The sequence below is a fragment of the Pempheris klunzingeri genome, chromosome 16 (assembly GCF_042242105.1).
Source record: "Pempheris klunzingeri isolate RE-2024b chromosome 16, fPemKlu1.hap1, whole genome shotgun sequence".
NCBI lineage: Eukaryota > Metazoa > Chordata > Actinopteri > Acropomatiformes > Pempheridae > Pempheris > Pempheris klunzingeri.
The window spans coordinates 5,471,469-5,532,416 of NC_092027.1; the positions used below are offsets into that span (position 1 = coordinate 5,471,469).

A 60,948-nucleotide genomic window follows, 5' to 3' on the forward strand; every position below is an offset into this window, starting at 1 on the left:
CACCTGCTACATGGAATTCACAGAGGATGAGCTCAAAATCGTCCTGCCCATCCGCCTGGAGCTCTTCTTCATTCTCTTCTGCATCCCCTTCTTCATCTGCTGCTTCTGCTACGTCAACTTCATCCTCATCCTGTCCCGTCTCCCGAACATCAGCAGGCGCCGGAGGCTGCGTGCCATTGGTCTGGCGCTCGGCACGCTGATAGTATTCGCCGTCTGCTTTGGACCTTACAACGCCTCCCATGTGGTGGGGTTCGCTCGTAAGGAGAGTGAGAAGTGGAGGAACGTGGCATTGCTCTCCAGCACCTTCAACGCATGCCTGGATCCGTTTATCTTCTACTTCTCCTCAGCGGCTGTCAGAAGCATGTTAGGTCACTGCCTCAGGAACATCATGGCAAAGCTGCACATCCTGAGGTGTGGCGGGGATCCTCACCAGAGACCCGCCAAGGCTGACAAGTACAAGGAAACACCGCCTCCGTGAAAGGCTGAAGAAAATATTGACGTAAATGCATTTTTGAGAGGGTGTGCTTGTCCTCTGGGTTCAGATCAAAGAGGCTTCGGGCAAATTTTAGATGCGCCGCTTAGGGTCACAGCGAGAAATTTTGAGGACTATTTTTGCGTTACCTTGCAATACTTTTCTTCTTCCAGTTCCCACTCATTTGCACCCGGCCTGATCCCCCAGTATGGATCAGCAACTCGGTGAATTCAAAGCAGTATGTTGATCTGCAGGATGCTGAAGAGGAAGATGTCCACTTGATTTTGAAAGAGTTGGATCCCAGAACGATTTCACTGAGTAAAAGAAGACGTCTCCAGAGGCAGAATTACTTCTCAAAGAGACCGAATTTCATCTGAGATATCGACTCTTACAACAAACTCGAGCCTTTCCGGCATTTGTGTTAAAGGCTGCGCTGAAGTTAACAAACAAATCACGTAATGATGCCTATTGAGCAGTTGTAGAGGTGGCACAAACGGACAACTTTTCTCGGTGAAAGCACCAACTCGTGATTTATTTCGGCACGAAATAAAGAGTCACACTATCTAAACTGGTGCTGCACAAACAGCAACAAACGGTGCTCCTGTTGAACAGCAACCGCAACAGCACCGTGTCTCCCTAATCCAGAGGGTGACACAATACCCAAAACACACCTTCCCACAGTCATACTGTATCAACACACTTGATGCCAAGTTCAAAGTAAAAGTCAATGAGCCTCTGATCCATTCTGGGGTATTGTGAAAAAAACAAAAGTAGTCCTTGAAAAACAATCTTGCTGTGAGTAGTTTATGGAGCTCCTCAGCCCTTAGATTAATACATTTACGTTCTCCTGAGAAACTTTTGTGTCCTCTTGCTGAACTTTTTCATCTAGGTTGGTGTACTACCGGGCCAGTTCAGCACCGAGGAAGCAACTACAACAATGGAGCGCCCACACCCGTAGGAAGAGGTTCATAGGATTTTGTTTTACAATTAACGTTAAATAAAGGCATTAAATCAGTGCTTGGCAGTGAAGACCCATGGTTGTCATGGTCATGGTTGAATTCATTAGCAACCAGCTGCGGTGCTGTGGATGGTCTCACGGGTACCGTGGATGTATGCTACTGGAACAAATGTCACTTCTTGCTTAAAAAAAACCAAGATGGCGTCGCCCATGAAGCTAAACGAGGTCCACAAACCAATGGGAGACATCATGGTGGCTACATCCACTTCTTACATGCAGTCGATGGAGAGATCACAAATGTTTGTCAGGAGATCACAAAAGTTTTTCTCCCACTTGTCTTTTTCCCTTTATGTCCCCTCTGTAGCTAGCGGACGAGTTAGCGTCCTCTTCTCACGTCATGTGGGTACCTTTTTGTTTATTTTCCATCCATGTTCATTAACAACATGACAGATGTCACAACCCTGAGGTTTGGTTGAACACACTTGTTAAATCTTTTGCACTGATGATTTAATTGTGAGATTTCCTTGCCGATCTGAGCTGTAGAAGTGATTCAGCTGTTGTCACCTAACGTTGTTTATTGGAAAACTAGTCCCAAAGAGACTCAAGAGTTCATTTTCGCCCAAAGATTAAAGAGCTGCAGTGACCTTTGGGTGTAAATGAGGCAGGAAACTGTCCCACCAGGACACATACGTAAAGTAACCTGGTTAAATATCCTTTTGTGTGTGTCACGGTGCAAAAAGGACACTGTTTAATCAAAGATGAGTGTTTTATAGGGCCGAGGGATAAAGCAATTAAAAACCAGGGGATGTCAGACTACACAAGCAGGAAGTGGAGACCGAACACCACCGAGCTAATATGGAGTTATAGGCACAGGCAGCCGGAAGTGTAAACACAGAGATTACACAGCGCTGTAGTGAAGAGCAGCTGTAAAGTGCGTCTGCGTCTGGTTTGAGGGGACTTGACTGATAAAAGGAGTAACTGATTACCGCCCTCTGGCCATTTCCTGTCAGTAACAATGAAGACAGCGCTCCTATGCAGCTGGAGTGCATGTATACACAGATAACATCCCTTTATAGTGTCCTGTTGTACTGTATACTGCAGCGAGCACAGCCGGGCGTGTTGTTCATTTATTAGTTTATTGTGTACAACTATAATTTATAAAATTCAATTTTAATGAATGCAATGTCCTGATGTTCTCCAGCAGGTAAACAAATGTTCAATCCTGGATGCTGCACAGCTTGTTTTTATGTAACGTGCGTATATCGATGTATGTAACAAAGAGAAATGATACTGTTGTTGTGTTTTTTGGCTCAGATTGACCTTAAACATCCTCGTGTCAATGTCATTTCATCCATTTACATGTAGATTATCAGACTAATTACCTTCCAGTTGAATCATGTTATAACACACCTCTGTGGAACTCCTTATTTTTGGGTCTCATCATTTCCTGAAAAGTAAATGTTATGTAACTGTGATGTTCTGAGGAAGGTTCCAGAGTGAGTTTGGCACTAACATGCGACATCTGTACACTTTCAGTTCTGTATATATATAAAATTAATTGATTCATTAATCAATTAGTGTTGTAAACACTGGCAGACTCAGGCTGTCTGAGGGCAAGCTGCAAAAAGTTCCAACAAATTAGGGGGCCCTTAAAGATGTCATGTCAAAATCTGATCTGAAATTAAGGGATTATTAGTTATACAGTAGTCATGGTAACGGTACTATAAAGAGGAAGCAGTAAAGTTCAACATGCAATCACTCTGTTAAACTGGTGTAATAAAATAATATTGGTGTGACATTTTAATTGGAAGCGTTTGAATAATAAAAAATAAAAACACTTCACAAATCTGTTTTTCCTCCCTGAAGCACTTTTTGTGGAGTCAAAGCTTCGTCTGATTGTTTTTAAAGGGGAAAAAAAAGAGATTAAAGCAAAATTTGCCACAAGTTTAATCACTAAGTTTAGAGAGCTCTCAAAAAAAGTGGTTCAGATGTACTTTAATGGGAGGAAACTAAAGTTGTTTAACACGACTTACTATATCTTAGCCTTAACACCTTGAGGCTGTGATACCTGATGTGAACGTCATTACATGCAATTAAGTTGATGACTGAGTGACTGCAAACAGTGAACTACGAGCGTCTGTGCTGCTTTCTTAACCGTTTCAACATGATGAAAACACACCAAACAAACACAGTTCATACATAGAGTATTTATTCAAAAAATTAAATATGACAACCAAATAAAAAGGCTCAACTTAGGACCGGGATCAGATGAGTGTTAAGACAAAAAAAAAAAAAAAAGGTCTTTACGTACAGTTTTACTTCTAAAAGTGACACCATTTAATAATCAGGCAAAAAAACAAAAATAGCACATCAATACATTGTGAAACCCAAACATTATTTTTCTCTTTGAGTGTGATATGCAGCCAACCACAGAGGTTTAAAGATTTATTATTGTGGGGAATCCCTTAACGTGGGAGACGGGCACTCGAGGAGTAACAACTCAACCGAAGAACTATCCCAAGTCTGTAAACGTCTAAATTTCACATTAGGAGATAAAAAATAAAAAAAAGACGTAAAACCATGAAGAGGGGGTGGGGGGTGGGGGTGTCGGATAGAGACATGCGAGCGAAGGCCAGACAACTTCCTTCATTATTGCCATTATTACATAAATTAAGAAAGAAGGGAAAAAAGAAACGTGTTTCTAGAAATGAAGTTAAATAAATAATGCTACATCATGTCTACACAGAGCTACTCGTTACCTACGGAGTCATGAGTGTTCCCCTAGTTTTTGTTTGTCTGTCAGAAATGTTAGTTTTTGGGTTGTGCTTGGGAGTGCCCGTCCACTAATCCGATCCCCACAGGCCTTTTGGTCCGGTCAGCTCTACACTGATCAGTTCTGCATATTTTGTGTTCTTGGCATATGTCAGAGGTATCCACACACACACACACATATACACACACTCTCACACACAAATACATATACACACAATCACACCTTACAGTATAGTCATGTATCAATATATACTTATCAATGTAGACTCGGGCCTCGGCGCCCTCTCTGAAAGTTAAGATTTCTTTGATTTACTCGTTTTTTTTCAGCACCATCGGGAAAGGCACAAATCAAGTCCGAGGATGAAACTTCAACCCTCCTCATGAATATGCAAAGAGAATTTAAAAAACAAAACACGTGCACTGAGAAACGTCATAAAACCCCCATCAAAGTCTTTCACGTCTTTGATGAGCGGATTTGAGATGATAAAATAGCAGTAGAGGGTCTTCACAGGTCTCTGCGGAGGAGGGCTGATGGTTCACCCCATCGCTCACGTGACAAAACGACCGCCGACGGTCTCCACAGCGCAAACAGTCAATGCAGCAAATGTCAGTTTTGCTCTTCACACAAGTAAACCTATTGCATTATCAAACTTGGAAAAATGATCACAGACCACACTACGATTATTAAACACCATATTTCACTACGGCTATCGCGCTTCAGCTTCAAATAGGACTTTGTTAGAAAAAATAAGTGGTGTGTGCATTACATTAATATCCTTACATATAAATATATCTCAATTCAGGCTTTAAAAATGCTCTTATTTTGGAGGAAAAAGGCATCTGATGTCCAGCGCTGTAAGACACGAGGCCCTGCCTACAGGTTCCAGAGGTTGATTTACTGTATGTGGCGTTACGAGGGGAGAGGAGATTCCCGTGATGATGAACAGACTTTCAAGAACAAGCAGAACAATAGCCGACAATGTTAAACATGCCCACGACTAATTTTCTTCAAGTAAAATCGAATGCTGGTAATGTCCGACGTTAAGAAACAGCTTCGACGTGACTACAAGCACAGAGGAGGACAAACTGCTCCGGTAATCTGCTTAAAATGTCGGCGGCTCCAAAGGAAAGAATATCTACTCAAGCACGGACACACATCTCAGCATCACGACTGTTCAACCATAAACACATGCTTTTTTTTCTTTAAGTGCAGTAAAATACTATATCCCCTAAGTCTCTCCGTATTAATATATAGCCTATATGTATCTGATGAAATATTAAATAAATGTGTTTTCTCATAGCAGCTTCAGTTTGGTTCTGGCGACTTCTGGCCCAAGTCCTCCACCCTCACCCCGACCAGGCACGTTGGTTTGGTCCCAGTGATGAAACCTGAAGGCTTCGTCTGTGTTAAACTATACTGCAAGGCCATGACAGACAGCACCCTCAGGGACGGGGCGCTGAAAAACAGCAGCACTGAGACCGAAACTCTGGCAACAGTGACCGATTAAAGGCATAAAAAACAGCGATATACTTCAAAATGTTGGATTCTTGCAAGTAGATGTAATTTTGTGTGACTATATTGATAATTATTTGGTTGTAATGGATTGATAATCCACCATTGGGTCTAAATGTAGCAGAAAATCTATCCCTTATTGCATAATGACGTAGAACAAACACCGTCTCTGAACTACAGCTGCAACGATTAGTCAGCGACAGGAAAATAATAATCAATTAATCTTTTTAGTCATTCTTATAAGCAACAAATTGCCAAATATTTGTTGGTTTGAGCAACTCAAATGTGGGAATCTTTGGGAAATTACATTATATTGAATTTTACAGACAAAACTGCTCATTGATTGTGAAAATAATAATCAGTTGCAGCTCTACTCAGAACGGTGTGGAATTACAAGCACTGAAACCAGGTTGGGACACCAGCTCAGATCTGCTCCGAAAAACAAATACGACAAAGGTCGGCGATAAAGACTCTGAATCTGCCATCTGAATAAGAACGAGTGCAAACAGCGAGTCCCATCAGCGCACCAGGGGAGGACACACACACACACACACACACGCACACACACACACACACACACACAGTCTCTGCCTTCACCTGGCTGCATGTGACACCTGCTCAGGGTTTTACATTAACACACATCACATCTTACAGAAGGCCAGAGAAGTAATATTTTCTCATGGGCATGAAAGAGTCTTTTTTTGTTGAGATCATGACGTGAAACAAAGCTCTGCTGAGGTGCAGGAAACTAAACTTAGTGGCCACTTTATTAAGCACACCTGTCCGATTTGACATGTCGTCAGACGTGAGCTACATCTGGACTCATGAAGCTCATAATGTGCAGTTTTTGTTGGCTTTGCCAGAAATGTGTGAATTTATTAATGTGTTTATTATTGGGGGTCATAGTTCAAATGGTGGTGTTGTAAAGAACAACATGATATCATACGGAGGTGTTTCTAATCCTTTCTGTCCTCCTTCCTCACATACACGAGGGAGGCAGAGGATCAGAAACACCAGTCCAGAACAACAACACCACCAACACCTCTACAACGGTGTGAACAAAAGCATCATAACAGTAAACTTTAGGGCTGAACAAATGTACTAGCTTGTATTAGATCGGACAGGTGTACCTAATAAAGTGGCCACTGAGTGCATGTTCAGATTAAGCTTTTATTGTGATAAAAAAAAAAAAAAAAAAAGTTGTGATCATCTGAATATTTTGAAATTCTCTAGAATTTTTAAATCAAACAACAAGAACTTTTTAGCCCAATATTCAGACTGAACTGCCATTTTTGGTCTATTTGAAGAAAGATATGAGAAAATTAGCAACTGGGTAAATAATTATTGAGCATTTCCTTTAGTGACAGGAAAACAGATTATGAATTATAAGAACATAAGCTGATTATTTTGTCATATTAGTAGAAAACAGTTTGCTGTATTTTAAGCTTTGTTTTTTGAGTGATGGTTACATCATCCAGCTCTGATCACAGAATCGTGTTCAGTCGATATGGATGTGATTATTTCCTGATAACGAGGAACCAAAACATCAGTAACGGTCACACAAACTTGGCAATCGTGGAGTGGAGCTCCATGCGTCGGGCAGTGCAGCGTTTTCACAGTTCGCTGGCAGACTAAAAGCATCCACAGAGGCACCCAAACCAACATACGATCAAAAACCCTCCAACCAACCATCGGCTCACTCTGTAACCACATCAGGCACTTTGTTTAATCTCTCCAAACACCGTCAGACCTCTCGACTGATCCACACACCCTCACGTCTGCGGCATCAGTCCGACTTGTTCGTAAGAATGTCAAAACACTGTACATTCCTGAACCCGAGTTCACCGTCACTTACTGAAACCCGCTCAAAACTATTTTAGCAAACCAAACACGCGTCGAAAACATTCACCACTGAACCTGCTCGCTCTGCGTTAACACCTTATTGCACTGAAGGAGTCCTTGACAGCTGAAATTGGTCAGTTCCTCATGTAAAAAGTGGGAGAAGTCAAAAGGTTTGTGGTGGTCAGAACCGGTCTACTCTGCTCTGCTCTATTGCTGAAAACGAATGTTAATTTAAGTTAAAACTAAAAAAAACAAACTCATAAATAGCAAGAGGAATAAAACACACGAGAAACGTTTGGTAATACACTTTGTACCAAGCTGAACTATGAGTGAGAAGTTCAAAATTGTCAATTTCGTGGCCGTAGCATTGTATTAGAACAGTCCTCTCTATGCACCTCGCCTCACAGTAAGGCATCCAGCGATATACATTACCTCATCGATGGCTGTATGTGGCTTTGTTTTATAATAATCAAACAAAAAAAAAAAAATAGATTTCATTCAGTGTCTGCGTTGGTAGAGTGCCAAGTTCTGCTTCTTACCGTCTGGCTGAACGACTGTGAGGAACCATTGGCTTAAAGGGCGACAGAAGAGTAACCGCTAAAGGCAGCCTGCCGTTTTAAGAGAAGGGCGAAGCTTTCGGTTTCTAAGAGCGTACTCCACTAGCATGTTGCCATGGCAACCACACGTACGCTCGACAGAGAAATAGCACGTACAGTATTCGTATCTAGACAAGCTGAAAACCCACAAACAAACATGTAAAACCGTCTACAATATAAACAAGCGACATAAGGCTCAACACGAGGCTACGGAGCAAGTCAGGTCCTCACTGGCTCTGCTGCGTGCCCACCCATGCACCGAAAAAATAAAATAAAAATAATAATTTTGTTTTCCCTCCTGCTCCGCTGTTCTTTAAAAACACACAAAAGGAAAAGAAAACTGCAAAATAAAACTTTGAGCTACTGTTTAAAACTGGAAGGCGAGGACGCTTTTAAGGGGACAGAATCCACTTTGATTTAAATACAGCAGAGCAGATGTGGGGGGGGTGGGGGGTGTTGGGGGGGGGAGATGCACGGGCAGGAGCGCAGGAACGATTGGCTGGTTTAAAATTGCATAATGTGGCTGTAGCTCCTCTCTGGCTTTTTACATCCTTACGCAGCCTGCAGTCACAGCCGTCGTCATCGAGTTCCAAGCGACTAAAGCTGCACCAGCCCTGGGGTGGGGGGGTGGGTGGGGGGGGGTATCACTCTGCGTGGCGGCTGATGAAAGTCGGACACTAAGACTGGCTGAGTGGCTGGGAAAGATGGAGGGAAGTGCAGGCGGCGTTCAGGCGAAGTACATGGTCCTCAGTGTGTCGTGGTGGATCTGAACAGCCTTGGCCAGCGCCTGGGGGTCCCTGCCGTTACTCTGCCCTGAGACGTGGCTGCCCTCCGCACTGCCGGGCCGAAAAGACAGAGGAACAGAACGGTGAGCAACATAAAGAAAAGTCTACATTATTTCCCTGTGTAGCGTCTGCCATGAAAAATTAATTTATCCCACCTGGAAAATGTATCAAATACATTTCTGCAACCTATAAAATTAGGACAAACCAACTTCATGGTCCAAACAGATAAAATAAATTTAAATTCCTTAGAAACCTTGTGACTATCCTCCACCAGTTACTGTTACAAGTTACAAGCACTGAATGTTGAAGCAACCCATTAAACTGGCTGCCATGATGGCGTATTAGAGCTAATGAAGGTTTAAAATAATAAACGATAAAAATAAAGACTGAATCGGGAGAGGAAGGTAATTTTTTCTGAGAAAAATATCTGAATTTCCAAGATGTAAGTCATAAACTTATGGAAAAAAACTGGGATATTCTAAGATTAAAGTGAACATCCTGAGATTATAAAGCCTTTTTGCAAGAAAAATCACAAATTTATGAGAAAACATGTTTCCTTTTTTTCTAAGGAACCACATGGTCTCACTTTGCAAAGTTAGATGAACCCAGCTTGGATTACGTTAGGTTAGATTAAAATGAATCAAAAGAGTTTCTCCCCACCTGTCGTGCTCTTTGTCGACCAGGTGGTAACGGGCTCGGAAGGCCACCAGGTGGGCGTAGTAAGCCGGCGCTGGGATGGAGACGGAGCGCGTGCAGCGGACGTAGGTGTGGCACAGCTGGTAGGTGAGGAGCTGGAACTCGTCGCCAGTGAAACAGTTGTCGTCCCACAGAACGTGGTAGTGGGAAGGCCGGCTCGTACCCTGGGGGGAGGAGAGCCGAGTTAATCACACCCCAGAGAGAACAGCTTCACGGAGCGAGGACAAACAATCAGCGACTAAAATTAGGATGAATCTGGGAGGAGGCCTGTCGGTTCAGACTGAGGGGGAAAGATCTCTTCAATTCAAAAAGATCTTTCATTAGCAATCCAGCCACAACAGGTCTGAGTTTAACCCTCAAAGTTTACCTGGATTCCAGCGTGGCTGCAGAGGTAAAAGTCGAACTCGTAGGGGTGGGTGATGTCTGTGTCCACTGTGGTGCCGGCAGGAATGTTTCCACTTCGTCCAACCTGAGAGGAAATGTAAAAATCTCATTTAGGAGGAGGTCGCACTTCTTCAGTCACTAATTTACTAAATCAGTCAACGAACAGAGAGAGTAGACGGCGAGGCAGCATGAATTTTGTCGTGTTAAAGCAGGAAAAGCAGAGGTGGAATTAATAACAATAACAAGAGTGTTATTAATATCCTCTACAACTTTTTTGTGTTACTCACCCGCTCGTTGCGATCCGCACAGAAGAGACGTGTGTGATGGCGTTTCTGTACAACAATGTAAGTAATCCCCGGCTGGTAATCCTTCTCTAGACTGATACATGCCTCCCTGATAGCCAGCAGCTCGTAGTACAGCACCTACACACAAAAATACATGAGCAAATGTCTTTTTCTAAAACTGGTGCACAGACAGAAGATTAAGAATTGGACATCTAGATTAATCTAATTAGCATGAAAAGACCCTGCTACTTGTCAAGAACTGAGGGCTCCCTCCATAAAAAGGAAAATTACAGTTACTGGTCAATTTGCTTTTTTAAAAAACAGGTGTGATGTATTTACCAAGTGCATAGCAAAACACAATTTTAGCCAAAAAGCGAGCTGTAACACCTGTCTGAACTGTCCCTCTGACACTCCATCCCTGTAGAAGATGATCCTGGTTGGCTTGTAGCGGGTCGATTTGTAGAACTGGATCAAGAGCTCTCGCACCATGGAGGCCAAGTCCTGGATGACCTCCTGTCTGGGCCTCTGGACCCGAACTGTTGCACAGTACCTGCTGGGGTGGGCGTCCATGCTGCCGACCACCTGTGGAGGCACAACATCAGTCAGGCCGGCAAAGCACTGCAGCTTAAGAAACTGTTTTTCTGTAAAAGTGTGTAAGTAATAAAATAAATAAACACTCAAATTAGGTCCCAACATTACACAGGAAACACTGACTGTTTACACGCACACTAATATTCCACTCTTATTCCAAATTCGAATACGGATCATGTAAACAGCATATTCCGTTGGGATATTCAGAATTAGGCCTTGTTCCAAATGTAGTGCTTTATGATTAAGACATGTGGGATATGCTTCAATTCGAACAAACCGACTAGCTAACAGTTGGCAAGGCAGTGGTAGAGACGCACGCCTAAAAGAGGGAGAAACACAGCTACTTGAAAGCCCATAAAGACAATTACGTCATTGGGGTATTTTACATATGCAGGGATGCATGTAAATGAGAATATTAGTGGAATAATGATTAGCCATGTAGCCATCTTAGCAGGACTACTGTCTTTAGAGTTGTGTTAACATGCTTAAAGTCCAAAATTAATTCAGAGAGAGAAAATGCAATTTGTGGCAATGGACACAGATTGAAACACAAAATTGACAGCCGGGTAGCTTTTTTTCTGAGGGTGAGTCTAACCGCTGCAATAGATGGCTTCTTCCCATCTCCTGCTGGAGGATGAGTGACATCAGCCCCGAGGAAGATGACAGGCTGCTGAAACACAGAGGGTCTGGACGGAAAAGAAAGGACACAAAATTATGTTCTTAATCTTTTTCTAACAGCCGACAGACTGAAAAAGAAATATTATGAGGAGAAATCTTAAAAAAGGTTAGAAAACAACACTTCCTAGACTTTTCATGTGATTTGAGTAGAAACTAATGTCAGACAGCCTCATTCAGTGACCTACCAACTATATCTGAGAAAAAAGACTCAGAAGGTTCTTATTCAGAAAATATTCACATTCAGAGAATTTCTGTTTTTTTTCTTAAAAAATGACCAACAACAATTAATCAATGATGGAAATAGTTGGCCGATTGGTTGATTAATTTCATAGTTCACAACAGATCAATTAATTGACTAATCGTTGCAGCCCTAAAGTGTTGTGTTGATTGTACCGTTGGTGTGGAACCAGGATGTTGTTGATTCCTCCCAGTTTGACGTTGATCTTGAGGCAGAGGTTTGAGAGGGTCTGAGGTGACGTCTTCACTACGTTCTTCACCTGCACACACTGAGTGGCCATGCCGAGGAGGGTGTCACCCACCCGCTTCACCTCAGCTGGGGGTCAGAGATCACACATTTCTTTAACTCTCCATCCACTCTTTACTGTAAGCACTTGAATGCCTCACAAACGACACATAACTGAAGTGAGGACGTTTATTTAAAGGGCAGCAGGTGCCTGGAGGTCAGAGACTGACTTAATTTCTGTTACTGTTGTTACGCTGTTCCCATTTCAAACACTGCATTTGGTCTAGAAGGTAGTATTTTTGTACCGTAGACGGGTGTTTTCCCAGGCAGGATCACGATGATGAGCTGCAGCCCACCGTAGGTGTTCTTCAGGTGTCTGAACATGGGCTCCACGCTGTCCGCTCCCTGTGCATATTTACAGAAGCATGGTTGGCCTTGGATTGGCATCCCAGCATCCTTTGAGATTTTACGTAGCTGGTCGGTGAAGCTCCTGAGCATGGAGAGAAAAGAAATGACCATACATGATACACTCATAAAGACAAGCCTTGTGTTTTTAATGTCTCCAGCAGTGGGCTGGTTCACTGTGACTTATAAAAGGAAGATCTGTGATTCTACGCACCACTTAAGGAGTAAATATTCTGTACTCATACATTATTTTTTACTATAAGAAGAGAGAAAAATTCCCCCTGTATTTGTTTTAAAAATAAATATATCATCTGTACCCAGGTCTAATTGCATTTCAAACAATTACAACTAAATAAAACTGTATGAAAAAATATGATCCTTCCTTTAATCTGTTCATCTCTTCCCCAGTCCATTTTACCACTCTACTTGAACTACACTAAGCATTAACAATCATTTTTGTGAACTCACTTCAGGATCTCTTCTCTGCACTGCCTCTGGGTGGCGAAGCAGGCAATGGCCCACATCTTGATCTCCACTCCGGTGTGAAACTGCTTCCCCCTCATGTCCCACACCCCGTGGCTGGGAGTGGCCACCGTGCGGTTCTGCAACGACAGTGCAGGGTTGATCTGCTGGGGCTGGCAGTCACACAGACACATACAGTACAAGGACACAGACAGAGTATGGATTCAAAGATTCAAAGGATTCGGGCAGCCAGTGGGATGTCAAGATCAAGCAATACTGATAATATAATGGTCTGAGATTGAATGATTAGCTGATTATGGCATTAGAGACTAATTCATTTCTAAGTTGCATCTGTGCTTGCTTTTGATTGGGTCAAGCATTTAGCATGTAGTGTAAGAAAACCTTTTTTGTGGCAGACATGCAAAACAGAGAGCGCTTTCAAATTAAAACTGCTTCTATATATGATCTCTAAAAACAGTGTGAAACCACAGCAAAATCGAAAAGTAGAAGTTCACAGACAAAAACAGGTGAAAAGATGTGAGAGATGGATAAGATGTAATCAGAGAGAATTCTGTGTAAGCACATCAAATGTAAGAAAAACAAATTCACAGAATTCCCCCACAGAAAATATGTGCAAACTCAGAGCAGTCTGAGCGTGGCTCAATTCTAGATCTTTGTCATCGAGATGTATGATACAGGCCATTCATCTCTAATTGAAAGGATCATAACATCATCTGAGTTTTTGGTTTTGGCTACTGAAAATCAAGATGTCATGAGTCAGGGTTATTCGTCCAACTTGTGTAGCTTTCCTGACAAACTGGGGGAAACCCTGTTTGAACACACACACACACACAGAGTAATGTAGAAAAACAAACATGCAAATGAAGCGCGAAAAAAAGGAAAAGTACCATAAATGGTTCAGAGCTCACCCTGCCGCCATATTGCAGCATGGGGGCCGGCAGGACGCGGCCCGTCACCTGAGCCATTTCGTCTCGAACGCGGAACTGAAACTCCTGGACGAACGGGTCGGCCTCGTAATTTGCACTCCTCACCTAAGAGAAGAGAAAATTATTTTTATTTCACAGGGAAAAAAAGCAAAAAAAAAAAGAGCATGCCTCCTGCTGTTTAATCCACAGGATACTGACCAGCCTGCTGATCTCCTCCTGTCTGTCGGGTGCAGAGCGAGCTGTTGCTTTGATCATGGTCGACGTCTGGTTATCTGTGAGTTTTTTAATGCAGCGCTGTCCGGGTACAATGTTGCACACCTATATGCAAAAAAAAAAAAAAAAAAAGGCAATTCAGGGTCCAGCTCATTAACATTGTGTTCATGTTCGCATATTTCTTGTTGGTGGGGGAGGTGCTTTGATTCGTCCAAACCAGGAACAAATAATAGATCCATTTACTTTTGAGACGGAAACTGCGGAAACAGTGAAGTTATCATTTTTCTGCACTGATTCAAGAAATATGTCGACTTAAGATCTGTAAATGGACTTCATCAACTTGTATCTCAACCAAACTTATTGCCATTTTATTGTCACAGTTTTTCATGTATGCAACTATAAATTACCTGTTGATGATGGTGTCCCTGTTCTTAATCCCAGCTATTTAGGTCTGATTAGTTGACTGTTTCAGGCAAAACACAGGACCTCTATGATTAGCTGAACCACATGTGCTAAGGCCCAAAAATATATGGCAGCAGGCTGAACATAAAAATGTAATTCATGATTTCTAGTAATGACTATTTTGATAAAGGATAAATGAACTTTGACTGTCTGAAACAGAAAAGTTTGAATGAATTTTGCAGTAAAATATAACTTGGTATTGCCAGGATAATTAGTCTGGAACCCCTCAATTCATTTTTTGAAGGATGTTATCGACCGAAACAGACCAAAATGCCTCCAGAAGCAACTTGATAGACCTACAACCAATTAGAACAATGAAATGTGATGTGATGATGCTGAGCATAAATTGAACTTTTATCAAATCTTGTGTGTTTTGCAAAACAACGCCTCAACGGCGAATCATCATCAATAATCGAACCCACTCCGTTTTAGATAAATGGCTGCGACTGGAAATCTGCCGCAGTGGGAGGTGGGAGGTGGGCTAGAAGCAGCAGAGCAAATAAAACATGAGCTTGCAGTAAAATGTGCATATTACCTCAAAAAGTTACCAGCTGCAGTGATGGGTAATCTTTAATAATTTAACTTCTGAGGACTTTTCACAGCATTTAAAATCATACAGGCACTATTGGTCCTTACCTCCAGGGGCAGGTAGGTGTGTTTCTGTTCCTGGCCCACCTGCAGACAAGGCAAGTGGGGGTACTTCAGCTGCAGGTTGTACTTCTCTCTGAAGTACTGCGCCACTGTGCGTTCAACTGTCTGACCACTCTCAAGCTGCAGCGGAAATCTGTGGGTGACAAGAATCTCTGGTTAGTGTGAGCCAATGACAGCTTTGATTTCGGGTTAACAACCACAGGGGAGCAATGTAGTAACGTACGTCTGGAGGCTGGCAGGGCGCCGTGTTACATTGCAGACTCTGTACTTCCTACGCATGGTTCCACAGTGTGTCACTTCCACTTTAAGACCTGTGAAGATGGAAGCATCAATGTAAATAAGCATCGGCAACATCTAAGTGACAACAGCTTTTATCAGTAGAGTGGAACAACTGAATAGGCTTAAATTCCTACTGCACCAAAATTCAGATGTCACCTCCTTCATGCATCAAATAAACTAAACAACAAATAAGCTGAATAGTCTACTACAACATCAAAAAGCTGCAGTAGCTTCACATACAACAACGCACAAACCGGTACAGCACGGTGAAAACAATCACCGCCTTTCCTCTGTGACATACCTTTGATCTCTTTGGTGAACTTGACCCTGTGGGAGTCGGTGAGAGGGCGGGGCTGCTCGTCAATGTTGTGAATGTCCAGGACCTCACACATGAACTGGATCACTGGCTGGGCTTTATAAAAAGCCGTGGCCGACACTGAAATGATACGCAACAAGTTCAAACTCTAAATCACAACGGCAACAACACTGGCGGAGGAGAATGAAGGTTTATTTAGAGCCATAAATCCCACAAATAAATCTTTGGGGCTCTTTTGTATAAATTTACCAAACAAGATATAATATGGTAATTAGTGAGTGCTAAAGGTGCTGGTAGGTGGTTCTGTTTCCACTGGACAGAGCCAAGCTAGCTGTTTCCAGTCCTTATGCTAAGCTAAGCTAACTGGCCGCTCGCTGTAGCTTAATGTCTGCTGAGCACACATGACACATTCATCTTCTCTTCCACAATGAGCATATTTCAGAAAATGTCTAACTATTCTTTTAAACGCACCTGGTTTTACAGTGCTTACTCACCATCAATGTTGAGCATCATTTTCCACATGGCTGGTCGTACTGACTGATGGAAGCCAAACCAAACCTCTCTTCCTCCACCAAGCGGGTGGTCGTAGCCCTCTGGGGAGGAGAAGAAGGATCGCCCGACAGGTGTGTATCTGATGAGGACGGAGAGGTTCACAAAGGTGACACAAAGGTTAGTGGAGCACAGAAATAAAACTCTGCTCTGGCTGGGTTCCCTGTGTGGTTCAGTGGGTGCAGCATAACACCAGAGCTGCCCGAGTCACAGATCTGAAACCACGGGAGGCTAAAAACATTTTCATTCATGTCACTAAAAGCTATTTTGGTTAATGGATTCACCAAAAGACTATCTTCAGACAGATTACATAAAAGAGTTTAATCTCTATCTCATTGTTCAAATCCCACTTGGACTATCTAATACACTAACATTTGCACAGCACATAAATGTTTCCATTAAACTGCACCTGTTACAGTATGTGACGCCTTGGTGGTTGAGATACTGCATAATAAATTAAGGAAGCTATACAGTAGCTCCAGGATGCAAGTATCCTCCGATCAAATTTCATGATGTGAACTAATCAACAAGAAATACTCTTCTCATGCTTAATTCAGTGCCATTAAGATCGTAACTCTTATCTTCATTTTCCTCTCAATGACACTGAAAACTGAAGATAAACTATGGCATACACAGTGATCATCAATCTTAATCATTTTGAGACAATAGTCATGATTTGAGCAGAAAATTTCAACAAACTAGAACCTAGTACTTAGTAAAGCAATTCACACCTATGAGTAAAAAAATATATTCCTATAGAATACGTGTTCATGTGGAAAACAATTTTATGTGGAAGGTCAAGGGAGAAACTCACTTCATGGAGGGCAGGTGTCGGAGGACGACGTCCACAGCGTGAACGGGGTTGGTGCTGATCGGTTTCTCCAGGTCCACCGACTCGGCCACAGCACGCCCCGTCAGGACTTCGTGCAGCATGTGCCAGCTGACCAACGACACAAACCTAATGGTGACTTTAAATGGCCGATCCTTCCCTCCGTCGCCTGGCAAGGTGACATCCAGATCGACCTGAAGAGGAAAACAAGGGTTATTATGTCTGATCTTTGATAAAAAAAGACACCAGCCACATGAAACATTACTTTCACATGAGTGTGAGCCTATTTTTAGACAAGAAAAACCTTGAGCAGCCATTCACACATCACCTGTGACCTCGAAATTCTTTCTTTAGCTAAACTGTATTTTTTGTCAATCTAGACTACTGACCAAAACTTCAGTCTCAGGTCTTACCCCACCAGTGGCGACAGGAAGTGGATTAGCGGTGTAGAGGCTTCTCTTCCCATCGTAAACTGGCAGACAGTCGCCAAAGATGGTCACCTTGAAATGCTGAACCATGGAGTCCACCACCTCCCTAAAAAACACAGACCAGGAGGGAAGAAACACATCACCACAACTAACATACAGCATGAATCCTGGCTTACACAGCTCAAAGACATTCTAGGTAAGAAATATAAACAAAATGAAGTGTTTAGTATTACCTCTGACAGATTCACAGTCCAATTACTCAACAACGAACAAACTAGTCCAGGCTCATGGGGAGAGTCTGATTGTAAAGACCAGATCAAGACCTAAACCGGCTTCAGTGTTTTCTGTTACCTGTTGACTCGGCGAGGACATTTATCGGGCTTGATGTCCACCTCGTACAGATAGACATCGATCTTGGGTATTTCCACCTGGAAGCAGTTGGCCAGAAGCTTGATGGGCTTCCCAATGGTGCCATAGCCAGGTCGCCGTGGCAACGAAAAAAGGGCATGGGCTTCAACGGCTCCTGCAGCAACACATGCCAAAAATAAATGTAAAGAAAATATATAACATTTTACATCACGCTCTTTCTTGGTACATTATGAAATTGTTGTAATGATAATCCCCCTGTTTTGGTTTTATGCCTGCATCTTCATCGTTTTGTTCACCGTTAATGTTAATGTTCTCATCTGTGTCTTCAGGGTACCAGCAGACAGCAGAGAGACTAACTTGGCAAGTACCTGGTGAACATTGTGGAGCTAAAAAGCTCGATATTCCCCTCATGTAAGGAGCTCATGGAAACCAAAATGGAGCTAAAGACAGAGTGAATATTGGGCTCAAATTTACCAAGTGACACATAAATAACTACAACTGATTGCTAATGTTGCTCTATATATGTTGGATGTGGATAGGCAGCTGTTTGTTTGCCATGCCAGCTATAAAGTGATAGCTCAAAATATATCAGTGGTATATTTACCATATACTTTACAGCTTGTTGTGCCTCCCCAAGTGGCCATAATCAGTTAATGTGGTTTTAATGTAACGCTCATATGTATGTAAGGAAATTAACCCCTGGATTTTGGTGGTTCCTTTTTCCCCTTTGAGCATGTTTGGCATCTCCAACATGTAACATGGCACATGATCCTACAAAATCCAGTCTAAAAGCCATCTATATCTGTCATCAAGATTTGTGTAGATTCCACGTACCAAAACAGCTACAACAGAACCCAAACCAGTATTCATGAATGATCTACTCCTACAAGCTAACAGCTCTGAGAGGCTGAAGGAAGGAAGTGGTTAATAAGGAGGAAGAAGCAGCGGGTGCTGGGACTGAAGATGTTCAGGGACGTTGAAGATTGCCTCACATCAAACTGAAACAAATGGGTTTTTCGCACATCAATAAGGATAATGGACGTCTAGAAAGGTTACAGAGTTTGGTGACATTTTAAATAAAGACCAGCTTGGCGTTCACAGATTTCTCCTGGCTGACATGGCCTTTGCCAGACGGCAGTAGGCGGGTGACACACCACGCCAATTTGACACCAATTTTCATAAATGCCAAACTGGAAAGTACTCAGTAAGAAAAAAAAAAAACTGACATCACATAACCACACAGTTTCCACAAATGTGACTCAGAGGATCCGCACACATACACACAACGACCAATGTATGTAGGTCTGCACATATGCAGAGAGCTCGAGCTCAAATATTATGAGCTGTGCTTTGTTGTAATGAGAGGGAGGAAAAAAAGAAGCTTACAAGTGAAAAAAACCCAAAAACCCATGTGACCATGAGGCGCCGCAGAGCAGCTGTGGGCGGAAAGTTTTAAACTGTTTCAGATTGAGGCAGCGAGCTCCTGTCAGGGTCGAGGGCTGACCCTGAACCTGCCAAAAGGAGTCATCTTTCAGTGAAGGACTGCGCTTTCTGCTGATGCGTCCCCCCAGGTCGCATCCTCCCCAGTGCCGTTTCCATGACGACGGCACCCGTGTTGCTACAGTTTCTCCATGGCAACTACAGGCATGCTGACAAAGAGGAGGAAGAGGAAAACAGGTGCTCGCAGATTTGTCTAATTCATCTCGGAGCTCCACTGAGCTTTTTTAACTACATTTTATTTTATCATTTGTTTTTTACTTTTAGGATATTGATGTTGATGTCATTGCGACAGCCAGGGTTCAAGCTGCTTTTTAAGAGTAACATTCAGACACTTTTCAAGCACTTTCATGGTCCCTAAACCAAAAAATTTCAAGACTCGTGACGCCTTTATCATCATCATATCTAAATTGTTGCTATAAAACAGCTGCAAAAAATTCTCTATACCCACAGCAATCAGTGTATACTGTCACTTTATACTGTCACTTTGTTTATTTACCACTTGTAACAGCAGCAACTTTGAATGAGCGCTTCGATTGTGATTATATGGTGTGAGACGTCAACAAATATGACGATTCATTTCAAATATTTTTGTCTTATATGAAAGATCAGGTTTATGTAATCAAGCATTTTTTGATGATTGTATTAGAATTCAAGCACTTTACTAACCTTGAAACATGACAGTTAAAATTAACATTAAAGTTCAAACTTAAGACTTTTTGTACGAACCCTAGATAGCTCTGTTGTCTATTTATTGGTTACTTTATTATACGATGCAACATTGGTTGTTTTCAGTCCACCTTTTGAGGACCCAGGTCAGCATATCTGCTGCCCAAAAGCGCCAGAGTAATGTTTTCTTTTCTTATTTTTATCCTCTATGCAAAAACGACAGAAAGCCGAATCAAAAAGTGGCAACAAAGTGAACCCACACTTTGATTTCTTTGAATCAGACTCAAACTAGACACAAGACAGCAGCTACGGCACCAGTAACGACCCAAAAACACAAAGGTTCACTGTAGAATGAGCAACAATGGAGAGATTAATGACCACTTATCAGGCTGCTTCATCATACAAATGCACCACACAGCCAGTCGCAGCCCACAGAGACGACATTCAGTCCACATACTCTAAGAGAGTACCCTGCTTATTTATTTATTGTACAGTCCTACAATGACTACATTAATGCTGAAGACTTCAAATGGGTAAAACTTTTACTATCAAAATAAAAGTTTTAACCTTGCAGAACACTTTAAACACTTAAACACACTTTTTAAGCACTGTAAATTTAATATATTGTTGGGATTTGGATGGTTGTTCAATTTTATGATGCTACGTTAAACTCTGGGAAAAAATATTTTTAACAATATCCTGACCACTGGAAAAAAGAACAACTAATCAAGAGAAACAAAATGAACTAGATTTGTCAGAAAACATTTTGAGCTCTTAATTTACTGACAGGGAACTAATGTAGAAGTATTCAGAACATTAAGTGGCTTTTTAACAGGGACACGGTGCATTTATGCAAAAAATTTTAACTTAAAAGGTGAAACAAACAAAAAGCAGCAGCAAAAAAACAAAAACAGAAAAACCTGTTATTAGTCTGAGAACACAAAACATGGCAGATAGATGTTTGCGAGATTATTTTCAGGATGAGTCGGAGGCCCATTTGTCTGGTTCAAACAGTGCAAATTGTTCCAGCCTCTTATTTCTATCATGTTCACACAGTGTCCTGTAATTTCAGCCTCAGCAAGGGGAAGACTGGCCTGGTGAAGCGGCACAAAAAGTTTTCCTGGTGGACAAGGAAAATAACTTCATCAAGTCCCATGCTGACCGGGGTCATTCCAATCAATGAACATTACGCTGCCCTCAATGTGTCTGTTAGAAATGCCCACATTAGCACGCAGGCTAATTCTCCTAAACTGGAAAAACAGACGCCTCCCAGTTATGTTTTATGGCTGAACCAGAGAAGCTCAGAGTTATACTTCATGGTTCTGCCAAATTTGGGAAAATGTGCCGTCTCTCCCTGGACTATGCTGAGTCTACACTGTAAAACTCTCTGTATGCAACTTGCAGACCTACAGGTATTATCATTATTTTTTTGACACACTGCATCAATGAATCTTTTCATATCAGACTCCTCCCTCACTTTTTGTGTTTGTATTTCTTTTTTATCGCAAAACTAAAACCACAATTATAAAAAAAAGAAATGAAAAGAAAAAGAAAAATTAGGAGTTGAACATATGTGAATCAGTGAGGAAATACAAAGGATTTTAAATCAGAACCGAAAGAATTAGTCGATTATTGACTAGTCGATTGATGGAAACTTAAAAATCAACAACTATTTTGATAATCAATTCACTCTTAAAGTAATTTTCCAACCAAAAAACTCCAAACATTCATTAGTCCCAGCTTCTCAAATATGGGGATTTTTTTCCTGCTAAATATCACAATTTAATTTTGACTTTAGGCCAGAAAAAATAAGCAATCTTAAGATGTCCTATTGGGCTCTGGGAACTTGTGATGGACACTTCCATTGCTTTTGAACATTTTATTAAGCTTATTCACTTTTATACTTGATGAAAACATAACTGGTAAATTGTTTGATACTGAAAATTAGCAGTCCTGCTTCCAAGAATACTTGTTACACAGATTTGACGAGTACAGCTAACAACTGCTGATAAATCTCTTATTATGTTTGGAATTAAATATACATGAACCCATAAATCAAAGGCTGTCACTATCTTAATATTTCAAAATCACAGTCCCTGATAAAGCGTTGCTCTTTGCAGCTCCTGAGGTGAAAAATGGCTGCAGCATGTGGTGAATGAATGGGTCAGTTACAGTGAACCAGTTTGGCCCTTTATTTTTTCCACCCTCCCAGTCCACCACTGGCCCCAACAACATCAATAATATACAAGCTGTGACTCACAAATTATGCCCCTGGCAAATTGATTAATGTCCTGCCATGCTCAATTGATTTGTAATTAACACAGGCAGCCGTTAACTGAACAGTATCCAATGGCTGGGGTAACTATGGCAGCAGCTGGTGTGAAAGGCTGCCCTTCAGACAGATATAAACACACACACACACACACACACACACACGAAAGTGAGCCAGCCTCTCTCCGGCTTCAGACACACCTGACGGGATCACCACCTGCCTTTGACAGCCGACAAAGAATGACGTAGACCATACAGGTAACCCGCGAGACTGGTTTGGGGGGCGCGCACGCACATGCACATGCACACACACACACACACACACACACACACACACACACACACACACACACACAAACACATTCAGAGGCGCAAAACTAACCGCTGACAACCGATCCACCCAGTGTGTTATAACTTACTTGCTGGAGCAGGATGTGGGAATTTGAATTAAGTTTTTAAAGCTCATGGTAGCCTGGCAACTTATTTAGCCGCTTTAGATCAACATAACAGCCGTGCAGCTCCCACATGCTCAGTCATGGGGATCTAACTTGTGTCCAGCCCTGCACACTGTCTGCACATAGCTCCACCTGAACACCAAATTAGCGCTGTTAAGCATGGCCGGGAGTCGGGGGATCCCACCTGTTGTTCCGATTTCCATTCATGAGGCCTCTGTCCGGATGACCCGGCACCCAGTGATCACTTCTCCGTGCGCAGGGGAAAACTTGACTCCAGATCCGCTGGCCGACACGCCGCTTCCCGGCTACGCGGCTCCCCCGCTCCCCGGCTTCGGTCGCTGATGTGGAACCGGGCCGCTCGGGGTTCCCCTCGGCTGGAAGTCTTCTCCCCCGACCTGCCTTACAGCAACTGACAGCTAGAAGTTGAACAAAATGTCCCCGTTTGCGTCCTTCGCCGCTGTCGTTGCTGCATTTGACAGAAGAAGCACATTATTTTCCGTGTTGGGAATGTTTGCGAGAGTTTAAACACGGAGTTGGTTACATTTCTCTGATAGTCGTTAGCCGCGGTGGGTAAGCTAGCGGCGTCAACGTTAGTTAGCTTTAGCCGACGACTACTAGCAACTAACTGGCAACTCGACACACAACACTGGCATGAATATTTACCCGGTCAGAGGCTGAATTCGTCGTTCCTGTTGGTTAACGTGACAATCCGGTGTTCGTCTTTATCAGACAGATATAAGGGGGCTCACTAGCCCGGCGTCCTCCTCGGTATCGGCGAGAAACCGGTCTGAAATCTGCTCTTACGCCGCCCTCCGGCTCCCTGATATAAAACTAGCTACAAGACAAAGACGGAACTTCCGGCGTGCTCCTTCAAAATAAAAGCACGGCTAACTAACATGGTAACCAGCGTTAACAGGCAGATGTTTTAGAGCATCTGCATTAGAGCTACGGTGCCACATAGATTGTCTTTATAATTTATATTCACATTTATGTTGGGTGGGAAGCATATTTTTTTTCAACAAGTGGACATTTTGAGGTGTTTCCATTATTCAAAATGTAAGTTTATTGTCACTCTGGTTGCATCAGCACACTTATGTGATACCCCTTGGCTGGGAGGATCTGTAACAGAAAGGATATATAAGATAAGAGATGGAATGACATTTAAAAAAATCTAAAATATATATTTAATAAAAAGATAAATATGTATAAGTATATGTTTAAGCAATATAAGTATATAAACTGGATGTAAAGTGAAGGGTGTTTTAGATCTGTATTAGAGCTACAGACCGTATGTTGTCTATATAATTTCTATTCAGATTAATATCGCTTTGTGCAATCCAGTCATCAGTGATGGAAAGCACATGTTCACTTTCATTTTCACTTTCAGCCCCTCATAAAAGGCTGCACAGGATGTTTCCTCCTTATTTGAACATTTTATTGTTGTTATATTATCTAATTCTGTATACTCTTGAACACTCAGATTAAACTACCTAGTGGTGTACTTTCAAGAGTTTTGGCTCCATTTTGATCAAAAACATTATCAAAAAGCTGCCTACAAATTAATGCATCATAACAATGAAATCAAACAACATAATGGGCACGGCAAGAAAATATTCTGTTAAAGGGCCATTCCGCATATTGAGCACTTACTTTTGATACTTTGAGCACATATTTCTGATAACTTTAGCCTTTATTTGAGTAAAAATTTGAATGCAGGACGTGTACTTTAAAAATGAGTATTTTTGACAGGGAAGATCGTGGTTTTCCGGTATGACACTGTTTAACTTTGTCTGACTTGACAAGGCTGTTGCTCCCTCCTCCTCCTCCTCTGAGGGAAATCCGTCAGGAAATACCAACTGTGGAAAACAACGTCACTTCCGAGAAACTATTTTCTCAACTATATACGTCATGTTTTAAAATAACTGCGTGTGTTTCAGGTATTGCAAGTTTACATCCAGTCCCATCCATCCAGGTATTAAAGCAGCACTTTGCGAAATATGACATGGACCAACAGACACACAGTCTAAACCTGCTTCAGCCTGTTTGCATGCTTGCATGGACATACACACTCCACACTGTAGATGTCTCCAGAATCCATAGATACAGCTTTACAGCAGCTCCATACATAAACCATAGAAGAAAATAACCAGGAAATGTTACACTTCAGCATGAGGAAGCACCACTGTTTTCCAGGGACAGGTTGAAACTTAACATTTGTATAATTTAAGGTAGTTGAGGTAAATTGTCTCTGCGCTCCAGCACCAGTGTTGCATGTGTGTTCTCTTGCAGGAGCACAAACTACAGTCTCAGCAGATGTGAATCAGTCTTGGATCTTCACCCTCATGTTGAAATAGGATGGAGAAGGTGATCAGCTGCTTCAGGAACAGGCCGGACGCTGTGAGCAGGCTGATATGCTTCCCCTGGGCAGGTGGAGGGTCCATACACTACGCTCGCTGGGGAAATGTCCTCAACAGCTCCGTAGAGGGTAACACACCCTATATGATACTGTATAAGTGCTGCACTTTGCACTGTTTACCTGTTTGCATGATTGTTGGCTGAATATTGCTAATGTGGTCTTTTATCTACAGTAAAAAAAAAAAAAAAAGGAATTATGGGATTTTGAGGTTTAAAATGATGTCCATGTCCTGTGAACAGAAAGTGTGACAGTATGATTGTACGTCTGCTCGAAGTGTTTTGAACACTTTTTCTGTCACTTTCAGTGTTTGCTGTTAAACTCCCAGGCAGAGAGAGTCGAGCCAAAGAGCCGTTCTTTCAGGACATGCAGCAGATTGTGGACGAGGTTATCAGTGTGCTGTTACCTGTGCTGAGAGAGAAGCCGTTTGCTCTGTTTGGCCACAGGTATGACAACAATAAAGGCTTTACAGGCAACATTATAGGCCATCTATCATGACTACACGCCTCAGTTATCTGTTTTTCCTTTTTCCATTTCACCACTTAAAACTCACAACGTTTCCTGGTCTGTTTCAGTTTTGGGGCCTTCACGAGTTTTGCCGTTGCAGATGCTCTGAAGAGACTTCACAACCTCGAGCCCGTTCACATCTTCCTGTCTGGTGCCTCTGCACCTTATGTAAGTTCATTTATTACTTTTAACTGGACTTCACCTGCAGGGCAGCTACAGGTCCTTAAAAAGTCTTAAAATGTCTTAAATTCACATTGTTTGTGTATTCTTATGTACTGTTGTGTGTGTTGAATATCCATTTTATGTAAATTTAACTGACAGTAAAGTAATCTGAATCTGAAGACCAAACATCTGTAAACTTAGAGGGAAGTAGAAATCCTGCACACATTGCTCACCTGTAATCACTGTATCTTATATACAGACTAACAGCTGAACACTAATAGTTTAGGCTCCTCTATAGCGGACACGGGTTCATGTTGTCAATCTGCCGTTAATATGTCGTCTTTAAGTCAGAGACGCGTATCAAAGCCCCAAAGAGAAGCGAGTTGTCTGATGATGATTTCCTCAAGTGGCTGACTTCCATCGGAGGAACTCCTCCTGAGCTGCTGGCAAACCCTGAAGTCCTGAAGCTCTTCCTCCCTGCCCTGAAGGCCGACCTGCACGTCGTGGAGAACTACCGGTGGGCTGACAGCTTTGTTATTCTGTATTTCACCAGTCATTTAAAAAGAGTTTGTGATCCAGGTTGAATATCTCTTGTGATTTGAGCTGCTGACTTTCCTGCAGGTGTAACAAACCAGAGAGTCCGTTCCTCTCCTGCCCGGTCACATGTTTTGACGGAAAGGACGACGTTCCTCATGACTTACACGGTCAGCCTTCTGAATTATTTCACTCTCTCTGCCCTATTATAGAGAGGGCTTGTGTAGGTTTCTGGAAAAGCTGATATTGCTCGAAAGTGCTTATTAGGCTTAAATGTCTGTAGGTGTTTCTGTCACTCAGTGCAGGTTATGTCCCTGTTTATACGTCATTAATTATATTCATGTGTTTAATCAACAGCGTGGAAAAGTATCACATCGGGGGATTTCACCATCAGGATGTTCGATGGATCTCATTTTTACCTGAAGGAGTCCGGAAATGAAAAACTAATATTAGACTACGTCACAAAGCAGCTGGAAACATCAGAAATGGATTATTTGTGATAAAATATGCACCATCACTGTATATTCTATCTAATTTAATGTGTTAACTTGTTTTTTTACTAATTCATTGTGATGGGAATAAAGTCTGAATACATTTTCAGGAGTGTAACATTGTGCGTCAGCTGTAATTGAACAGGTGTCTAGTGGTAATTAAAGTTATTTAATACGACTGGATTGGCTCCACATTTATTAATATTAGGGCTGCAACTAAGAATCTTTTTTCATTCATCAATCTGAGGGTTATTACAATTTTTAATTCATTAATAGGTCAGTTTACATTTTAGAAAACAGTTGGAAGATAGTTGAGTTTTTTTAAAAACTTTATTTACCTTGCTATTATGTTTCAGGTACATCACTCATTAATTAGCACCAGTTTGATCCAAATATGCCAGATTTAGCAAAAAGGCAAATTTTCATCAGCAGTCTGGTTAAATGTGCTTGGTTGGCAGGACTTATGCAGCACCATGTGTGGCATGCTTTTCTTGATAAATCAATCAATCAATGATTAATCGGTTATTAGAGTAGCTGTGGATTACCTTTCTGACAATCTATTAATGATGAATTAACCAAACATTTCACTTACACAGTTTAACAGACATAAAGACTTTTATTTTTAAATCAGTATTTGAAAAGTTAAAGTGTTCTTTGTTGGAGGTACATAAAATACATGTAACTGTTCTCTTGTGCACAGATTTAAGGTGGAAAAGTCCACACAATACCAAACTTCATTTGTGAATAAATATATCTTTATCATACATGTGATATTTTTACAGTGGTCTTATTCTTCAAGTTTAAAATTCAACCTTCAAATGAGAAAACACAAAAAAATGTCATTCAGATTACAGAGTTGGAATTATCTTCATAGCACTCTAATTCAAAGTATAATCTTTATAAATATACACAATTCATAAATATCTACATTCTTGAAAAAGCTTTCTGCATCACATTCAGGGATAAGAAACTCCACAGGGACTGATCGGCAGTGTTTGACTGGTTTACCATGAGCGACAGGAGAAGATGTTCAACACAGGGCGGTAAATAACTCACCACTGAGTGTACTGGTTTGTTGCTTTATCTGCAGCTTCCCTTTGAGCACTGGAGGGTGAAGTTAGAGCAACAAGTGAAGCTGCCACAGGAGCGCAAAGGTCGCAGGGTTGTGAATGTTTTGTCTAGAAACTCGGGAATAAGATTAAACAATGGCACGGAAAAGAAAACAGTCCCTAGTCAATAGTTTGAGAGTAGACGGTGCAAAGTCTGAGGTTTGGTTCTGTGTGTTTGGCCGCCAGGTTAAAGGGAGATGGAGCAGGGGAAGGGGTGCTGCTACATGTGGCCGTCGTCTCTGTGAGGGGGCGGCGGTGGAGGCGGAGGCAGCTGCTCGTCGTCCCTCTGCTGCGCGGCAGGAGCGTCGGCCAGCATGAAGGAGTCGGTGGAGTGCGCGCTGGTGCGGAGAGGGGCCAGGCGGCGCAGGTTACTGGGCGTCCACGGCAGCCTCACCTGGGCCCGCTGCGATGGAGCCACCGTGCTGCTGTCGAGCTCGGCCTCCGCCAGCCACGGGGGTATCTGCACCTGCACCATGGGGTCCATCTCCGGCATGAAGGCTGGATTCTCAATTCCAGCTGGATGAGAGGAAGAGCCAAATTAGTACTGACGGGGTTTTCTTATTATCTGACCCCAAGGTTTGAATCCACTGGGCCAAAATACCTTAGTGTATATGAAGCAGATAAAACTTCTTACACACTGATGCAGCTATTAACAATAGAATATCAGTCACATTTTACTACGGAATGAGTACTTTTACTTTTGATACTTTGACACTAACAATACTTTTCCAATAACACTTTTAGAGTGTTTCATTGGTACTTTTACTCAAGTAAAGGATCCGAGCACTTCCTCGACCTGTGGTTAAAGTTACGTGGACAGGATGGTGGATTTATGTTACCTCCTGCTCTGTAGGTGACCCTCATGGGGAACGAACCGCCTGATGCCTCATAACCAGAGGCGTTGTCTCCCTCTGAGAACTCAAAATCTAGGAAAAAAACAGAAGTTGTTGTTGTCAGTGAGAACTTGGACTATTCAGGGCTTTTATATCGTTTTTAAAACTGAAACACAGACACAAACCTTCATCACCAGAATGGTAGGTTTTACTTTTGTCCACTGATTTTCCATTGGGCATCTGCAGCAGGTAGAGAGGTCATTTTTCTTTTGTTAAACACAGTTTTTAAAAAAATGAAAGCCATAATACACTTTTTTTTTACATTAGGGCTGGTATAAGGTATAACTTGCAATTTTTTGTACTAGTGCCCATAAAATTCTACTTTTTTATCATCTTACTTTAGTTAATGTTGTGTGAGTAATGTTTGTTTCTGCAAAATAAGACTTCTGATTTAGCAAAAGAAACCAAAGTTCTAAAATCTTAAGTTATCTGAACACAATCAGTCACACAACAACTGTTTAACTAACTTGAATAAGCAAAATTATGTTTTAAATTGGGTTCTCTCTGATGAGAAAATAAGTGCATCTCATACTGTAGATTGTCTAATAAAATTAATCCTGTGGCTCTGACCTTTTGCTGCTGGTCTTTCTTTGTGTGCTTGCTAATCGTCTTTGGTGGAGCTACGCCCATCTTTCCAGACTTAAAGGACTCCAAACGACTCCTCATGGTCCTCTGGAAGATCTCCTGCACTTCATTTTCATCTTTGTTGACATCGAAATGGGTCCGGCTGTACCTGTGCCGGTGCTATGAACCGGAGACAGGAGCAGGAGACAGTATGAGAATCTGACAACTGATTTTTGACAAGAATTTTAGACAAAACATTACTCAAGTTTCAGATAGTGTTTTTAAAAGGACACTCCACTAATTTTACACATAAAGTTCAGTTTACTCATCATTTTGTATCATGTCCTCTGTGGCTCTAGGGGTTGTGGGTTGTTTTGCATCACAAACTCAGGGTGTATGTTTTGAAAGAAATTGGCAATTAGGAGGCACATGGTATCTAATGAAAGACACTGTTGTGTTGCATTATGGGAACTGCATTGAGGGATTGAGGCTGAGTATTGACTAAAAATCAAGATATCTTGGGCTGTTTTAATGTCTAAGATGTGGTGGACATTGTGACTGAGTGTTTACCTGTTTCCTGCCCTTGTACAGATGCTGCTGCAGCAGGTGGTGAGAGTTAACATCCTCTGTTTCTCGCACACCATTCATGGTCTGCTCGTGCATTTCCAGGCTCACTGATGGCACAGGGTCTCTTCTACAGCGGGAAAAAATCATGTCTGTTATTTTATGTCTTTATCACAGTCCAATGCTGCTGCTGCTGTCAGAGAAAGATCATTACCTCCACCGAGGACGTTATCTATTTGTTGTTGTATGTTTGTCAGTTTGTCAGCAAGATTACAGAAAAACTACTGACGTCATTTTCATAAAACTCAATGGCAGAGTGCAGCATGGGCCAAGGAAGAACCTATTACATTTTGGAGCGGATCCAGGTCCGACTCATTAATACTGGCAAACTGTAACACCAGTGTCTATGGCAAAGTGAATGACGTGGTGAACTTGAAGATCTGCATATCACAGAAGACTGGACTATTGGCCTTTGCGGAGGTCTGTGCTCTTTTAGTTTCTACTAGTTTGGTTTGTTTCATGTGTGAAATAAATGCTGTGTTTGTAGCCACCAGGGAGCAGCGTCTGAGCACATCTAATAAGTAAGTAGGTGCTCAGTGTAAATGGTAAATCAATCCTTGTTTTGAACCTGTAAACAGTCAATATGCTTTTGGTATCTTACATTCTTGATGAAAAAAGTTTCTACACAATTAGATCTATGCAGTAAATACACTTTAAAGTGATTTACTGCATTGATCATAGAAACTTTTTTCATCAAATTTACACTCTTTATGCTCCTTAGCAGAGATTCAGCCAGGTGAATCGGTGGTTATCCTGAGGTATCTTTTTATCTTTTTATTTAAAATGGCTATCTTCAAATTCATAACTGACATTGCAGCTCACCTCATAGAGGACGTTGCATCTTGATCGTCTGATGCGTCAGCCGTGATGTCAGGCATGGCATCTGAGAATTCGGCACCAAACTTTTTCTTAAAGTCAACGAATGCAGTTTCGTGGCGGATAAACTCCAGAGAGCCTCTACGTTCACCCTGCAACAACGAGACCAGAAGACTTCCTTTACCAACGGCCGCTGATCTTATGTCTGCTTGAATATGCTCTCCATACTCTACATATACAGCATATGGCCTCACCTCAGTCACGTAGCTCATGGCGTCCTGGAGGTTCAGCTGATGGAAGACGTTGAAGACGTAGTCGCGGTTCTTCCTCGCCGACGGCTTCATCAAAATCCACGACATCCACTTCTCCTCAAAATGATTCCACCTGCATAGCAAGAGAGGAGATAATTGTAGCTTCATTCAAACAGTTATGCAATGTTACAAATTTAAAATGTTTTAGGATGTCTTTACATACTTGTCCCTCATGTAATTATGTCCTATTTGTCCGGATATATCTTCTATGGCAACAAGCATGTGATCAAACACCTAAACAACAAGGACAGAGGTTCTGTATTAGTCGGACTGCAGCCTGGTAGTTTACAGATCTCGCTGTTGTTTCATTTTGAGCTTTACCTTGTTCTGCACTTTTTCTATGAGTGTGAGCTCGGACACTGCAGCTCTCTTTACTTTAAGCCAGGTGACCAGAGGTTTCATCGTTACTCCCTGCAGCACAAAGAGATTCAAGCCAAAGTTTGCACAATGAAGCTGTTCTGTGTTTTTTATGTAACTAATCTGTAAAAAACAAACAAATGCGTGTGTTATTTTAGCTGCAGAACAATAATTACCTGAAGAATGACAGTGAAGTACACCACGATGAGAGTAGTGCAGACCATCAGATTCTTCTCCTTTATTTTGCTCTCATCCAGCATCGTAGCCAGGCCATATGCAACAGCCCCTCGCAGGCCACCGTAGCTCATAATCACCTGATCTATGAACTCGATGGGGACCAGCCGGAACTTGTTTAGGATCCAGGTGAGGAAAAAGACACCTGTTGTATACATGCACACAAACACAGTCAGATAGTGTACTGTGTGCACTCAAAACTGACTGTCAAAGACAAAATCTCACCGATTAATCTATACACGAAGATGAAGAGGAGCGTGAGGAGGATGAAGCCCGTGTTCCACACCCAGATAGTCTTATCGATGGCGGAGATGCCGAGGAACACAAAGATGATGGTTTCTGATCCGTTGGCTAAAACCTTCATGACGTATCTGACTGTTGTGACGGACCTCTCGTCCATGTTCGCGTTGATGTACTTCTGGCAGCACATCCCACAGAAGACGATCCTACGGGACAAAAACACAGAATTAAACTGGCGTGCGCTACTTTTTTTGCTTTCTTACAAAAAAATGTAAATGTATTAAAATGGACACAAAAGTAATAAAACAAATTAGATGTTTTTTTCATGAAATACTCACGAAAGGATGGCAGACAGGGAGAGCATCTCAGCAGTCAGGTAGGAGAGGTATCCCAAGACGAAGACGAAGCCCGGCTCAATGATCTGGATGTTTTTAGTGCATCTGGTCACAAGAGAGATCAACAGGCCAAACACAAAGCCCACAAGGGAACCACCAAACGCCACCACAAAGAAGGAAACTGGAGGGGGAGAGAGAGAGAGAGAGAGAGAGAGAGAGAGAGAGAGAGAGAGAGAGAGAGAGAGGTGCATAAAAGGTTATTTTCATGTTATCCAGCATAACTTGGATTATATGCTCTTTGATGAACACCAAAATGGCCCTTTGGAAACATGTCTGCGCACATGCAGCACCTCTGAAGGACCGCAGGCTGTTACACCACACGTCCACTTACATTCTTCTCCATTAATGGGTAAATAAATGTCACTCCGTACTTATTCCTTTAATGATCTCCACAGCATCAATTTTGGATCCTCCCAGTGACACAAAGGCATCAAACACATTGAAGAGCACCTAAGAGAAGAAGACGAGAGTGAAAGGTTAAGGAATGGATATGATGGATATATATCTTGACACGCTAGAATCGCTGGACTACATCTGTGCATTTCTCCTTATTTTTCTAATGATTGCTTATCTGCATCTCCTTAACTGTCTCTGAATTGTCACCAGGTTTCTTCCATCTTGTCCCTTTTTGTTTACAAACCTCAGAAAAATTATATAATTTCTTGGTCATTTTCATGCTTTATTTGATAGGACAGAGTAGAGGATGGGGGTAAGAGAGAGAGAGCGGGGGTGACATAAAGCAAAGGGCCACAGTCTGGACTCAAACCCGGGTCACTGCAGTTCAGACTCAGCCTAAATGGTACACACTCTAACTCTAACTACCTCAAAAGTGTGTATTTCACTCCAAGTAGTTAAATAATTGGCCCAATCCAATGATGACAAGTGACGTGTCATCACATCTGAGGAATATTTGGGGGTCAAAACATGAGAGACTAGGAACAAAACAGCAGTGTGCAGATATTTTTCAGTATTTTGGTGCAGATTATTGTTATCCAGCACCTGTGAAAAATATATGAATATAATATATGGATGTGGGTGCAAGTTCTAATGGTCACCACATTAAAATGCCCTAAATTGGAGCAGCTAAGTTTCGACATGAAAACCGTGCAGTGCTTTATTCAATAGGTGAGCAGACAGGTCAGAGAGGCCGTTTGACAGGTGTGGAAAGTTGAAAGTAACACCTTGTTATTCCGTTTCACTCCTCATTGTAATTTCAGCAGTGAATAGAGAGGTATTTCATGATTCATAACACATACAAGCAATTCTGATTCTCATTAGATCAACCACCTCAAAGAGCACTTTGATAGAGCGGTGAGGGATTAAGTTCAGGCGCCTCACTCAGGGTAAAGGAAAGTTTTGAAGTGCAGAATGTTTGCGTTCTTTTCACTAAACGTCCAAATGTACTTTCTATTGATGGATGTCTCAGCACACTCACACACTGTTCTGCTTCTTCGGTTAAGGTTAAGTAGAGCAGTTGAATAGCAACGTAGCATACGAACCACTGTGACGCCGTCGTTCAGCAGCGACTCTCCAAACACCATGATGAAGAGGACCTCGTTGACGTGGACTTGCTCAAACACAGCGATGACGGCCACAGGGTCCACGGCAGCAATCAGACTGCCGAAGAGAAGATACTGCAGCAGACCGATGTCCAGGTCACCTACGGCACACGGGGCGGCAGATACACTAAATTTACACTTTATACACTTTATTTAATGTAGCTGAGCAGGAAGCCGAAAGGGCCCGTAACAGATCTTATAAATCTTATGCCAAGCCCGTCTGATTCATTGCTGGATCTCTGTTCACTTTATGCTTTTAGCCACCACTTTGATCCAGGCTGTAATATCTCAACAACTATTGGATGGATTGCCATGAAATTTGGTGCAGATAATCATGGAAATAACTTGTACAACTCCACCTCAGATCTCCAATCTTCAATTCCTCATCAAATATTAGCATCCTAGTGAAGAAGGCCCCATTCCTTTTAGCCTATATCTGTTTACATTTTAGCACATTTGCACCATTAAAGAATGCTGAACTAGCCACTTGTGCTTCCTGTTGGCAATGACACCCATGGATGTACAGACAACTATCAACAGGATATTTTTATACCAAAGAAAACTTAAAAACATGATTATTGTCAGGCAAGTTTTGAGATAAAAAATAGATTCTATGATATTTCTATGATATGTAAGCAGATTTTATGGAGACACTGACATCCCCAGACAGTGTAAGGCACACTCAATCTAAAAATATGTGTATCATGTAATTGTGACTCAGAGACGACACAAATGGTGGGCTACATTTAGGGGCCAAACTAACCTCGTTGGTTGTTTTAGAGCACCAGCATGCACCTGTCCCTTCCACTTCACACAGTATCTTTGCCTCATGTGTCTCCCTCCCCTCACAGTTTGAAAACCTCTGATCTACACATACCGCATACAGCTTGGTAAAGTGAAATGAAGTGACAGTCTCTCTTACCCATGGCTCCTCCCTTGTGACACCCCCACAGCGACAGCCCCAAGCTGGCGGCGTTCCAGCAGGTCCCGATGACGGCGTACACCAGGATGGCCCCCATGTTGCTGAAGAAGAGCTTGTTTGGCATGGAGTAGCCCGCGTCCAGGATGATTTGAGGCAACAGGTAGAAGAAGAATACTGTTGGCGTCAGCGTGAAGGTCTGAACTTTGTCTGCGCCCCAAATGATCCCACCCAGAATGAAGCCAAAGCAGATGAGCAGGGCGCTCTCTGGGATCACACTAGTCACATGGTGATTGGCCTCAATGACTAAGAGAAGAGAGGAGAAGAGACATTTCTAAGTTAGACTCAGTAATAATAAGAATTTTTGTAGCATTTTGGGGAGGACTCTGTATTTAGTTTTTGGTCCTGGGGCTGACAAAGTTTTAAACTCACCGCATCATTACTAAACCATAGAGCGGTTGCAAAATTTGCAAATGATCAACTGTTGCACTCAACTAAGAAAGTGGCAACTTTTGTTCTGGGCATATAATTAACCAGCATGATGGTGCATTTGAAGGTCCACAAATCTCTCTGTGTAACTAAAGACAGACTTTTGCTTCAGGGCTGGGAAGCTGGGAATTAATGGCCCGATAAAGTGTCACTTAAACTTATTTAATAATCAAACCAAAATACTTTTGTGATGCTGACATGTTCCTATTAAAAATAGTTGAAGATTAAGTTGAGGAAACTATGGATGAAGGTCTGTTATAATTCAATGCTGTGTTTATGTTCATGTATTCTCTAAGATGAAAAAATTAAACAATAAAGTGGCTGTAAAAAGTCTAAAACTCTTGACAATCTGTGGAATTTCTAATAAAGTACAAACATGCATAAAAACAGAAGACGCTCTTCTGTTCTCTGGAACAGCATGCCGTGTTACGTTACATGATAACACAGACTACTGTTGGCTGTCTGTTGTGCCGCTGCAGCATGTGACACTATTTGTTACAATATTGGAGGCCAATTTAAAAATGTCTCCCTTTGCCAAAACATACTTTCTCATCAGGTGGATGAAACGTTTTCTCCACTGGAATATAATAAAGCAGTGGTTCTCAACCTTTTGGGTGTCAAGGACCCCCACATTGATACCCAGACCCGTATTTGATTAGATGTAGTCTCAGGGATCCCTGTGTGGAGATTTATTCCATAATTGTCTGTGCTGTAGATTAGCAGATTAACATTGAAGAGTGTGACACCTATGATGATGAAAATGATCAAGAGTACTTCCGCAGTGTTGTTCCAACACTTGAATCCACCAGTCTTTCTCATTGTTAAAGGCCCTGAAAAACCTTCCCTCCTTGCATAAAACTGTAGACAGAATCATTCATAAGTATGCTAACATGTGGAGGTGTTCTCCAGTTTGTGATAACAGCACAACATTGTAATCATTTTACATTTGAAGGGTTAAAAATAGCTCAAAATTATCTTCTTTGAAAGATGAACGTAGCATCCAAACTATGTATGACACAACTCTGACGGCTATGCTCTCACCCCTCATAACGTCTTTTCTCAGCTCATTAGATCAGTCGTCACATGAGATGACAAACAGCTAATAATTGGTTCAATTTTAGTCCATATCATGCAGTCTGCAAAATAAAAAAAAACACCTTTCCAGCGCATTTTACATCCTAAAATGTCTGTTACATACCCAATTTAGCCAAACCAGCCACCAGTATCCATAATGCAACTAGATAAGGGGTCTCCACATGATGCCACTTAAAGGTCACGACGGGTATTCCTGTGATGCTGGAGCCGTGGCCAGGTTCAGTCAAGTTTGATTTCGACAGCTTCCGATGGGGTTCCTGATGTGCTAGCGCCACGTCCCCGTTCACCCTTTTGACCCCTGAGAGGAGGCAGATCAGTAACACTGACCCCAACAGCCAGAGGTGGACATACCCACAGCGCTGCATTTGATCAAATGATTTAGGAAAACAGAGTAAAAGAGAAGCCACACTAAAAAAAAAAAGTCCTCCGTCTTGTCCCTGTACAACCTCAGATGTCAAGGAGGTGATCTGTTTGTACCAAGGCCAGACTGAACTGCCGGACACCGTGTCACACTTCTGATCCCTCCTTTTTTTTTTGTGGGTTTGTGCTTCCTCTGTCGTACTCACTCTTGTTTACTACCACTATCTTTTTTCACTGCTCTATCTCCTCTTTCGCTCTTAGTGCTCCATCTCTCTATCTCAGCCTGTGACTTTGTATCCTCATTCCTCCCACAGCCTGTGGTCAGCAGAGGGGGACCGGAGACTTAGGAAGAGCGCAGAACCCCGGACTCAGCCTTTTATATGTACAGTCTCTCCTCTATGACTAAGGTTGTGTGTGTGTGTGTGTGTGTGTGTGTGTGTGTGTGTGGGTTGGAGGATTAAAGGGGGAGTAAGTGATGTGCAAGAAAGGTCTCCCGGTTATTCAGTCACATTTGAAACATTCACTGGTTTGTTTGTGCTATCTGGTCTCTAACACATCCCCTCAAGTTTGTCATGACACATTTTCTGTGTGTGTGTGTGTGTGTGTGTGTGTGTGTGTGTTGAATGAATACCTGTGTGTGTTTAGGAACATTTCCACTGGCTCTGTCTCACAGCTCTGATCTTAGTAATGATTGACGCTGACGTTGCTCAATCCTAGTTAAAGACTTCCCATCTCTTGACGTGAGAGGAATGAGACATCCATAAATAAACTACCACTACCATATAACGCAGCTACGATTCAGTTAATAAGCTTATTCCTTTGCTCTGTCATGAATTTTTTGACATTACCTTCCATATCAAAATGAAATATCCGTCATTTAATGAAAACGATACAGATTTTTAAAGGATAAGTCTGCTGATATTCTATCATTTTTATAATTATGCTGTCAGCACATCCAATGGGGAGACAAAAAAGCAAAAGTGAAACCTGTGCGTGGTCACAACCTGATATATCTTATTATCATGTGCCACAGAGCTCTGTTGTTGTCCAAAAACTATTAAGATAAGGTACACTAGATGTTAATTCAGCCCAAGGGAAATTGTTGTAAAAACAAAAATGGGCTCCACTGTTGAACTGGGTGTTTCTTCATTACAATGAACATGGACACTGTAGTTTATTTTGACTCGCTGAGCAGTAAATCCTCTCTAAAACACCAAATGTGTATTAATCAGCAGCTGAAAATAGTTATACTATTACTACTATTAACTCTTATTCTTAAACTAAAGAACCCAACTGTTTAAGGAACTTATTGAGCTTTTTGAAAAACTAAACTGTGTCATTAAAGCTTCATGACCTCTGTAGGAACATCAGACAGAACAGGGAGGTCAGGGACACATTAAGGCCCTACGCTTTTTAAAAGGAGGCAAACTCAGATCCATGCATGGCTGAAACAAACATCTCTCCAAAATTAATAATAATAATAATAATAATAATAATAATAATAATAATAATAATAATAATAATAATAATAATAATAATAATAATAATAATAATAATAATAATAATAATAATAATGATAATAGGCTTTGTTTACATAGCACAGTTACAAAGTGCTTATAGCAGAAAGCTAAATGAACTAAAAGCCATGAAAATAAACTCATTGTAAAACTCAAAGTTAAAAAATCAAAAGGAATAAACAGTAAATTAAAATCAAATTCAAGTAAATAAGCAGGTGGCTCAAGTAAAATCAAGAAATGTTTTCCAATAAAAGTACGTTTAAGAAGACAGTTTAGGGTTTTAAGTTTTTTAAGTCAGTATTTATTCCCATAAGCGTTGATTCACTGAACTTGTTGCGTTATGACTGGCTGTTTTTTTTGGCCAACAGTCCCGTCCTGTTTGAGTAGGACAAGGGACAATGGCCTCATTGGTGAGATGGACTGGTTCGATGATTTGATACATGAAGTCTCACACAGGCAGGTGTGAACCAGCGAGTCTCTGCTAACAGCTTTATAGAACTATAGAATATCTAAAGTTGCTTATATGGAAATAAATTGCATCACGTATTATTTAACACAGTAAACTAATACAGTAACACAATGAGTTAATATAATTTAGCATGATTGCCAATGCTGATCCAATGACACAGTTTAACGACTGACTGACTTTGGTCTATTGAAGAGTTAAAGCAGCTTTATATCTGACAGACATTTTATTTGTTTCTGAATGCCTCAAATCATCTTTATGAGAACATTTAGCTGCACAGCCTGCACAGTCAAGCGTGAACTCACCTGTTCGGCCTTATTAACTAATGACCTAATACATCTTGCTTAACAGTGGCTGGCCTTCAACTTAAACCTTTCAATCATTCTAAAATGGCCACAGCTCTATGCACACTCAGAGCTCAGCTGCACAGAGAGGTCAACTTCATGCTGGAAATGAGAGGTCATTTAAAGGTTGTTTCCAGGCTGTAGTTACAGTTCAGGATTGCTGTGTTACTGTTAATCAAGCTGCTGTGAAAAATCTATTTTTGCTCAATAAAATGTGTCATTTGTGACCTCACCCAGAAAAAGCTTCATTGTGACATAAAGTACATGTAGATACGTTTATATTTTATTGTACATTCATGTTTTCCACCTGATACTATTCATCATGAGATGTAAAATGGGGATTACATCATCACCAACATTACAAGGAGCAACCTGTTGGGAGTGAAAAGGTCAGAGAGAGAAATACCTAAAAAGAACATAAACCTTTGAAATGTGGAATAATGAACATTTTATTTTATAAAATGCTTCCAGATGATGCTTCCAGACCACAGAAGTTATGTTCATGCACTAACTGGCAGGTGAAAAGGAAGCTTTCCGGCTCATTACAGATTCGTAAACCTGCATTCATTGTCCATTGTCCCTGAATTAGCTTGGAGCAGAGGGGACTGACTGCAGCGAGGAGGACGGAAGAAAGCAAGCATTGTAAATCAGTAGAGGAAATAACATCTGAAGAAAATTTGTCTGTACTTTAGAAAACTACCCATGAAAGTATAAAGTCAACATTTATAGTATCTGAGATGACTTCATGCAACCAATCTGCTCCAGTTCCCTTAAAAATAAGTTTGCCAAATCAGTGTCGGTCCCTAAATCTCACTGAAAAACATGGCACTCTCAACTAGAAGTGTGTGCGCACATTTAAAGTTGAGTAAACGCTAATAACGTCCCGCCGCAGAACAAATGTCGCAGAGCTGTCCGGACTGAACAAACACTCATGAGTCCATTTTCTCTGTTTCCACAATATGAAATAGCAGATTTAGCTGTAACATTTACGAGATGTCCTCTAATCCTTGAGCAAATGTTTGCCTTCTACACAGCTCTACACAGCTCTTTCTATTGTATTTGTTTCAAGCGTAAGATAAATATGGTGTCTTTTGCAATCATTCTAATTCAAGAAAACTTTGAATACTTGCAAATCAGATTTTAAGATGTTAACCTCTCTAACCTGCAGAGTTAGAAGACATCTTCTAAAACCCTTCATAGCATATTTCTTTTTATCATTAATAACCTTTTGTTCGAGTGACTGTCAGCACAAACATGGCCGTAACATTTTCAGCCAAAGGCAGCACAGACCTCATCTTCTACTGTAACTACTTGGAGCCTCGTTGTGTCTTATTTCATTGTTCTGCATCATATACAGACGACCACAGTCCTGTATTTATGTCTGCGGAAGTATACACAAACACACACACACACACACACACACACACACACACACACACGAGTGCATGCTCATTCATTTACATTGTCCACACCGCCTCAACCCATTTGTGTCTGTTGTGTACACATGAGATGCTAATGACCGGGTTCTGTGATCACAAGAAGAGTACTTCATCCGGTGGGATATTTAATAGAGGTCAACCTCTCTTAAGGCCCCCAGTTGTGTCTGATTCATGATCTCTGCAGTGTGTTTTGTGCAGGTCCAATCAAAGCAGGTCTCAGAAAACGTGTAAAGGGATATTGGGGGCGAGTGGGGCTGGGCGATAAAACAATACATACAATAAAATTAGAAAATTAAAATAAAATATATTTTTCTATAAATACAGACTGAGGCAATGACCCCTTAAATATTTTCTTTGTCATTACTGGACATGCAGGACTTTTGAATAATTATTATTTCATGTATTTAATGCACTGATTTAATGATCAATCAGTGGTTTCTTGACTAAACTTCCATAAAGATCATTTTATCACCATATCTATGACTATGAATTCATCGCCAACTGTTTTGACAATCAATTAAGTTTGAGTAATTTTTCTAAGGGAAGGAAGAAAAAAGAAAGCTTGGGAATGGGAATATTTTTCTGGTTTCTTTACCCCTCTGTGACAGTAAACTGGATATCTTTGGGTTGTGGACAAAACAACACATTTGAGGACATTTTGTAGACTGAACAACTAACTGATTAAGTACAGTGCAACTAGAACATCTGTGAGGTACTATATTATACTATACTATACTAAATAAGTACTATATATAAGTATTTCTATTATTTATGTTACTTCATACTTGTACTCCTGATATGAGTGGGATATATAAAACATTAGAAACACCTCTCAGGTTTCAAATAACTGTTTTAGGGTTGTGTTAGATGTGGCTGTCCATGGATAGGACTTAATAGGACTCACTGATTTTGCAGAGCCAGCAGACCAGGATCCAGAGGGTCACCAGGTACGGGGTGGAGACATGATGCCACTTCCAGCTCACAATGGGCAGAGTGGTGATAGGTCCTCCTCCGTGACCACTGCTTTCATGTCCGGAGTCTCCGCTCGAGTCTTCCCCGTGCCCGGTGCCCGAGTCTTCCCCGTGCCCGGTGCCCGAGTCTGAGCTTGAGTTGGTCCCGTGATCGCTGCTCGCCGTATCTTCGTGTCCTGTGTCTTCACTGGCCAGACTCGGGCCTCTGGACACCATCAGCAGCATGCAGAGAAAAAGTGCAAGTCGCCCAGTAGAAGACATGTTTGGGAAAACTGCTCCACAAGCTCTTGGCTGACAGTTTTTTAATTTTTTAGGCTGAGTCAAGTGCTCAGGTCAACATCAGACTGTGTGTCTGTGTGAGTCTCTCATTCCTTTCCTCTCAGGTCTCTGTCACTTTGTTCTTCCTTACACCCACATCTTTATCTGGCCTGAGCCTTGTGGCCCTCTTTGTACTCTGCTCTCTACAGCTTTTTAGAGCAGGTGAAGCTCAGCCCATCCTGATGCTGGTCTCTCTCCTCCCACTTTGAACCCAGACCAGCTAGTTTGGCCACTTTACTCAATGGAAGACTTGATGCTCTCCTACTTACTTTATTGGCTGTGAATGCTGGGATGGGCAACTCTGACGACAGAGAGGGCCACAAAAGTTGTACCCTCGTTACCAGAGGGTCAGACTGTGACCATGCACTTCCACCAGTGGGATACTCACAATTAATCTATAACAGCTGCTAGTTTGGTGAGAAGAACACAATATATACCTGTGATTGAAGTTTTTCATACCAATATTTCTACTTTTTATATTTTCGAGCAAAAATGCCCAACATTCACCAGTTTAAACTTTTCTTTGTCTTATCTTTTTAGCTTTTTATGTGGCTGGTTTTAAGTTGTTACCTGGTCAAAACAGGCAATTTCAAGACAGTAGCACCTTAAGCTTTAGGAATTTGTGATGTCTGTGAGGTCTGAAAACATAACCATTAGGGTTATCTAAAAACTTGTGCTTGGATATTAATATTTTTAACGGCAAGTCCATGTTACAAACTGGAAGCCAGGGGTTTGAAAGACATATACATATATACATACATATACATATATATACCTCTGCTGCATTGATTTTGAACACCTTTTAGTGACGTGCAGCTCAACACATCTTTGTAATGCAGCCCAGATAGCAATCCAGTGGGCCAAGGGGTCAAAGGGGTCAATTCTTATTTCTGACTTGTTCTTGATATTTCACTTTTTCTTTGAGAGATACTTGATTTTTTTCTAACATCTTCACACCTCTGACATTTGAAACAGCACAAACATCACTCTTTGGCTGAATATTTCCTCAATTCATCGATTAGTTGTTTGGCCTATACAATTCAGAAGAATTGGAGACATGCCAATCAGTTTTTCAGGAATATTCACCTGCATTTTCACTTTTGAGTAAGTAGTCTAGAACTGCTCAGCCTGGACCTAATGTAAAAGATCCAGCTAGTGAGAGAAATACAATTTTCAATACCTTATTTTTTGTCATTTTAACCAGGAGATTCTGGAAAAGGAAACATTAGATTGTATCTTCAAGGCACCTTCCTGGCTGAATGAATAATAAAAAATAAATAAGACGGACTGACAGTTCTTCTTTAATTAACAGACCCTTCTACACTGTACTGTGTCGAGTTTCACATAAATGAATGCAAATAAGTATCCAATGATATGAGAACATGAAAGCGGTTTGACCCGTTTGTCTCCCTCATTGGAAAAGCACCCCTAACATCCCCTCCTCTTGCCACACTCCACAACAGTGACTGTGTTGAGCCTTCATTGCCACTATGCGTGTGTTTAGGTGACAGAAACTCGTAAATGAACCTTAGTTTGGACATGCCGTTTTTTTTCCACGAGTCGTTAATCAAGGTTTGCTTCCCTGTTGGGCACGATATCCGTGGTTAACATTTAAACAGCCATATCAGCTCCTATTCTCATTGGAGGGAAACCTGGGATACTCTATTCATTCTTACTCTGCGTACGTCAGAGCATTTGGGATGTTGAGGGTCTTTCCAGAAACCCAGAAAGTGTTCAATAAATATTTTCTTAATATCTTGTTTCTGCATTATTGTCTAAGTGGCCAAAAGAGCTGTTTAATAACAAATAAAGTGAATTTTTGTATGACCAACCTTCCTATCTGGATCTTAATCTACAGCTTTTTATATCCTCATAAGTGCAGTAGATTACCAGAAAATAACACCAAAAGTTCAGGATTCCTTGTCCTGTATTTGAAACATCTTATCATGTCCTCCTGTTTGACAACTGTTTGTGTTTTTCACCAATGGGGACAAATTAAGTTAAATAGCAGAATCAAAGAGTGGAGAAACATATGACATGCACATGTTTCCTCCTGAATGGTTCGGGGACTATGAAAATGAATGAAATGCTACAGTACGGCCTTTACAGTCACCAGATCTCAACCCGGCTGAGCACCTTGGACTCTTCTGGACACATCAAACCTCACTGAAACCTGCACGGTCAGTTTCTCTTCTGGGACACCAGCATGGACCTCAGCAGAGCTGTTTGCACGGCAGCTCTGTGGACAGTTTATGAGTAAACTGGCTGCAATGATCGCTACCCAAGCTTAAGATAGATCTGACACCAGTATCTAAGGTCAGTGGTGATCAGAGGGTCTCTGTGAGGGCAGCAGGAAACAAAGAAGCGCCCGTGGCTGTGACTTGACCTGTAAGGTCAGACATCAACAGAAAACCTGTTGGAAGGAACCAGATCAGACCGGCACCAGGCCGCCATGGTGGTTTTGGTGTAAATAAAAGAACAAACTCAATGTTACACCATCAGAGTTACATTGAGTTGAGTTCCAAAGGCAATAAATCAACATCAATTTGTTATTCATAGTGCATTTATAACTAAAAATAATCAACACATCTGATAATCGATTGTTCATTTAAATCATTTATTGAGCAATAAGGCTGAGAGGCTAAAGCTAAGACAGCAGCTCCTCGAGGCTAATGCTTGGAGCTAAATGCTATGCAATGTTAAACAATTAACTGAGTAAATAGAAAAATAACAAAGTTGGACATAATTAAAATAACCACAGTGCTGTTTAGCTCTACTGTCCGCTCAGTGAATGCATGTAATAGAGCCCAAACAACTGCTCGATTCATTTGATGATCTACAGAAAATTAATTGCAACTATTATGGTAATCGATCGATTGTTTCAGTCATTTCACAAGCAAACATGTGAAACATTCCCTGGTTCCAGCTTCAGAAATGTGAGGAGTGACTGCTTTTATTCATCATACATGATAGTAAATTGAATATCTTTTGGTTTTGGACTGTTTGATACAATTAGAAGACTTCACTGTGGATATTTCTCATTCATTTCCTTTTCTATTTTGCACTTTCGCGACTGCTGCAGCGTCTTGATAACAGCGCAGGAGGGTCACACCTGCAGCTCAGTGGTTGTATGTTCACACGGACAACAGAGCACATGGTAGAAACACACAGTGCTGCACAAAGCTCCAGATCAAACACAAACATGAAAACCGACGGGAAGGTTTACAGTAATGCTGAGTCACGACGAGGAAGAAACATCAGCGAGAGTCAGACACAAAGGAAACTGGAATCTTCCCCATTCTTGTGATGGTGATACCAGTTGTCAGTGTTTATATTTGGATTAGTCCCAGACAATATGTTTATCTGTTTCTTTTTCATATGCTGTTTCACTAATACAAAAATATAACTAAAAAACGTAAAGAACAAAAAAAGAAAGACGACAGTTGAGGAACAAGAAGGTCTTAAAAAAGTCTGAATTTTGGCACAACAAATACAGCTGTATTTTTCCCACCACTGAATGTAGCTGTTTAGGGAAAAGTCACTGCATGTTAATCTGCCTCACGGCCTGTTTATGGTGTCACATTGCAGAGGAAAGGATGTTTAATAAGAACAGTGAAACCTGCATGGACGTCAGTCGGATGAAGGACGAGTCGAGGTTTACACTTCAAGTGAGTAGCACAGAATTGTTGAACCAGCATAAAATCACTGAGGTGACCTTTGATATGTGCACCAATCTGATATTACAGAACTCATAAAACCCCTATAGTGTATTCTAACAAGTGATTGTCCACAATATAAATGTAATAACCCAGAATACGTTTCTACATGGTGTCATATCAACACTTTGATGCCGCATCATACATAGAAAATGACCACGATGACATTCATACTGCACGCTCACAGCGTCACCACCACACCCAATTAATCATTTAACACCTGTCAGACTCTGCAGGAAACATGAAACACCAGAGAGACATTTCTTTATTCAGAAAAGCAGAATTAGCCAATAAAATGAATCACTCACCTCAGGAATCTCAGCTGCTCATTGATGTTGATGTCAGTTCATTCAGGGTGTTTTTCTGTTTTAATATTGTTGTTTGCTGTGAGGAAAATCTCAGCCTGCACTTGTGATGCTGTTCAAAAAGACAAGAGAGCGATTAGAGGAGATTGTAAAAAGTATTTCCCTTAACACTGGGCTGCTCGTCAAATTGATACACATGAGCTGTGCTGTTGAATGTAGAAATGTGTCCTAGAACATTTTAGAATCAAAACACACAACAGGTTGTTTGGAGGACACTTTGCATTGCTGGAGCATTTATTCAACTTACTGTAAGACACATCTTCCACCTATTAATCATTAGAATTATTGACTGTTTCCCTTTTCTATGAATTATTTAACAGATGTCAGAGAATCACAATTATAATCAGGGGCATGGCCCAATGTGACTATCAATTAAAGTCAAAGATATCCACATACTTTTTGTTCAAAAGTTGTTACTATATAATACCATTAGCTGTTTAACAAAGTAAAAAAAAGCCTGTGTGGTTGTAAGAGTCCAAATCCAGGCACTGCAGAGCAAAACTTCACCCAGAGTGCTGCAACTTATCTGACGGCCACTAGAGACTCCTATAAGCTCATCACACACATTAAAAGAGAGAATAAGACTGGTCAGCAGCAGTGGATGCAGTAAACTGGACAAAGTCTCTTCTAGTCGTTGCTGTTAGTCTGATGTTGTCTGAAACCTAATGTTTATTTGACACGTCACAGTGGGAACAACAGATATAAATACTCAGACGTTCGTAAAAGTACAAAAGTATTTCCATCAAAATATACTTAATATAAATAATACTAAAGTGAAAGTGTTCACTGAGCAAATTCTTCTTCTTATTATTACTATTATTCTTATTATTATTCAATAATGTATACATCGCTTTGATGTTGAAGCTGGTAATCAATAAAGTTTTGTCATAATCTATAACTTTACATTGTCATTTATTTGTTAATTTTATTTTGCATTAAGAAGCAGAATCTGCAAATAAAGAGTACTACACTATATTAGGCTCTGGATGGTAGTACCAGTAGTAGTAGAAGAAAATGAAAATACACAAGTAAAGTACAAGTACCTCAAATTTGTACTTGAGTAAATGTACTTAGTACTTTCCTCCACTGCTAACAGCTAACATTACCTTTTGTATGTATGTAAGACTGAATAAACGGTAAATTAATGCACTTAAATGTCTTTATAATCAATAAACCTTCAGTCAAACTCATCCCAGGTGATCAGATTAAACAGTCACACCAACTTCCACCGTGTTTATGATTCATATCCCAACCTGATCTCTAATAGCTCGCCGCTTCCTCTGCGCAGGTGTTAGCCTACCTGTTGATTCACCATGCTAACAGGCTCACCGGTGCGCGCGCGGCGCCTCGCGCTCTGCTCACATGACGTTACCCAGCATTCTGCGGGACAGAAACCGACAGAACATCAAGGAAGAGGATGAGGCTCGGTGAGTGCAGGCGCCCAAAACACCCAACAAAACTCACATTTACACGCTCGTTCCCGCCGTGTTTGGCGCATTTGTGGCGTTTAGGGGATGTTAGCGGCGATTATGACACGCTGTCACAGTGTTTGGGCGGTTTTTCGTGGCTCTGAAGCCGAAAGCAACAGGAGGATCGGTTGTTCGAGCCCGTCAAAGGTGTTATGGGTGAAGTTGTCACCCGTAGCAGATGGTGCTCTGCTCTATAACAGTGGGGGCGGATATATGAGCCTTTTAAAGCCTGAAGTTTGTGTGAAGAAACGACTGAAAATGGCGGGGATGTTTTTTTTAGCAGTGAGAGAAGCTGATGTCAGACATGAGTGTTGTGACAGAGGCTGTTTAAGGCACAACCCAGGCTTTTATTTTGGTGATTTTATTTTGGAGATTCAGCAGGCAGGACTGTAGCTACCACGAAGACACTCAGGTCAGGGCATCTGTCATTTTTCTGAATTTAGGGCTGCAATTACCAATACTTGAGGAATAATAATTTAATGGTATCATATATCGTACTGTAACAGTCACAGGGGACAGTTTTCTGCTTTGAGTGCTTTTATTTTTAATGCTCTAAGTACATTTTCCTGATTATGAATATAAATGGAATAACAGATTGTTGGTTTATTTGTTGGCAATAAGACAAATACAGAATAACACCAGACCTATCCTTATAAAATCTGATCAAGATATTTCTCAGCAGCTGATAGTTGTCTTTAAACATAACATGAACATTTTTGATAAAGTTCCCTGAAGTTTAATTGAAGCATTGTCTGACCTCAGAGCGTCGTCTCATAACGGAGACACTATTTCTAAATCAACACAAATATATCTTTAGCATTTTTGTTCTAGTTCTCACATTGCGCCCCATAATGTTAAGGAATTCTACATTGAAATATAATTAAAATCACAATGAAGAGGGGAAACACAATAATTTAAGAGAATTAAATGAAACACAATGCAACAAAGCAAAGAGAAAACACAGTCAAAGATAAGAAGGCCAACTGTTTGACCACTTTTATCTCTGCTGTCATAGTTACAAAGCTATATGACAAATTATAATCACTATAATCCCGTCTGATGGGACAGGCGTTTATCTGTGATTAGACTTTGGGCAACTATTGACAACTCTCAACTTATGTCCTCTGTGTTGTTTGTTTCGGACGAACTGAGGAGAGTTTTACCTGTTACAATTACACACAGGCTGACTTTGATTTTCTTTACAGTCAATATTTTCTATTGTGACTGTTTTTAAATGCTGAGCAGAAAATAGAAAAACACCTATAAGTGTGTGTCTAAACTGTGATAAAGCCTCCAGTGTTTATGAACATTGTCGTGACTAGAACAGTGTCCTGATTTTACTTTGAGCTCCAGGCTGTGTGCGCTGACTGCTGCTGTTGGCAGAGAAGACATTTTCACGTTTTATCACATTTACAGCCGTTCTGCACAACGTGTGTCGTGCCTACATTAACATTAACATGATGGCTTTGTTGTAGTTTGGTAACATGTATGACTAATGTCAGTGAACTCTACATGTTATTTCCTGCTTACTCGTTATGTATGGTCATTTTCTCCCCATAGACTTCTATTAAAGAAGTGGACTTAGCCACCGTGACGTCATATTCAGGTGTATCATTTTATTTATTAATTCATTCATTCATTCATTTTATTTTTGTTTTATTCTTTTATTTCTAGGGAGTCTACTGTAACATTTGATTACCCGTTTGGCTAATTCTGGCACATCTACAACAGTGTTGATTAATAAACACTTTCCCTATTAAATGAATGGATTAATACAAAAATAATTGTTAGATGCAGCTTGGTGTAGCTTTTTAATTTAAACCAAAAAAAAGGTGTACATGAGGTGTTTTTCATTTTCAGAGTTTGTCACTTCTCTAGACAGGGAGTAGACTCTTGATGTACAAGCGTGTCTTGTCTCATTTTGGCGAATTTTTATTTCTTTTTTATTGACACTAAAGAGAAATTGCTTGAACAGAGACTAGAGTTTGTGCATCATGTGGCCTGTTGTTGTTTGTTGTAATTAAAATCATCTCCAGTGCTTGACGGCCTACTTTTAAAGTGCAATCCTCAGGCTGCACTGTGACTTCAACCCTTGACCAAACTGATAACAAGAGTGTAATCATCAGTGAGTTTCATTGCAGTAGATGAGGTCATTAAGATCTGTGTGTGTTTACCCTCAGGGTGATGGTCCCTTTTATTCGAGATGTAGCTACAGTTCACATCACATGTCTGCTGTGTCGACAGCTACAGACGAGGCAGATAAAAAGGAGGTCTAAGAAATCCCTGACTCAGAGTTTTAACTCCTGCTCTTGTCTCTCCGTCTCTCACAGCCTCAGACATGGATTACAAGGTTGTGTTTGCAGCCTTGGAGACCGTATGTGAGGACAACATTTCTGTTATGTGTGGGCCTTCTGATTTGCCGTATGGCGCTGTTGCCAAGCGCCTGGTCACATGTATGAAACGGATTCAGGAGCACGGCCGAGCCCTGGAGCCTGTGGTCGCCAGCTTCACCACCGTCTTCCACCATTATGACTTTGACGCACAAACACCAGGGAATGGCTACCGCACACTGGTCAAGGTATGACTGATGCCTCTGACATTATGAGGTATTACCTTTTGTGAGACAAAACAAACAAGTGTGTTTACTGTTTGGTTTTGGCTTGCAGTTGGTTAACAGCAGGGTTTTAAATGCACCATTTTAGATAATTACTAAAACATTAGGGCAGCAACTTACAATTACAATTACAATTGTGTTACAATTACAATTCATTATTTATTCTTTTGATTGCTATATTAGAAGATTTGAGCTATAAAATGTCAGAAAATCGTGTAACCTGTACATTACAATTATAGCTAAACAATGAATTGCAATATTACTGTATGGCCAAGTACAATACCCACATCGCAGAGCTGTGATTTTTCAAATCAAGGTCAAATGTGTCACAACATGCAGTTATAAAAGAAGCGCTGTAGTGCTACAGAAATGCCACAGCCTACAAATCATACATGTTTGTTTGGTATCCCATCAAAAAAAATCACATCATCATCATCTTTATATTTTTCTCTCAGTGAAAATGAAATGCAAAAGTTACCGTTCCCTCTAAAATCATGTATTGTATCACACTTACAATATCTGTCACAGTAATCGCAATATGTGATTTGTCCAAGAGTCAAAGTCCAAAACTATTTATTTATTTTAAAAGAAGACTGAAAAAATGCAGCAAATATTCACACTATTGATTTATATATGCTGCACATTTATCAAAAGATAAGACTGGTGTTATTCTGTTTTTTTGTTATTGACAAAAATGATCACATAAAAGATCAAAACAATGTGTTGATTTGTCTGTCCCCTCTCCCGTCAATGTGGCTCTTTCATTCTCTTTTTGATAGTTTCTGGACAACAATGGAGCTCTATGGCGGAGAAATGAGAAACGCTACATCAAGCTTTGACCACACAGACTTGCTATCATTGTTGGTTTTTGTAGGATTTGTTCACAATAACAAAAATGTGGTATATCACCACGCTTATCGTTCAAATGACTCCTTTGTTTTTTATCTTTCTTTCAGGTCTTGCTTTCCTGCCTTTTGCACATCATTCACAAAGGCCGTTACATCGCCTCTAATTACAATGGTGCCTTCTTCCGGGCGGACCACAATGCCTCTGAGATGGAAGCGTACTGCAGCGCTCTGTGTCAGCTGAGGGCCCTGCTCCACCTCGCCCAGCAGCTGATCAACGACAACGACTACGGCCAGCTGTACTCCTTGCAGGACGGGGACCTGACCAACAAGTTTGTGCAGGAGTACAGCTCCATGCACAAAGCCTGTTTCTATGGCCGCTGTCTGGGCTTCCAGGTCAGTCAAAACCGACTGACTTCACATAATTCGCTTTTTATTTTCACACAATTTTTCAGTATGTTGTAATTCCTTTTCTCACCAAAATGTGATTCAAATAACTTGTTGATTGTTCTGATCGCATGTAGTCAAACATCAGATATTTTAAAACTTGGGCCCTGCTTTAACATAGGTGGGTTTGAATTGATAGGTACAAAAACTTTTGGAATTAGTCCAGTAGATTGTCTCAGCCAGCAGCTACAACCAGACTATGGACTATATACAGTATATTGACTATAGACAATGACTGCAATAGATACTTTGGGGCAACTCATCCTTACAGAAGAAGTCCCATGAAAGTGATTTCAGTGAAGTGTCTAACAGCATTATGTCTACAGAGATAGACCTGCAAGATCCTTTTTGTTAAACTAGCAACAGCAGTTAAAGTGCTGGCTTCAAAGCACCAGACTCCATTGACAAAAATAGTAATTTTACCTCACAGAACATGGTAGTTGCTAGTCTAGTTGCTGTGGCTTTGGTGTTTTAACACCAAGGTAACTTATTTACTGTCCATTGTTTCTCTTTACAGTTCTCACCAACTCTACGTCCATTCCTTCAGACTGTTGTCATAAGCATGGTTTCATATGGAGAGACGTACGGTAAACAGCAGTCTGGCTTAGGTTAGTTTTTCATTTGTCTTCATATTGATGGAAGTCCTGCTTTGGCCTTTTCAGATGTGTTCATTGTTAAAATCACAACGTCCTCTTTCAGGTACGGCAGCCCTTTCCCTGCTCACATCAGGGAAGTACGTCATTGATCCAGAGTTGCGGGGCGCTGAGTTTGAACGTATTACCCAGAACCTGGACATGCAGTTCTGGAAGTCCTTCTGGAACCTCACAGAGTCCGGCCTGATAACAGTAGGCAGGGTCAAATGTTCTTCCACTCAGTCTGAAATTAGGTCCTATTTAATGTTTTATCTGCCTAATCCTCTACATGTCTTCCTCTGTCTTCCTCTGCAGGGCTTCAACAGAATAGCTTCTAGCCCAGTGCAGATGAACTTCACCCTGACTTTGCCTCCTGTCACTTTACGCCTCCAACTGGCCTCTGACCCCAATCTAACGACGACCGTGTCACCTCCAATAGCACACTGGGGCCCCGGGCCAGTCCACATGCGCCTCATCTCCTATGAGCTACGAGACGGACAGGTGAGGCTCCACAGGTCTAATACAGGGATGAGATGATTATCTGAAGAGAATGGCATGTTTTATTTCTCTGTGTCCTTCATTATTAATGACCTTATGACCTCCTTTATAGGACAGTGAAGAGCTGCTAGCCTTTTCTCGAACCGATCCTCCCCCCATCACTGCGTCCCATCTCCCCTGGGTACAGAAGCAACCTCGCTCCCCCTGGCTGCTCATCCACTTCCACGGAGGGGGCTTCGTAGCCCAGACTTCCAGATCCCATGAGGTACAATACAGAATGCATAATTCCAAAAGTCATATGTTCATTACTTCTACTTAAGCTCTCAATCCCATTGTAATAAATAACTAAAATTTAGCACCAGATCTTCCAGTCTTACCAGATGTTTCACAGTAATTAAATGCAATAAAAACAAGCAGCTGTTAGTGGTTTACAATTCATCACACACATTTTCTCTGTTCACCCCCTCATCAATCAGAATTATCTTCGAGGTTGGTCGAAGGAGTTGAGCGTACCTATTCTCTCCGTGGACTACTCTCTGTCACCTGAAGCGCCCTTCCCCAGAGCTCTGGAGGAATGTTTCTATGCCTACTGCTGGGCTCTGAACAACTGTCACCTGCTGGGTATGTGTATGACGTCACTACACAGGACTATAGTTAACAAACAGGGAGAATCTGAATTATCTTTATTTTAACAGATTAAATTGTAATTCTCTCAATATTTGGGGAAAGAAAGTCAGAGTCAGAGAGGACCAGTAACTACATTTACATGCACATTAATATTCCCCTATTATTCTGAACATAATATTATTCTGAATTTGATGTGTCATGTAAAAAGCATGTGAGATATGTTATTATTATTTGGGTTTTAAAAGCATCCTTCAGACATGTGTACAGCACATTCAGAATATGTGTCTCTATTAGGGGTTTTACCACAGTTTGCAGCACATGCTCTCTACGGTCAGCTCTGTGCATTGTAAACAAACCAACTAGCCAACAGTTTGTATGATCATGTTTGTGGGACTGTGTGACTTCAGTTTGTGTACTTCTCTAAATAGTCACTTACAGTTGCTGCATACGATGCTGCTTACGGACAATACTGCCCAAACATGAGATAAAAATTAGTTTTGTTAATATGGAAATCAGTATTTCCAAGTATTAATGTGTGAATTCACTGCAACAAACATGTTCTTTTGCAAAAATGCAAATGTGCTTTATGTGCCAATGTATTCACACAATACAGATGGCTGTTTATACAGAACGCCATAGAGAATCTGCACACATTAACAAATGCCCCATATTCCCTTTGCAGATGTAGATAGCACACACTGTTCCCTTTCCACTGTCCCTTTAAGGATATATTTAGTATGTACTAAATCTGGCATGTTAACTTGTTATCTTTACATTATCAGAACATTGGAACGTGGAAAGTGCCACATGAGCCCACTCACATGCAGAAAAGTAAAGAAATGTGGTTCAATAAATAGGGTATACTATAGGATTAAAGGTTAAATAGTATTATGGCTGCACCCAGTGGTATTTTTTATTGTATATTTAACTAACTAACTATTTATTATATTTTCAGATATTGTTTTGTCTATAAAATGTATGAAAAATCTCCATCAGAAATCAGAAGTGACATCTGTTAATGACCAATGTTTTGTCCAATATCATCTTGTCGTTTCAGCACGTAATTGTCGTGTAAAATGTCTCAGATAAAAACATCAAACGAACAGCCTGTTCTAAAATCCTCGCTCTTCATTAACATCAGTGAAATGTTTGTTAGTACTTCTGTCTTTGTGTCTCAGGCTCCACAGCAGAGCGGGTTTGTCTGGCAGGTGACAGCGCCGGAGGAAACCTCTGCATCACTGTGTCCATGAAGGCCATGTCCAGCGGCATCCGAGTCCCCGACGGCATCATGGCTGCCTACCCCGCCACCCTGCTCACCACTGACGCCTCGCCCTCCCGCCTGCTCACGCTCATCGACCCATTGTTGCCTCTAGGTGTTCTCGCCAAATGCCTCAATGCTTATGCAGGTATGTAGGGGTGTGTGTGTGTGTGTGTGTGTATGTGTGTGTGTGTGTGTGTGTGTGTGTGTGTGTGTGTGTGTGTGTGTTTCATGCCTCATTTAACAGAAGAGCACTTTCCGGCGTCACTGAAACCAAAAACAGAATCTTGATTTATGTGTAAACCATGACAGGGATGAGAAGAAGCTTTGCTTCCTGTCGCCTACATTAAAGTAAACAGGATGATGGTTTTACGTTTGCAGTAAAATCAATCTAGATAGACTGATTTCTAAATTTAGTTTAAAGGCACAGCATGCAGGATTTAGTGGCATCCAGCAGTGAGGTTTTCTTGTGCTAAATAATGAGTTTGACCTTCCATTTATCAAAATTTGGGTTCTCAAACTTCCCCACAACACAAACTGGTACTATTCTTTGTTCTTCTTCAGTGCCACTTAAAATTGTGAAAGATCCTTTAAATGTTCAGTATTATCCAGCATTACCTGATCATGTTGTTGCCATGTAAACCGTGAGGAGAAAGTAATAATCAGGATTATTAATTAGTTAGTCTTCCTCTCTTGCTGGTGTCTTTTCTCTGTTTTTCTGATATATTTCATCCCTTGTTCATGTCACACCATCTCCCTCCCAGGTGTAGACTATCAGGCAGTGCAGCCTGCAGTGGGAAGCAGCAGTCTGAGCTCTCTGGGTAGAGAGACGGCCGTGCTGCTCGGTGATCTCACACAGGGAGCCTCCAACTGGATCCAGTCCTTTCTGGACCCCATGCGGACTTCAGCTGGACCACGTTCACTGCCATCAGTGTCGAGGAGGTCCCAGAGCAACGAGGCTCCCGGGACGCCCACTCACTCCTCCACGGCAAACTGCGGAAGTCACATGAATTACCCAGATGGCTTTGAGCCCCTGCGCTCTGAGTGCGTGGCTTTTATTCGGCCGACTTCCTGCCCCATTATCAGGAACCCGTTTGTGTCGCCCCTGCTGGCCCCAAACGACCTGCTGAGAGGCCTGCCGCCTGTGCACATAGTGGTAAGAGAGCAGTGGGAGAGGTTCCCCTCATCCAGATAACAATTTAGTTTCATTTATTTTCAACATGGTGTGTAACTTCAGCAGAGGCACAGCTGCAAGTTTAGACACAGTCTTTCTAAAGCTACTAGAAGGGCCAGCAGAACATCTTCTTCCACCTGTGATCATAAATCATCATTTATCATAAATTTCTGGGGCAATGAGTCAGTAATTATTAGCCTGACTGAATTAACATTTTGTTTTACTTGATGAATTGATTTTGAATCAGCGAGAACATTTGTTTTGGATCATGTCAGCACATTCTGAAGATCGTCTTGTCTGAGAGTTTTTTTGTTTTAAACGTTAATCGTATTGAATTACACTTATGAACAAGGTTCACCACACTGAGGCTGGAAAGGATTATTATTTCATTACTTGATGTTTTTTAAATCAAATATTATATTGATTTTTCTATTGTTGATTTTTAAACACATAAAAATGAAAATTTAAAAGCCTGGAAAAACAGCCAAAGCATCAGATATATGAATTTGTATTCATTGGGCTAAAGCATGCAAAAAACAGATGGGTCTTTCTGGCTCAGTGTTGTCCAGTTTCAAACACACACACACACACACACACACCATACGCCAGCTTCATTTTCATATTTATTGGGTCTATTATAGAGCTAGACTGATAAATATGCCAGGCAGATATTAGCTTATTGCAGATGTATACTTAGCAAGTCAGGCTAAAATCTAATGTTCTCTACAGAGTTTGCATTTTTTCCAGCTGACTGTATTCTGCCTTTGTCTCCTGACTCCCGGCAGGCCTCTGCTCTGGATGCCTTGCTGGATGACTCAGTGATGTTTGCCAAGAAGCTGCGAGACATGGGCCAGCCCGTGAGTCTGACGGTGATGGAGGACCTGCCTCATGGCTTTCTCAGCCTATCACAGCTCACCAAGGAGACAGAGGTCGCCTCAGAAGTCTGTGTGGAGCAAATGAAGAAGATATTTAAGCAAGAAAACCCGACACCTACTCTTCGCAAACGGCCAAAGCTGGAGGAGACTTATCAGAGCGCCAGCCCTTCTGGCTGATTTATATGTCGTTCCTGGGGCTTTGTTGTTCTTGGATGAAAATCAGATGTGACATAATGTGGCGCAATAAGTTTAAGAAAAGGAAAAAAAGTCCGGAAAGAATTCTGAGAGCGCAACAAAAACTGTAAAACTGGAGGAAGGAGCCTTTACTGCACAACATTTTCTGTCAGCAACGATGATCTACAGAGCCTCTAAAATCGTTCTTTAACCAGCACTAATATAATCCTAAATAATAAGAAAGTATTTTTCTACCAAAATTTTCACCAGATGCACATTGAGATTTAACAGACTGACAGAAACGTCACCATAAGCAGCCCTCACAGGAACGTCTGAACTGATTATGTCGACAACGGGAGCTGTTGTGCCTTTAATTCAGGTGCTGCTGTATTTGCCTCAAGTATGAACAAATGCTTCATTACCAAACTGACCAGGATTAAAGGTTTACTTGCACTGTAGTATTATTATTACATTTGGATGAAATGTATAATCTTAGTTTGTCACGCGTTTACAACATATTGCTAAGGAGGCCTTCACCTTGTATTTACCAGCAGGATGTGGGTGTGCAAGTAACTTATTGTACTGTAAATGAATTCTTACTGTTTGTTAATATTAATATTTAACGCTGTTGTATTTAAAGTCTGGATTAAAGCAAAACTACAAGGACTGTTTGTTGGGCTTATTTGAAGATTTTGGACATACCGTGTTGGGAAGTGAGAAGTTTTATATGAATCAGAAGTTGTGTAATTCGACTAGCCCTTATAAGCACTTTGGTTATTTTTGCATGTATTCTATAGAAACATAGTAGAAAATTACCAGAGAAAACAACCAGAGTCACAACACATTTCAAACCCAGACATTATAATACTGAATCAGACTGTTTTGATAAGCCCTGAATCTGACCACTTTAACACAGCTTGATGTTTCCCATCCCTCATGATAACTCTCCACTAAATGTTTGCACTGTGTCTCGTCACAGTTGTCAGAGTTCCCATACGGTACACGTAAGATGTTTTTGACATTTCTTTTTCTCCTCTTCAGCATCTTCTACTGGTCACTCCTCATTATCAGCTGTGATGTTGCCGTGGGAAGCAAACACGCTTTAAATTTGAGGAGTTAAATGAGATGCCTCCTCGTCAGTAGGCGTCCAAACCAAAGACGTAATGCTGCTCCTCAGTTTTCTTGTGTTGGTGGGCACCAATGGTAAGTTTGAGCCAAAAAAAACTTTTTCACTGTGCTACATAGATAAAAAGACATTTCTAAGGGGTTAATATAATAGTGGTAATAATAATCTTGTTTTTATATACTCAGGCAAACAGTTTGGAGTTAAATATACCAGTGTTCTGCTTATTTAATACAGTTTTCCTCCTCATTTTTCTCTGCACTCTTTCTGTGTCTGTGTACTCTCCTCTCTGGCTGCCACCTACACAGCTGCCCTCGGCTTTGATGATAAGATCGTTGGCGGCTACGAGTGCAGGCCTCACTCCGTCCCCTGGCAGGTGTCGCTCAACAACGGCTGGCACTTCTGCGGAGGAACCCTGATCAATGACCGCTGGGTTGTCAGCGCTGCACACTGCTACAAGTCAGTCAGGGATTCAGACCTGAACACCATAACTCACTGGAAGAGGACTTCTTGTTTGTGTGTGCTTTAAGTGGCGCCTCCAGAAATAGTTTATGGGGGTGGTCAGATCAATTTGTACAGCAATTTCTACATTTTTGACACCATCCCTGCATGGTTTTTGTCCAGAACTGCATGGGATTAGCATTAAGTTGGAATTTCTGTAAACTTTTCAGTCGGACACCTCGAGGTAAGAGGTCAAGGGATCTCTTTCCCTTCACAAAATGTAGCCTCACTTTGTATCGCTATTGAACCCACTTCCTGTGAAACTAGCATGACTTTAGGGGGTCTAGTTTTATAGGGTGAGTGTCTTCTTCTAGTTTTAAATGTTGTAGCCCAGTACAGCCTCTGTAAGACAGTAATGATGGATGAGATGCCCCTGCTGGTCTCTGAGGTTTGAAGAAGGGCAGCAATTGTATCAGGGGGGCTGTGGCCTCCCCTAACCCCCCCTTTGGAGACTTTTCCTCCATTTTTTTAATGCTCGATCAAGATGCAGAGTGAGTGAGCGTCATTACTGCACTCACATTCTTTGTCATCGTTTTTTTACATCTGTACTTTTATATATATATGTCATGTATTTACATTGTACATAGACTTGTCTCTTGTCTTTTCTCCCTTTTAGTCTGTTAAAGTCTGTTTAAGTACACGAGAGCAGTGGGAAAAGTTAAATTCCTCGTATGTGTTCACATACTTGGCCAACAAAAGCTGATTCTGATTCATATCTCTCTCCCTCTGTTTCCTCTGTGGCCTCTCAGGGATGAGGACATCGAGCTGCGTCTGGGCGAGCACCACATCGGCTACAAGGACGGCCCCGAGCAGTTCATCGCCCCTGCTGTCGTCATCCGCCACCCAGAGTACGACCGCTACACCATCAACAATGACATCATGCTGATCAAACTTGCCGAGCCAGCAAAGCTTGATGAGTACGTCCAGCCCGTCGCCCTGCCCAGCAGCTGCGCTCCTGCAGGCACCCAGTGTCTGGTGTCTGGGTGGGGAGCCACCAAGAGCCCCTGTAAGAGAGAAGACATATTTGATCTGTGCAAAAGTTGCTTTCATCAGAGCTTCTTCAGTTCTTATAAGTCAGTAGGAGTCGTCACAGGTCGCTTCGTCCTTTAATGACTTGACTGCAGCAGATGTGATTGAAGATGATGTTAAAATGTCTCTGATTGTGTTTGTGTGACCCAGTCGGGTGTCTGAAATGCCTGAACTGCCTGGAGCTGCCCATCCTGTCCCAGCAGGACTGTGAGCGCTCCTACCCCAACAGGATCACCTCCTCCATGTTCTGCGCCGGCTTCCTCAAGGGAGGAAAGGACTCCTGCCAGGTACCTGAAGAAGAAATATATGAAAGATGATACTTTCAATTCAGGTCAATTTGACTTTGGTTTTGAATAATTATGTTCTTCTGATAGTTTTCATGCAATATTACAGATTTTGTGTCATTTAAAAAAAAATTCTTTCCCCCTTATCAGCCATTTGTTTATCTGCTTTTATTATAAATGTGTGTCTCAGTGGCATCTCCTGTGTTTCTGTGCAATATTACACTTTTTTTCTTCTTCTTTCTTCCCTTTTCCTCTACCTGTTGTTATCACTGTTGCCATTATATTAAGACATTTTTCCATCCTCCCCATCAGGGAGACTCTGGTGGCCCTCTGGTGTGTAACGGGGAGCTGCAGGGTGTCGTGTCCTGGGGATGGGGCTGTGCTGAAGAAAACCGTCCAGGGGTTTACGCCAAGGTGAGCTTCTGAGTAAAAAGTTTAAGGGTTTAAAATACTCAATTCTGCACTGGCACTGGCTTTTTTTTCCTCTTTTTTTAATCAATTAAGGATTTACAATTCATGGGAAAGTGCCTTTATTCATGTTTATCTCTTTAGGAGTTTGTCTGTGTGTGTTTGCTATTAGTTTTACTGGATGTTGCTGTTTAAATGGTCACCTGCCATTATTAAAAATGAACTTTTAACTCCTCTACTTCAGTAAAAGCTGTTATCAATAAGTAAATAAACTACAAGCAAAGCTCAGGTCTGTTGTGTTATTATTAGACCTTTCTAAAGATAGTTTAAACTCTGAGTATCGAGGATCATTTCATTTCATCTCTGATCATTTACCTTTTTGTATCTGGTTTATTATATCAACTTTTATCTGAGTGTAGCAAAGTATTCAATGTGTCTTCTTTAACATTACATATCTTTTTTTAAAGTTCAATATTCATTTTACTCCCCACAGGTGTGCCAGTTTACCGACTGGATCCGCTCCACTATGGCCTCTCACTGAAGATCACATCTTTCTGCCGCTAGCTGCTCATTTCATGTCAGCACAACATTTATTCATGAGGTCTTGGACTTTTTGTGGACTGTGTTTTAACAATGACAGTAAAATATCGGCAGTAACCAGCTAACACTATTTCTTGAACTTGAGTCACACAATTTTACTTCATCTGTCCTTTACTACTTTAGACCTGTCAGTGTTTTCTTGTGCTGGTTGGTTTTCTGGCTCAAATCCCTTCACAGACGAGATAAACATGTGGCAAACAGCAAAACCCTTCAGAACATTTTCAAGAATTATGACAAAATGAGCAAATAATGTGCTTTACTTTAAGGTCTAACCCTACACTTAAACTGCATCACACCGCAATGATAATATAACTTTGACAAAGTGAATGCCTGATACTTAAAAATG

At 41.3% G+C, this 60,948-nt stretch overlaps 5 protein-coding genes and 1 pseudogene across 5 annotated transcripts; 4 read left to right on the forward strand and 2 right to left on the reverse strand.

Moving 5' to 3' along the window:
• Nucleotides 1-478, forward strand: part of LOC139215811 (free fatty acid receptor 3-like) — a 1,044-nt pseudogene extending 566 nt beyond the window's left edge.
• Nucleotides 479-8,503: 8,025 nt separating this feature from the next.
• On the reverse strand, nucleotides 8,504-23,595 carry ago3b (argonaute RISC catalytic component 3b). Its single transcript, XM_070846052.1, has 20 exons — nucleotides 23,500-23,595; nucleotides 23,021-23,302; nucleotides 17,927-18,098; nucleotides 17,561-17,681; nucleotides 17,133-17,341; nucleotides 16,264-16,400; nucleotides 15,755-15,889; nucleotides 15,398-15,485; nucleotides 15,160-15,307; nucleotides 14,047-14,166; nucleotides 13,831-13,953; nucleotides 12,908-13,041; nucleotides 12,340-12,524; nucleotides 11,965-12,124; nucleotides 11,489-11,579; nucleotides 10,690-10,884; nucleotides 10,306-10,440; nucleotides 10,002-10,103; nucleotides 9,599-9,798; nucleotides 8,504-8,989 (listed from the first exon to the last, which is right to left on the reverse strand). Exons 2-20 carry the CDS (start codon nucleotides 23,037-23,039, stop codon nucleotides 8,881-8,883), a joined length of 2,583 nt encoding a protein of 860 aa, XP_070702153.1. The 5' UTR covers nucleotides 23,040-23,302; nucleotides 23,500-23,595; the 3' UTR covers nucleotides 8,504-8,880.
• A 1,375-nt stretch (nucleotides 23,596-24,970) lies between these two features.
• olah (oleoyl-ACP hydrolase) lies at nucleotides 24,971-27,102 on the forward strand. The gene is made up of 7 exons (XM_070846075.1): nucleotides 24,971-25,035; nucleotides 25,126-25,321; nucleotides 25,557-25,695; nucleotides 25,825-25,924; nucleotides 26,266-26,435; nucleotides 26,540-26,622; nucleotides 26,810-27,102. The coding sequence occupies exons 2-7, from the start codon at nucleotides 25,192-25,194 to the stop codon at nucleotides 26,950-26,952; spliced, it is 765 nt and encodes a 254-aa protein (XP_070702176.1). The 5' UTR covers nucleotides 24,971-25,035; nucleotides 25,126-25,191; the 3' UTR covers nucleotides 26,953-27,102.
• A 437-nt stretch (nucleotides 27,103-27,539) lies between these two features.
• On the reverse strand, nucleotides 27,540-41,906 carry LOC139215179 (sodium/hydrogen exchanger 3-like). Its single transcript, XM_070846054.1, has 16 exons — nucleotides 41,579-41,906; nucleotides 34,968-35,270; nucleotides 33,986-34,146; nucleotides 32,858-32,936; nucleotides 32,430-32,607; nucleotides 32,077-32,297; nucleotides 31,794-31,996; nucleotides 31,582-31,671; nucleotides 31,424-31,494; nucleotides 31,204-31,333; nucleotides 30,956-31,101; nucleotides 30,080-30,203; nucleotides 29,516-29,689; nucleotides 29,071-29,125; nucleotides 28,892-28,978; nucleotides 27,540-28,568 (listed from the first exon to the last, which is right to left on the reverse strand). The coding sequence occupies exons 1-16, from the start codon at nucleotides 41,904-41,906 to the stop codon at nucleotides 28,273-28,275; spliced, it is 2,646 nt and encodes an 881-aa protein (XP_070702155.1). The 3' UTR covers nucleotides 27,540-28,272.
• Nucleotides 41,907-47,422: 5,516 nt separating this feature from the next.
• On the forward strand, nucleotides 47,423-57,323 carry lipea (lipase, hormone-sensitive a). Its single transcript, XM_070846055.1, has 11 exons — nucleotides 47,423-47,471; nucleotides 49,844-50,091; nucleotides 51,084-51,368; nucleotides 51,937-52,027; nucleotides 52,119-52,264; nucleotides 52,367-52,552; nucleotides 52,662-52,814; nucleotides 53,026-53,170; nucleotides 54,355-54,582; nucleotides 55,199-55,590; nucleotides 56,394-57,323. Exons 1-11 carry the CDS (start codon nucleotides 47,462-47,464, stop codon nucleotides 56,658-56,660), a joined length of 2,151 nt encoding a protein of 716 aa, XP_070702156.1. The 5' UTR covers nucleotides 47,423-47,461; the 3' UTR covers nucleotides 56,661-57,323.
• Nucleotides 57,324-57,765: 442 nt separating this feature from the next.
• LOC139215194 (trypsin-2-like) lies at nucleotides 57,766-60,679 on the forward strand. The gene is made up of 6 exons (XM_070846076.1): nucleotides 57,766-57,860; nucleotides 58,089-58,239; nucleotides 59,031-59,287; nucleotides 59,461-59,597; nucleotides 59,907-60,008; nucleotides 60,496-60,679. Exons 1-6 carry the CDS (start codon nucleotides 57,821-57,823, stop codon nucleotides 60,541-60,543), a joined length of 735 nt encoding a protein of 244 aa, XP_070702177.1. The 5' UTR covers nucleotides 57,766-57,820; the 3' UTR covers nucleotides 60,544-60,679.
• The last annotated feature ends 269 nt before the right edge of the window (nucleotides 60,680-60,948 follow it).

What these genes read in the sequence shown, in the direction of transcription:
- ago3b (XM_070846052.1), bottom strand. An exon ending in AGGAGGAGATCAGCAGGCTG is followed by an intron (nt 13,954 to 14,046) that starts GTCAGTATCCTG and finishes CTCTTCTCTTAG; the next exon opens with GTGAGGAGTGCAAATTACGA. An exon ending in TGGGAAAACACCCGTCTACG is followed by an intron (nt 12,125 to 12,339) that starts GTACAAAAATAC and finishes TCTGACCCCCAG; the next exon opens with CTGAGGTGAAGCGGGTGGGT.
- olah (XM_070846075.1), top strand. Translation starts at nt 25,192, where the DNA reads ATGGAGAAGGTGATCAGCTGCTTCAGGAACAGGCCGGACGCTGTGAGC. An exon ending in CACGTCGTGGAGAACTACCG is followed by an intron (nt 26,436 to 26,539) that starts GTGGGCTGACAG and finishes ACTTTCCTGCAG; the next exon opens with GTGTAACAAACCAGAGAGTC. An exon ending in CGTTCCTCATGACTTACACG is followed by an intron (nt 26,623 to 26,809) that starts GTCAGCCTTCTG and finishes TTTAATCAACAG; the next exon opens with CGTGGAAAAGTATCACATCG.
- LOC139215179 (XM_070846054.1), bottom strand. Translation starts at nt 41,906, where the DNA reads ATGTCTTCTACTGGGCGACTTGCACTTTTTCTCTGCATGCTGCTGATG. An exon ending in GGAGATCATTAAAGGAATAA is followed by an intron (nt 32,608 to 32,857) that starts GTACGGAGTGAC and finishes CTCCCCCTCCAG; the next exon opens with TTTCCTTCTTTGTGGTGGCG. An exon ending in ACTTCACTGTCATTCTTCAG is followed by an intron (nt 31,672 to 31,793) that starts GTAATTATTGTT and finishes TTTGTGCTGCAG; the next exon opens with GGAGTAACGATGAAACCTCT.
- lipea (XM_070846055.1), top strand. An exon ending in GCCGCTGTCTGGGCTTCCAG is followed by an intron (nt 51,369 to 51,936) that starts GTCAGTCAAAAC and finishes TTCTCTTTACAG; the next exon opens with TTCTCACCAACTCTACGTCC. An exon ending in ATGCCTCAATGCTTATGCAG is followed by an intron (nt 54,583 to 55,198) that starts GTATGTAGGGGT and finishes TCTCCCTCCCAG; the next exon opens with GTGTAGACTATCAGGCAGTG.
- LOC139215194 (XM_070846076.1), top strand. Translation starts at nt 57,821, where the DNA reads ATGCTGCTCCTCAGTTTTCTTGTGTTGGTGGGCACCAATG. An exon ending in TGTGTTGGTGGGCACCAATG is followed by an intron (nt 57,861 to 58,088) that starts GTAAGTTTGAGC and finishes CCACCTACACAG; the next exon opens with CTGCCCTCGGCTTTGATGAT. An exon ending in GTCCAGGGGTTTACGCCAAG is followed by an intron (nt 60,009 to 60,495) that starts GTGAGCTTCTGA and finishes TACTCCCCACAG; the next exon opens with GTGTGCCAGTTTACCGACTG.